A 72,089-nucleotide genomic window follows, 5' to 3' on the forward strand; every position below is an offset into this window, starting at 1 on the left:
CTGCATGGATGGAAAAATTGCTCTGTGTACTTTTTGTTGCTGCTTTATGTTGGATAAACAAGGCCTGAAAGACTTTTGTTTTAAAAAAGAAAATCTGTTCTTGTCTGCTCTGGAAGGGTCTATAGCCTTGCTTACAGTAGGTAATTCTTGTATGTATGTGTGCAAAATTCCTTACTGTAGGCAACGCTATGGACCAGAGGTTCTCAAGCTGGGGGGCGGGGGTGCAAAATGTATTCTGAGTGGACATGAGCAGCTTAAGGGAAAAAACCTTACTGCACACATTTTACTCACAGCAATTAATAACTAGCAAAGCTGATTCCTCCAGAGATATCAGGTCCTCAGATGGCGCTGTGCATTTTGATGGATTTCTGTTAAGCTTGAATAGCATTATACAAGGTCATTGCCATCTATACATTAATCCGTTTACTACAATGCAGTGGGCACATTTAATTGTAAGCATCGACCACAATCACAGTTTTGCTTTGGCTCTTATTACAATGGATTGTTGGCTCGTTTGTGCAATTTGTGGAATTGTCCTGCTCCACACAACGGTGTGATGCTAGTAAGCAGTATCTCACTTAAAATTTACATAACTATATACTTAAATGGCTCTGCCTTTCTATTTTTAATATTTTGAGTTGCATGGTTTTTTTGTTCGTATATATGCTTGTGTGGCGGGGGGAGGGAAAATACAATATGCAAAAAGAACGGGGGAGGGGGTATGATCAAATAAGTTTGAGAACCGCTGCTATCGACCCTTTCTGAGCAGATGAGACCTGAATTTATAAAACCCAGCAGAACACCACCTTCCACTTCTTTATTTTTTTTTAAAGCCTAAACTTTTCAGGCTTTCTTTATCCAATATAAAGAAGCAAAAAAGGAGACAAAGTCATTTTTCCACTCGTGGAAGTCACCTTTAGTTTTTTCAAATTACTAACTCAAAGTGTCCTGGAGAGAATCGAGTGTCTCATGAGATCAAGACTAGAACACAAATCCCTTGAGTGATTTTTTTGACCCTTATTTTCACAGAGCATTTGCTGTGAGGTAGGTGCAGGAGCATCCTTGTCGTTCCCTGTGGTCTGGGTTTTTAAAAAGTCCTCTTGAGAGAAATCTGACTTACTCTTAGGTATAGTAATAAAGCCACAACATGGTCCACAAATTGTTACAATGTGAAATCTATGAGAAGGGTATAAAGAAACATGGAATAGAAAAGAGACTCAATCTGGAATAACTTCTTGACTTTCTCATTTTGTGAAAATGGATATGTCGTAATTTTGTTAATGTAGAAATTATCTATTTAAAAAGAAAAGTGTTTACATTATCCATTTAAGATTTTAAAAGTGATTAAAATGGATGTTTCCCTTTGGAACACAGTAATGTCATAAGACATAACACACATTACATATTTATCCAAAAGTTCAACACGACTTTAGATTTGCCAAGTATAAATCCATATTAAGAAGAATGATATAAATCCATAGTATATGAAAATATCAAATAGCGTTTTGACATATACCTTCATAATACTACATCATGTATATTGGTATCGTGTTGCCTGGCATGTGCATTCATATTTAGGCTATTTTATTGACTGATGTCCTATGCCCCAGACAGGGATGAAAGTAAGTTAAAGGACTTACCAGTACGCTGGAATCCTGAGCAGGGGCGTGGCCTCAACTGGAAGAGGACTGGCCTCAACTAGAAGAGGCGGGGCCTTTAAATAAAGATTTAAAGGCCCCAGGACTCCAGCTGTGGTTGGGAGCCCTGGGGCCTTTAAATTACCCCCAGAGCTACCAGCTGCAGAGGGAGCTGGGAGACCCGGGGCTCAGGGGCGATTTAAAGGGCCCCAGGCCCTGGCCGCCACTACCACAGCGGAGCACCGGACCCTTTAAATCGCCAACGGAGCCCTGCCGCTGCTACCCCGGGGCTTCTGCAACCAGGCTTGGGCACTTTAAAGGGCCCGGGGCTCCGGCGGCAGGGAGCCCCGGGCCCTTTAAAGCGCCATCCGAGCCCCGCTGCCAGAGCCCTGGGGTAGCAGCAGCAGGGCTTGGGCAGCTCTTTAAAGGGCCCGGGGCTCCCTGCAGTGGAGCTCAGGAGGCGATTTAAAGGGCCCTGGGCTCCGGCCACTGCAGGGAGCCCCGGGCCCTTTAAATTCCCAGCCTGGGGAAGCCGGTCCGGCCGGCTTACTTTTATGTCTGGCCCCAGTCCTGCATTGAGTTCCCCATAAGTGGACCCTGATCCAGTGGGGCTCTGTGCTGTCACAGAGGTCTGCCCACACTCAGCTCACTGCAGGATTGGGCAATCAAAGTGTACAATTTCCCGTGGAGTTATGTGGAGAGTTTCCTGTTCTCTAGTAGTAGCTCAGAAGGCATTTTAACCACCCTAAATCTCAAGTTCTTAGAATGTAATATGTATGTGGAGTGGCCAATCTTCAAACAACGTGTCAATATTAAACAAGGTTTAAGCCAAAATTTGCCTTTATTTTTGTGCATGCATCTTTGCACATACATAACTAGCAAGTGGTCTTTGCGTATTATAACTTTTGTGCACAAATGCTTGAATGGTGCTTGTAAATTGCATTCACTGATGATAGTATATTTAACATTGAAAGCGCAAATGATTGCAGATGTACAAATAGAGGTCATGCTTTGAAAATATTTAAAATTGAAAATGCCATTAAGATATCTTATGGCCCCCATTCTGACCCAATGAGCTGCATGATAAATGAAGACAAGGTCGGTGTGTGCTGTAGATGACAAATTTCAAATCCATATGAAACACTATATTAAACATTAAGATTTTACTAATAAATAGCCAAAAGTAAATAAATGTCAAAAATAAGGTTGTATCTGTATTTGCTTTTCTTTGGCAAAACTTCAGATCAGTGGTGGTTTGATCCAGGTTTGACTTCAATGGGAGAATTGTGCCTCTGGTGTTCGCATTATTTCATTAGGTCCTTTATTATCTTTTCCTGTATGCACTGTAGTTTCTGAGGCTCACCTATATGCCAGCAAACCTTTCTGTGTTAAAGTCCTTGTTTATACTGTTGAGATTCATCAAAGGTGTAATTCCTTTGCCTTAAAGTGACAGTTGAATTGAAAATATTGGTTGAAAATTTTGGACCTTCTGTAGTTACAGTGAAGGTTACTATAACTGCAAAAAATTAAAACTCTTTTTTTCTTAATTTGTTTATAATATGCATTTGACAGCACTTTTGCGTATAGACAATTTACTGTTTTCCCTGTCTAGTCAGTCAGGTTGTCTCTTACTGTAGAGTCCCTTAACAATAGTAACAGGTGGTCACAAAACCTATTCAATTCTTAATTTTTTTATAATCAGGACATACTATTTAAAGGATGCTCTCTCAGAAACTGAAATGGAGAAAATATGGTCCAGTTGTTATGACGCTAGGCTGGGACTAGGGAAACAAGGGTTTCCCAGCTGTGCCACACACTTCCTTTGGCAAGTCACCCTCTGTCTGCCTCAGTTCTCCATCTGTAAAGGGATGATAGTTATCCTCACATCATCAACTGATCACATGTTACAATGATGGGAGCTGTACAAGTCTGTGTGACATACTAGGATACAATCTAGACTAATGAGCAGCTTTGTCACCTCTTCCCTGTAACCTTGGGTGTCATATGATGCTTTGCTGAAGGAGTTCCCACCTGGGCCATTCACAAACAGCCTTCCAGTATGCAAGCCACACCCTGAGTGTCTGTGTGCAACTACAGCCTGCCAGCCACACTTGGATTGCACTCTGGCTCTCACCAGCCTTGGTTATACTGTTGGGTGACCCCAACACCCAAAATGTATGGCCTGTTCTGCCAAGCCCTCTCCTGGACAAATTTATATAAAGTCTATTAGTTCGTCAATAAAAATAATATGCACACAACTTGCCACCCCAAATGGAGTTTCCAAAACACTTCAATTTAAGCACACTGGATTAGATAAAACAAGTTTATTAACTACAAAGAGAGATTTTAAGTGAGTATAAGTAATGAGGCATCAATGTCAGAAATGTTTACAAGAAGATAAAGCGCAACTTGTGCCTAACTTAACAAACTATGTTAAAGTCAAAGCAAAGCTATCTCAACATATGCCTTCAGCAGTCTTACTAACCAGATTTCTTAGGATCTTCCAGGATCCACTTAATGCTTCTTTGTTCCTTCAGGTGTCATGAATGCAATGGGCGGAAGGGGAGGCGCATTGGGGTGTTTGTCCCTTTTTGTATTTTCAGTGCCCTTCTTGAAAAACATTTCCAGCTAGGTACCAGGAGACAGAGAAAAGGAAGTTCTCTGCTGCTTTTTCCACACCAGGTTGAGCTTCCTTTGTTTCCCATTCTGCTTGATGACTCCGTTACTGCTTAAATGCAGCTTAAGCAGAGCACACATTCCTTTGCTTGTTTGAGACAGACCTATTTGCCAGCCTCAGTTTGGAATGTGTGTTAATAACACCATAGAGTGGAATCTTATAACTTCACATACAATGTTGTCACACACATTTTACCAGGACAATAATAACCAGCAAATTATGAGTTTTCAAATAATATTTCATAAGGCATACTTTATACAAAGATTATTATAATAGTGGACATGGGTACATTCTATCACACTATACCAGGTAGAATTCTTTTAATTTATTTGAAAAAGACACCATTTAATATAGTCCAGGGCTTCTACAACCATGGGCCGCGACCCCAAAGTGGGTTGTGACCCCATTTAATGGGGTTGCCAGGACTGGTGTTAAACTTGCTGGGGCCTGGGATCAAAGCCGAGCCCCACTGCCCAGGGCCAAACCTAGGGTTACCATCCTTAACAAATAAAAAAAGAGGACCCTCCACGGGGCCCTGGCCCCGCCCATTTCCCCACCCCTTCCCTGCCCCAACCCCGCCCCCTTCTCCCTCTCACTCCCAGCCATGCGAAAGGGCTGCCCGAATGCTACCAGCTTCACGGTTTGCCGGGCAGCCCCTAGACCCTGCGCCCCTGGCTGGCGCTTCCCCAGTGCAGCTGGACCCCGGGAGGGGAAGCGCCCAGCCGGGGGCGCAGGGTCTGGAGGCTGCCTGGCAAACTGTGAAGCCGGTAGCGCTTGGGCTTCGGGCAGCCCCTATGCCTCCGGACCCTGCACCCCCGGCCGGGCACTTCCCCTCCCGAGCTCCGGCGGCGCAGGGTCCGGAGGCATGGGGACTGCCCAAAGCCCATAGCGCTCGGCTCTTAAACAGAGCCAAAGAGTCAGGGGAGGAGCAGAGCCGCCACGGCCGGAGGCTCTGCTCCTCCCCTGACTCTTCGGCTCTGTTTAAGAGCCGGGCTGCCCGAGTGCTACCGGCTTCGGGCAGCCCCCACGCCTCCGGACCCTGCACCGCCAGAGCCCGGGAGGGGAACTGCCCGGCTGGCGGCTGGGTCTGGAGGCAAGGGGGCTGCCTGAAGCCCATAGCGCTCGGGCAGCTCGGCTCTTAAACAGAGCCGAAGAGTCAGGGGAGGAGCAGAGCAGCCGCGGGAGGGGAAGTGCCCGGCCGGCATTTTCCTGGACATGTTCGGTTTTTTGGCAATTCCCTCCGGACGGGGGTTTGATTGCCAAAAAGCAAAACCGGAAAAACCGGACGTATGGTAACCCTACCAAAGCCCAACGGCTTCAGCTCTGGGTGGCGAGGCTCAGGTTACGGACCCCCCCTCCTGCAGCTGATGTCCTTGGGCTTTGGCTTTGACCCTCCCAACCAGCATGGTGGGGCTTGGACTTTGCGCCTCCCCTCTTCCCCCGCAGCCCGGGGTGGTGGGACTCAGGTGGGCTTAGGCTTCGGTCCCCCCTCCTGGGGTTGTGTAGTAATTTATGTTGTCAAAAGGGGGTTGGGGTGCAAGGAAGTTTGAGAACCCCGATGTAGTCTACTCTTGAAGTCATTTTGTCCAGTGGCATACTGACAATGAGGTTTGCTGACAACTCACATCCTGTGTCACAAACTCTGTCTACATGAGAAAAATGTCCAACAAGTTTTCAACCAGTGTAATAGGGACTCTGGTAAACTTTCATTTGTTATATTCGTCATATTAGCACAGCCTGACCACTGGGCGTTAGAGAAATTTGCATTGGCATAATAATTAGGTGGACACAACTTTGCTGGTGCAAATGTCTGTAGAGCACACAGAGCTGGTTTGCTCCTGATACACACTCCGTTGTATTCGATGCTTTTGTTATTACACCTCTACCCCAATAGAATGCGACCCGATATAACACGAATTCGGATATAAAGCGGTAAAGCAGTGCTCTGGCTGGGGGGGGGGCGGGGGGCTGCATGCTCCAGTGGATCAAAGCAAGTTCGATTTAATGCGATTTCACCTATAACGTGGTAAGATTTTTTGGCTCCCGAGGACAGCGTTATATCGAGGTAGAGGTGTATTTGTATGGTGATAGTACCTAGCAGCCCCCTGTGTGGAGTACTAGCCAAAGACCAAACACTCGTTGCAGAGGGCATGGAGCTCTGGGGGCTGGAGCGAGCGGGGGATTTTCTCCCATTCACGTCCCAGAGCAGATACGACTTCAGAAAGCTCCAGGGAAGGTGCCTTGCTGTCGCTCTTGGTTCTCAGTGGCTTTGGATGCAGCCTGTGTGAACAGCCCCCTCTGAGGCCCTGCTGCCCCCCAGCAGCAGGGGGCGCCCTTTTCCTTGGCTCCAAGGCGGAGTGACTGGGTTTCCCTGGCCCCAACAGGGCTGGTGCGGCCCTATTGGCTATCCTGGGTGGGACTTGGCCAAGAGCAGGCCCAGGGCTGGGGGAATGCAGCGGTCTCGGCTCGCTGGGGGGGTGCGCATGCTCAGTTCGCCGCCCCCAGCGCCCCCTGGCGCCGCGCACGGGGAGCCGCAGGCGAAGGGAGGCGAACCACTTCCGGTCTCCATTTTACGCCAGCGGAACAGCTCCGGGACAGGCTGAGCCGGGTTCTCGGCAGCGCGCGGCCGGGCTCGGTACGGGCGGGGCGGGGCCCGTCGCTGCTGTTTGCGGGGAGGGGGATGCAGGCCGCGCCCGGGGGTCGCTGAGCGTGACCAGGCCTCTCCCGAGCGCTGGGCTCGGCTCCCAGTCACTGGGATCTGCCCCCTGCCCTGGTTACCGGCCCCGGGGGGAGCCTGGGAGGGGGGTCGCGGCCCTTGTTGCGTGGGGGGGGATCGGTGTGTGACGCCCCTAACTCGCCCCTCTCCCCCCCTCCGCAGGCGGACACCGCCCTGGCGTGGCTCGGCGGGGTCCCGCCTGCTTCCCCCCTCCCTGTACTGTAGGGGCGGCTCCCACCGAGACCGCGGGGATGGGCGGCCGAAGCCTCCTTGTCAAACTCGTCCCCGGACACTGATCCTCCCGCCCCGGCCGTCGAGCTTCAGCGGCTTCGCCCCTCGAGGGGAGAGCGAGCCCGTGCGAGCAGTATGGACCAAAGCCTGGTGGGTCACCCGGTGACCCTCATCATCAAAGCGCCCAACCAGAAATACACCGACCAGACCATCAGCTGCTTCCTGGACTGGACCGTGGGCACGCTGAAAACTCACCTCTCCAAAGTCTACCCCAGTAAGCCGGTAAGTCGCTGCCTTGCCTCGTAGCAGCCTGCCCAGGGCCATACTGCCTGCCCCGGTACTGTGGGTATTGCAGCGACTTCTAGGGGCCGTGATCAGGGCCCCCCCGAAAGCTTATGCTCCCAGTACTTCTGTTAGTCTCAAAGGTGCCACAGGACCCTCTGTTGCTTTTTACAGATTCAGACTAACACGGCTACCCCTCTGATACAGGGCCCCATTGTCCTTGATGTGCAAGCCAAGTAAAGTTTGCAGTTGTCTTTGTTTTGGGGAAACAGGAAGCATAATCAGTATCTTTCTCCTTTTGCATAGCCTAAGTAGGGCACAGTACATTTGGCTTGAAGGATGTAATTGTTTTAATAAATATTGTGTATTAATAGTTTGCTAATGTGCTAAGTAACTAAAATTGGGCATCTGTAGGCTAACTGGAGTGGTAGATGTTTTTAGCTAAACTTCTGTAAATGGAAGGCCCCTGAGGGTTTTTTTGGGGGGGAGGGGTCACCGCTAAGTTTCACAAACCATATAATATACTTATGGAAGGGATGGGCTGCAGGAATGCTTAAACAATGTGAAGATAATGCTTAAAAAGAGCATAATGGCCAAACTTCTCTCCTCCAACCTTGGTTTAGAAATTAGCTCTTCCTAACACTGAAGGCCATTGCTGTGTTCTCAGTTCTTGCAAATACTTTTGGGACGAAAGTGGATGTTGGTTGTCCTGATATAATGCTTTCCATTTTTATTAACACTAAAAATTAATTATCGCTGTCTTCTGAAGAAATTTTGTGACTTGCAAATTGAAAGAACTTGAAACTTTGTTCGATTCCAAATTTGCACATTAAAAGAACTGTAGCACCTATGGGGCTAAGGAAAAAAACAAAAATTAATGGTTCAAATATATTAAGTGCATTCTTAATACATCCAGAATAATTCTTGTTTGCTATTCAATTGCCATTTAAAATGTGCAGGAAGTAGTGTATTTGGTTCTCTAAGAACACATTGAGAGGTAAGTTGATTACACTGTATAAGTATTTTCCTGGGGAAAAAGTACAGGGTACTGAAGGGCTCTTTTATCTAGCAGAGAAAAGCATAAGAAGAACCAGACAAATTCAAATTAGAAATAAGGCATACATTTTTTAAGTGAGGATGATTAAATGTGTGAACAAACTACAAAGGGAAGTGGTGGATTCTCCATGTCTTGATGATTTCGGATCAAGACTGGATGCTTTAGCAAACACCGGTTAAGGGATTCAATACTGGGTGAAATTTAAGGGCCTGTTATATATAGGAGGTCAGACTAGATGATCTGATGGTCCCTTCTGGCCTTAAACTCTGAATCTATGAAACATATACAGATTATCTGAGGCACGAACAGTTTTATTTTATCTTTGTATAGCACCAGAACAGTGGGAGCCTAGGCTTGATTGGAGCATCTGGATGCTACTGTAATACTTGGAAAAGAATAGAACAAAGGATGAGTTTGTATTGCAAATGGCTAGCATAGAGCTAGTGTAATAAAATGGTCAGTTGCTTTATCAGTCTCCTTCAAAAAGTGCAATTGTAGGATTTTGCTTTAGTGGTAAAATTGTTGTAGTTTCATCTTTGAAAAGAGGGTCTATATTTTTAAAGAAGGAATTAAAGTTGGAAGGAAAATAGAACTGTTGTGTATGCTTTGTCAGGCGTGCAGATCATTTTTTATCTAGCTTACAACATGATTATATTGTAACTGATAAAGCTACACTGACATCTGCTGGAATAGTAAATATCCTGAGGGCAAAACTTGTCAGTGTATCTATTAATTATAGTATGTATGAAAGGAGCATGTCCATTGTAAAGGAAATGAACAAACTCCTTCATTTGGTTACAACTTTTTCATCAATAGAAAACACTTTCCTAAAATTTGTTGAACTGGTGTGTGAATACACATCTTCCCCGGATCTGACATAGGCAGAGACTTGAATCAGTCTTTAGAAAACAACTCTAATGCATAAGAGAATTTATATGCATTGCATCATTACTTTTTCAGGGAACTGAGCAGATTAGTGAAAAACACTTACTCCAGTTGAGTAATAAATTCCTTCTCAATGGGTCTCTGGTTACCAGGAGACTTAAGCTTTGTCTACTTACAGTGGCAGCTATGCCATTGTAGCACTCTTAAGTGAATAGCACAGTTGGAGTCGACGTACCTTAGGTTGAGTTACTGCGGAGTATACACCGCGGGAGGTTGACAGGAGAAAATCTCCTGTCAACTTACCTTACTCTTCTCATCGGAGGTAGGGTACAGGGATCGACTGGAGAGTGATCTGCAGTCGATTCGGTGGGTCTTTACTAGACCCGCTAAATCAGCCGCTGGTGGATCGATGGCTGCTGTAGTGTAGATCTGCCCGAAATGTAGACACTTTCTACATCCACAGAAGAGGTTTTTCTGTCGATGTAGATAATCCACCTCTCCGAGAGGTGGTATAGCTAGGTTGACGGAAGAATCTTTCCATCAACCTTACCACATATACACCACCAGGGGTTAGGCTGACCTGACGATGGTGCTCAAGGTGTGAAATTTTTCACAGCCCTGAATGACATAGCTAGGTCAATCTAATTTTTAAGTGTAGACCCGGCCTTACCACAGGGATGAAAGGGCTTTTTCTGTCTCTGTAGTAAGTCCACCGCCTCGAGATGCAGCAGCTAGGTTAATGAAAGAATTCTGTCAACCTAGCAGTGTTTACATTGTGGCTTAGGTTGGCTTAGCTACATCTCAGGGCTTTGATGATTTTTTTATACCCTGAGTGAGGTATCTAGGTCAACCTAAGTTTTAGGTGTAGACCAGGCCTTAATTTTACCTGACCTATTAAATATGTTTCCATGCTGGGTTGAAGAGGATGGGGAGAATGCTAATTTAATCAGTTTTGCTTTTCTGTGTTGAGAATTTCATTGTACCTCATATACAGTTACTGTTAACTAATTCAGCAAGTTCAAGTGTCACTTGGAATGGGATTTACTGCATATGTTTTAGGTTGTGATTGATGGTCACAGATTAAAGGAGCCTTTAAAAAAAAAAAAATCTGTGGTGTCCTATAAAACAGTATGGAAAGTATTTCGGTTTTAGAAGTTTTCTCCTCCCCTCCCCTCCAATAAAAGTTGGGTAAAACTGGCAAACTTATCTTAGCTATATGTAGGCTTGGAAAGGTTTAATTTACTAATGAGTTCTGGAAATTAATTTTTTTTCCAAGTCCAGTTTAAATTTTGCACTACTAAAACTTTTTAAAAGAAAAATGCTTTATACTGTTTTGTCGGACTTTAGTGACTGTAGAAGTTTGAGAAACAAGATTTAGAAATAAAATAATTTAATATTCGTTAAAATGCCAACAGAAGATGCACTAGTTCACAAGTGCTGCATATAGGCATAACATTTTCCTCTCTCAATTTCAATTAGTGATGGAAGGGAGAAATCAATTGCCATCACTTACTGATTATAAACGTTTCAAGCTGTTTTATATGACCCTCGTAGATCATTGTTATACCATTAGTCAAGTCATACTTATTTATGGCATATTAAAAAGATAAATGTTTTATCCCCTCCTTAGATTTACCAGCCACTGAAAGAATTTTTATTTATAAAATTATTACAAAATAAAAGTAACAAATGTGAGACTAACCAACATTGATTCACAATCAAGAGTGTTGCCTCTTGTCATAAGTTTAATATATCATTTTTAATCCATGTTTTAACTTTTGGGTATTTTTTCGTGTGGTAACATAATGGGAAGCTAAGAGCAAGAGATTGCATCATAACTGGGTTACTGACAAAGGACCCCAGAATTCTGAAGACTCAGGCATTGTCTGTATTAGAACAGTTGTACTAATTTATGTTGTTATAAAAAGGCCCCAGTTAAATCAGTGCAAACTCTTAATGTAAATGCTCTTAAACCAGTTAAACCATTTCTAAAAACTGTCTAGACTGCATTGTTAATTCACTGAATTAAGATAAATGGATTTAAGTGAAGATTAAATTGATTTGTGTGTGTACATTTTAAACTGATTTAAACTAGTGCAGTTTTTATAGACAAGTCACTTGAATCACAGCTTCCCCAAGGGATAAGTTTACTTGTAGGTGTAAATACTTTAGAAAAAAACTGAGTTGTGTTTTCAAAAGGTGATTCTAGTATGGTAGATCCTAGGTTCAAACCATTACAGTGCATGCATCTATTCTTTTGTATTTATGAATATTGATACCTTGTGTATGGAAAAAGGTTATTTCGAAGGTTCATGAAAGAATCCAAACTTGGCATCTTCTTTTTAGTGTTTATTTAGGAATGGATGTTAACAACCTTAACTTAACGTTAATGTAGTTTTTAGTGAATTAACCTTTTTTCTGATAGTAAATGAATTATGACCACATGGGCAAAGCTTAAATTAGATTGATGGCCATATTTTCTTAATAGTCACATTTGAAGGACTTTATTTAAATTTCAGTGGAAAAATGGGATGGGAGAAACCATACTTGTGTCAAAAACTTGAATTTCTACCACCTACCAAAGAGAAATGCTCAACGAGAAACAGAGGAATTTCCTTGAGGAAACTTAGTCCATTACCAAATTCTGTAGAGATGCTATCCTCAGAATTGTCTTTACCCTTAGCCATAAATAACTCTGACCATATAGTGCAGAAATGGTTTTGCTGTAGGTTACTTCTTATATAAAGTAGACAGTAGTATTGAGAAATTGAACTCTGTAGTAGTGCTCCAGATATTACTTTTGTTAGTATAAATAAACTCGGCAAAAAATTTGCATGTCTTTTGGAGACGCAAGACTGGAAAGGCATAAACCACACTAGGAATTACTGAACTAGAGACTTTAGATTAGCAAATATTCATGTCATTCTCAAGATGTAAATGTTTTTTACTGGCATAGGCTAATTAGAAGTGCAGTTACACCTTTAAGTTTGTGCAAGGGGATTTATTGGATTTTTACTAGACAAGAAATATTCTAGGTGTTTTGTTCTCAAGAATCTACTCAGTTTAAGGATTATGCCAGAGAATTATTGTTTGTTAATTATATAGCTTTTGAGCAGGCAGTTAGTAACTAGATGATGTAAAACAATTTTTCATGTATTAGAACTTCTTATATAAAGTTACCAAAGCAGGGCACCTGTATTTGACCATGCAGGAGACTACCTCATAGAAAAAAAAAAAAAACAGAAAGCAACTTGTACTGGCTTCCTATTCATTTTAAGGGATTTCAGCTCCCCCCCGCCCCGCGCTATATACTGTGTACTTAGGTCAAACTTCTTTTTTTAATCTTGCATTATAATCTTATGAGGTAAGCCCTCTGGATTCTTCAGAAATCCTCTGTGGCATTTTTCTTGTGATATGATTTTTGTCTACGTTTCCAAAGAACTTTTAAATCTTGCTGTAAGTACAAAAATATGGTCTTTAGTACTATCTTTGCTGCGATAGTTAACTCTATTCCTGTGATGCTTGTTTCTGTGATGTTGAAAGCCGAGGTTTTATAACAATAGGATGCTATGTTCAATGTAGTTCTTATATAACAAACACCTTTCAGCTCTATTCAAAACAATGTTAATTAAATAAGATGGGTCAAAGCCAAGGGCCCTAAGCATGGAGAGTAAAATCTTACAAATCATGAATGTTTTCTTAACAGAAATTAGTCCTAGCAGTGAAATGTGGAAAGAATGTAGTCAGTGTGCTACAATACAGAAAAAATTGCCCACACTTGCCAATAACCAATGGGGCAGTATAACTTACTGTCTTCTGCTAGTAATCTAAAGTGGACTCTACAATGTGAAGATGGCACTTAGGACTTGTTTTATCACTATTTTTCAGTACAGTTTCCACCTTTTGGTTGTTAGGACAAAACTAGTTTTGTGCATTTATGTCTGATGTTCTCCACCCATATCTCCTGCAGTAAACTTTGCCTTCCTCTTCTGTCACTGATTGGTTTCTTTTTTTGAGGCAGCTTATATTTGATATGTTGCTATGACCTCCTAGTGTGACTGTATTGAATGTGGTACATCAGAAATTGGAGTTGGAAGGAAACTTTTTTAGGTAATCTAGGGCAAGTCTCTACACTACAGTACATTTTCTAATTCTTTGCCCAGTATTGTTCTAAATGTTTGTAGTGATGTGGCTTTTTCCAGAAGAAAAATGTGTACCAGTGTAGTGTCCGGAGTACAGCTTGCTAAATTACAGGGGAGCCTATAAAGGTGATTGCAAAAAAAATGTGTGTATTGCCTTCTGCTGCACTGAGGCATACAAAGACGGTCTCAAAGGATGTTAAAAAAATATTTTGCATTAGAAATCTGGATCTCAGCAAGATCTTTGGTCCTGAATAGTGACTTATATGAGACTGCATACTTAGCTGCATATTAAGAGAAGGGGAAAAGGAATGCAGAATCTTAAGCAATGTGTACACTGATAACAGGTTCAGTTGAACAAATGTTAGCTCTCATCTAAATTAGGGGTTTGGGTGGTGGTTTACATCAAGCATCATGTCAGCAACACTTGCTCCATATTGATGTGGAGCATATTAGGTGTGCCGAAAAACTTTGCCAGTTATAATCTTTTTTTTACCCCAGGATTCTTAATGTTGCTTGTGCTTGCTTGTTCAAGTGAAGTTAGCAAAGGTGGGGAACTTTTTAAAAAAAAAAAAAATTCCCACTGTAGATAAGGCTTCAGGGCCCATTTAAACTAGAAAGCTGTTCAGGGATCTAGTGGTATCCTGAAACTGTTAAAACTACTTACATTTTGCCTTTATAAATGGAACCATACTGTGAACTTCACCAAGGCTATAGCATGATTTTGTAATTTAGTTAAAACACTTTAATCTGACCAGCAAAGGTAAAACCAAAGGGGTCTTTTTCTGCATAAAGTGCCTGATACCAGTGGTGACATATAAAAATCACATTGGGTGCTGTAGTAGCGTAACTTGGTCTCCCACATATACTTTCTACTCCTGGGGAAATTCTGCACATGCGCAGAATTTGTCCCCCACAGATTTCTTTGTTTCCCTGCAGAAAAATAACTTTCTGACAGGGAAACAAAGGGAAGCCACAAGAGGGGTCATGCGACCATCCCCAGCAGTATGTTTCGGGTGCCCAGGGCAGCTGGCAGAGAGAGAAATCACTGTGGGGAAGGACGCGGGACTGGGGAAGACCTGGCTGGTGGCTCCTACCCTGCACCAGACTCATCTGCTAGTTCCAGCTGGGCTGGGGAGTTTGGGACTCCTTCTTCACCTGCACGGCATCTGGGGCTGTGTCAGACCCACCCCCAGATTTCTCCCCCAGCTGTAGGAAACTCTGCAAACTCTTCCCCCCCCCCCCCCCCCCCCACCACTCACATGCTTTCTGCACCCATCGCTTCTCAGCTGCAGGGGGAAGGATCCTTGTAGAGGGAGCTGCTCTCCCATCCACCCAACCCCTGTGCATCCTGACCCCCTCATATCCAGACCCTCCTGCTGAGCCTCACCCCCTTGCACTCAGAACCCCACGATGAGCCTCACTCCCCTTGCACCTGGACCACCCTGACGAGCCACCCCAATCCCCAACCAACTGCACCTGGATCCCTCACTGAGCTGGGTTTAAACTGCAGCAAGGGAGGTCTAGGTTGGACATTAGGAAAAAGTTCCTAACTGTCAGGGTGGTTAAACACTGGAACAAATTGCCTAGGGAGGTTGTGGAATCTCCGTCTCTGGAGCTATTTAAGAATAGGTTAGATTAAATGTCTATCAGGGATGGTCTAGACAGTATTTGGTCCTGCCATGCGGGCAGGGGACTGGACTCGATGACCTCTTGAGGTCCCTTCCAGTCCTATAATCTATGAATCCCCACACCCAGACCCCACTGCTGAGCTCTATCCACCCCACACCCAGACCCCCCTGCTGAGCCCGACCCACTTTCACCTGGACCGTCCTGCAGAGTCCCATTACCATTGCACCTAGAAGAACCCCCAACAAGCCCCTGTGCATCCAGATCTCCCCCACACCCAGATCCCCCACTGAGCCACCCGCACTCAGATTGACCAACACAGAACCCTATCATCCCAAACCTGGATCCCCCCACCTTTTGTTATGCACTGTCAGCAATTTTCCATAACAGTTGAAATTACAAAACCACTGAAATGTGTTTTGCAGACTAACAGTAGGTGGTGGGAATTTGCAAGGGATTTTTTTTTTTTCATCTACAAATGTTGTTTCCAGCCGTAAATCTGTACAGCTGGAAAAAAGCTAAATTCCTCTCTTTGTCCTATCTCGTAGTCTACAAAGGATCAGAGACTGGTGTATTCTGGCAGACTGCTTCCTGATCATCTGCAGCTGAAAGATATTCTCAGAAAAGTAAGCTTTACATCAACACCATATGATATTTTAAGCAAAACCATTGTGTGGGGGAAATAGGACTCTAAATTTGCATTGTTGTTTAACTTCCAACTTTTCATACTTATATTGAGATTGAGCATCTTATTAGACATGTAGTCTAAATGTGTTCAGGAAAACTAATTTGAAAGTTCATGTCCCTCTGCAGGGGAGTAGAGTTTTTTGAAGGACCGAGAGAGGTTTGGTGGGAGAGGGTAGAATATTTTGCATTCATTCTTAGCTAGTAGCATGAGGAATAGAATGACTGGTTTTTGTCAGCTGTCCCAAGTGCTAACTTCACTGTTGGGTGATGACCTAAGTTTAATTGTGGCAGCTTTGAAGCATGGATCCTGCATATGTTCCCTACAATGCTGAGTTTTGTATTGATCTGAAAACCGTTATATTTATAGGGTCATATGCTTCCCTCAATCCACAGCAGAACTCTTGGACAAAAATGGGAGTTCTTTGTTTAAATTGATGGTAGTGCATGGCTGTTCATACGTAGAAATGTGTTCTGCATAGTATCCTGACTCCTATTCTGGTATTAACCTTTAAACATTTTTAACTGCTGCTGGCTATGTTTTGCTTGTGACAGCTTGATAGTACTACACCTCTACCTTGATATAACACTGTCCTCAGGAGCCAAAAAATCTTACTGTTACTTATATTGAACTTGCTTTGATCCACCAGAGTGCGCAGCCCCACCCCCCCGGAGCACTGCTTTACCGCTTTATATCCGAATTCATGTTATATCGGGTTGCGTTATATCGAGGTAGCAGTGCAACTTGGTTGGTGTACCTTTTTTTTTTTTTTTTTTTCTTTTTTCTTTGCTGGTTCACCTTACAGATTGATTTAGTTTTACTGGTTTAATTTTAGGCTCCTCTTGCTAAACTGAATTTGAACTCCGGCCTCAAAGAGAGAAAACATAGTGTGTCTTAGTACTTAATATCTAAACATAGAAAATGTGTAGTTCTTGGTCTGGAGAGAATAGCTTGGGTCAGTACCACCAGGCCGGAGAAACTTGTTCAAATGAGAATAGTGTAGGATTAGTGCATTTAGAAAAATGATGTGCTGGAGAGATTATTTTGTACTAGGAACTCTAAATAAAATCTCTGAATTTTGCCTGTGGTAGAAACCATAATGCATTTAGTTTAGTCTCATTGCTGAGGTTAGGCTGCATAGAAAGCAGTAAAGATTTCACCTGAAGCTATTTTGTCGGGATAAAGAAATACACTGCTGTGCAATAAAAACATGCACACCATTTAATATGCAATACCTGAACATCAGTGAGAAAGAACTAACTTCTGTTCCTGGAATTCTTTAAAGTATTGAAACCAATGTATTTATCAACCCTTGCAGTTTAAAAGCGCATACCTGGTATGCAGAAAAACAGTTTCTGTGTCTGACAGATAGGAATAATAATGCTTACCTCATTTGTCAAATTCCTTGATGAGAAGCGCTGTGAAAATGCTACCGAAGAGCCACTCAGTCGGTTTGAAGCTGGTTTAAAAAAAATTTACAAAAAAATTTAAAAAAAAAAAAAAAAACTAAAAAAAAAATACAAAGACTAGTTAATGACTAGTCAAATAATGTGTGTTCAGTTGTTAAACCTTTAAATCAGTGTGATGTCATTACTTGAAGATGAGATGGAAAACCATGAGGAAGCTTGGGTAACATGGTATCAGAATCCTGAAATACTGGAGATATGATCATTAGCATGGCTTTAAGGTGAAATATCTATTGACAAATAGAAATTGTTTCCAAACGGATATTTATTAATATAATTTAAACAAATCTCAACAGCTTCATAGTGTTGTTCCTCTCCTGATTAAGGAAATTTTGAAATGTACACATCACTTGTATCTGATCAAATACCACCAAATTTAAGTAGATTATGACTAGAGTTTGTGGAATTATTTTTACTGGCAATAAATCTTCTTTTCTAGTTTTTTTTTCTTGTTTCATAAAATATTTAGCATCTACTTTTTGTGCAAAAACCTCATTTTCTGTGATTGCTGACTAGTAACAACTAAAGGCCTGAATCAGTTTAGAAAAATACAGTTCTTTCCATTCCCTGAAAAGCTACAGTAGCTCCATGGCTTATGGATTTTTGTGGTAAGCATAGATGAGTTGGCCTGTTTATATATCCTGTTTTGATACACAAATTCAAGCCATGCTTATCTGCTGGAGGAAGAGCCCATATAAATAAATCCCGCTCACCCCGTGGACCTGTCTGATTCTACAAATGTTTTCATAATGATTTTCAGCTACCGTACATCAAATTGTTTTACTTAAAGAATTTTTCATCCCTGTCTGACCCCAGAACTGAGTTGGGGGCATTTTTATCAGTCTAATTAAGAAAAGATTGTAATGCGAGGGGAAGGAAGGGAAATAAAAACTGTGATAGAAGGGAAGTGAAATATTCTTTTTTGTTTACCATATCCTCCTTCCCAAATGTGCCATCAATTGCTTTAGATTTTGAAGAAAAGAATCTTTAGCTCATGGTTTCTAGTACTTTGTCTGACTAGCCATCTGTTCTGATATCAGCTAAGGATTTGATGAATATCTACTGAAATTTTTGTCTCTGACATTTTGCTCTCTTGACATGGAGTGTTGTCCAAAATAGTACTTACACACATGTTGAGATGTCTAGAAACTCCATGAGCATGTGCACTGAAAACCTGTGTACATGTGTATAGCCATAACACTTGATGGCAGTGCTATTGGTCAGTGCCACTCAGATACTAAGCTTGAAAGAACATTCTATAATGTCAAGCATTCTGTAAGTTGCAGCTGTATGGGAGGAACCTTATTAGTCAACGTGGAGATTATTTTTTAAATTGGTCAAATTCCACTGCTTTTTGAATGAGACAAATCTGAATAGCGGAGGAAGGAAGGTACCAACTAGGGAGTGGAAGCAAGAGAGGAGCCTGGGGCTAGAAATGGAGTTGACTAGAGTGGGAGTATGCAGTGGTGGTGTAGCTGTGTCAGTCCCAGGATATTAGACAAGGTGAGTGAGGTAATAGTCCAATAAAAGTTAACTTCTGTGGGTGAGGGACGCAAGCTTTCAAGCTTACACAGAGCTCTCCTTCAGGTCAAAAATAACTCTGTGTAAGGTCGAAAGCTTGTCTCCCCCACCCACAGCAGTTGGTCCAGTAAAAGATATTATCTCACCAACCTTGTCTCTCTAGAGCAGGAGTAGCGTTTGTTGGGGTTTAGCATCAGGGTGGTTGTGTTTGCTTGATTTTGAAAAAAGAAAAAGTGGGAATGGAGAATGTGGTGTAAAAGCAACCTTTCTGTTGTCTGTTTTGAAGAATTAAATCTGGCTATTTAGGGTTAGTGTTCTAAGCTTTAGCCTTGTCTAAAAAATAAAATACTTCTAAACTTATCCTGATAACTATTGTAATAACTGCACATTTTATTTGTGCCATGGAGTGCGCTGCAGCATGACTTCACAATCGAGGCAGGCTCTTGTAAGTGATTACTGAGAGAGCCCCACAGTGCAATTTGAATATAGTCACAGCACACCTGAAATAGTTATGGCCATATCCATTGAAGCTATTTATTTCTAGTGTTTTTTTTCCTATGGAATAAAATAGATACCTGCAAATTGAGCAGTCTTTATCACATCCCTGTTTGAGAAACAGCATATTCTTGGAGAATCCAACTCTATGTACAAATCAAAAACTGTTGATTTCCAAGTCTGACTCTGCCAGTGACTCGTGGTTTTGGGCAAGTCACTATAGCTCTTTTCCTCAGTTTCCCCAAATAAAAATGGAGATACTTTCTGTATCTCATGTGGGTCAGAACTAAGGTTTGTACATCACTTTGAACAATTCTACGTACCATATATACTTGTTCATAAGCTGAATATTTTTGGTAAAAAAGTGACGCATCAAAGAGCGGGAGTCAGCTTATAAACGGGTCTACACCAAAATTTGATGATTTTAAACTCTATTGAATTGATACATTGGGGTTTTGTTTACCTGGAGCGTTCACAGGCACGGAGCCCCTCAGCTCCCAGTGGCTGCGGTTTGCCACTTCCCGCAGCTCCCATTGGCTGGGAACGGCGAACCGCGGCCACTGGGAGCTGAGGGGCTCCATGCCTGTGAACACTCGAGGTAAACAAAACGTCCAGGCCCGCTAGAGGCTTAGCCTAATGGGCCAGGAGCCAAAGTTTGCCAACCTCTGAAATATAGGGTTGGCTTATGAAAGGGTCATACAGTTTTTGTTTTTTTACCTAACCATCTTGGGGGGGGTCGGCTTATAAATCAACGGGCTAATGAATGAGTATATACGGTAAGTACTGAGTATTTATTGTTTGACTGCAATAATTATACTTAGCACTCATTACACATCTCAAAGCCACTTAAGAGCATATTTTCTATTTCACATATGGGAAAACTAAGGCACAGAACAGTAAATGGCTTGTCACCATGAGTTAGTGGCAAAGCTAAAACAAAATGCGGTCTCCTGTTTCCTAGTGTGGTATCATACCCATTGTATCATGCTGCAGTTCTAGAGGCAGGGACAAGATAAATTTATATGCCAGAATGTACACTAATGTGCATAGTGATATAGTGAATTGGTAAGAAAATACTTTATCCAAAACATGGAATTCTGTCATAGTGGGCTTAAGTTTTAGATGTGTATGTCTACTAACTTTTGCATCATGCTGCCTTATTAATTGTGAGTTTACTTTTGAAAGTAGGTTTTTAATCCCATTTAACCTAGAAACTTCCCAAATACTGTTGTTTAAACTTTTTAATTTCTTTAATTTTAGCAAGATGAATATCATATGGTTCATCTAGTATGTACTTCACGGACCCCCCCAAGTTCTCCAAAACCAAGCACCAGTTCTGTGTGTCATGGAGCATCGACATCTGGCAACAGCTCAGTGAGTTGGGTTTTTTTGAGATATGGAGTGGAGATTTTTCTCATTTGATCATGGTCTTTTTCGTCAGCACTTACCATTAGTTTTTAAAACCTGATTGTAAAACAATACAATGAAAGTGCAAAATGTGGTGTAAAAACAACCTTATGTAAACTGTCTATTTTGTACAATTAAACTTGGGTATTCAAGGGCAGTGCTTCAAATATTAAAATTGTAATAGAAAAAACATATGAACCCTGTTCTGGTAACTGTAACAATTCTAAAATCTCTGTAGTCTTCATTAGAAGATGAAACTTGTGACTTCAAAACTGCTATGTGCTTTTATATTTAAAAAATCCTTCTTCCCTGGAGCCTGAAAGTGGGAGTTTTCTTTACTGTATTTGGCTGTGATATAATAGCAGGTAAAAATGGTTCTAAGAGTCTTCTTTTCCTTCATTATGGTGAGCCTCCTCTCCTTAGGTGGGAATGTGACTCTTTTCCAGGAGGCTGTTGAGGGTTAGCTGGGACATATGCACATGTTACCTGTGTTCTGTTGGTTGACTGTCAGTAAGCAAAAACAGCACTTTGGCAGTGACCGGCTGTCTCAGTTATTCTCACTTCACTGGAAGGCCAAGTTTGTCCCGTCTTTGACACACCTGCACTAGACAGCATACAGATTGGGACTTGCCCATGTAGCTGAAGAGCTTAAGCCAATCTCTGGGCAATACTTGAGTACAATGAATTATTCAGGGGGATTTTATAAATATTTCTTTTAAAAAAATCTACATTTATATTATAGTTTTTGAAATAATTGGCTTCCACTCTTATTGCTTTGCATTATAAACTACTGGTATGCATGTCTGCAGAGTAATTATTTTAAATCATGTTAGTACACAGTGCCAGATTCCTAATCTAGTAGAAAAAGCATCCATCAGAAAGCAGATGGACTTTATCCATCATTCTTTCTTTCTTCCGTTCTTCAGTTGTCACTCTAGTAGGTAACACTATCTCTTGCATGCTTTTTGTTGCAGGCGGATGGGCTTGTATAGATGTTTGTTCCCATGCTGACATCTGTGGCATGTTGACCTTGTTCTAATTTGTTCTTCAGAGCTAGTTTAGTTTGAATGGATTTTTCTAATATTTAAACACTGTACTTTAAAAGCTAATATTAGGAGTTGGGGTTTATGAAAGCTAATATAATAATGTATTTATTAGACAAATTCTAGTCCAGGTGGCTGGTTATACTAGAAACTTTGCCACCCTGCATTCTGATCTTCATTTCTGGGTGTGTCAGGGTGACTGGCTGTCCTGACCCTTTGGAGGGAGACTTCGGTCAACTGCATCTGTGGCATAATTAATTAGCTGCTTCCCAGCCTAAGAGGGCAGGAATAAGGGGTCAGGTGATAGCTTAATGGACAGCTGGGCCTCATAAGAGGACACAGAGATCACTCTGGTGTAGAATCACAGGGAGCAGGCAGGCAGGCTCCTGTGGAAGGCTCTGAGCCAGCATCTGTGGAAGATTGCGTACTCCAGGGAACTTGGGGGCCAAGTGCTCTATCCTAGAGCCAGAAGGTCTTTCAGAAGTAGCCCAGGAAGGGTCTGGGAACTAGAGCCCAGGGGGCAGGCTGAAGAGAAGCCCCCAAAGGGTAGAAGAATCTTATTATTTGTTGGACTTCACTTGGACTTTTGATACCCCAGAAGGGTTTACATTTGTTTGTGACTTGGCCAAGCCAAGGGCCAAGCCACATCTCTAGAACTCATGGGTGGCAGGCGGAGCCCCCCTTGGGGGAAGCTAGTCCCTGGCTCCACCCCTTCCACCTATGCCCCAGGGTGGAGTCCTGATATCTCCTCCTCCTTCTCCCCTCTCCCCCCGGCTTCAACAGGAGCATTGAGCCTCCCTCCCTCCACCCAGAGGAGCCCCAAGTATCCCCCCTCAGCTGGAGAAGCTATGGGCTGAGCACACCCCCTCTTGGCTGGAGGAGCCCCCCACTTGCCTGGAGGAGCCTCTGGCCAACTGGGCCATGCCTCCCCTTCCCTTCCCCAGACCCCAAGCTACCCAGGAAAAGCCGCAGCATCTCCTCCCGAAGAAGAACCTGAGCCTTTGATATGCCCCATTCAGATTTCGGGGTGGCTGAGGAGGCAGTATGTGTTACTCAGCTTCCTGGGTTCATCAACGATCTATCTGGAGTCCAGGGAGATTACTGATGAACCCAGGAAGCTGAATAGCATATACTGCTTTCTCAGCTGCCCTGGAACCTGCATGGGGCATAATAAAGCAAAAACTTCCCCCACCAAATCTGCAACTGGGCATCCTGTGTCAGCATCAGTGCTCCACTGGCCTATTATACCCACTGCCTATGCCAGAACTGACTGGTGTCTTTGTGTGGAGTTACTGAGGTGTCTGAAGGAAGGAAATTGAGGCAGGGAATGCCTACAGTACCATGCTAAGCCAGCAGGGGGCACTTAAAGGACAGGCATGACCTGTGAAACTGGGTTGTGCAATTGTTTAAGAACAATGAGAGACACCAACAACAACTTCTGTTAGTGATGTCCATTAGTATCTCAGTTCACTGTTAAACATTTGATTAGAATCGTTAAGTGCTGATTTATTATGAGCCAGACAAAAAAAAAAGCTCGTTACCCAACATCTCCCATTTAGATTTTTTTTCTGTGGGAGCTGCTGGGTGCTGAGCATTTTTGTAAACCTGGCTTCCTACTTCTATGCCTGGATGGGCAGTTGCATGCTTTTTTGGAAAATCTGGCGCACTAATAGCGCCTTTTTTAAAACGGAAGTTTCTTGTTGCATATGTCCACACCATATATAATTAATGAGACATTAGACGCACACTTAAGAACATGCCTTTAATGCATATATAGAAATATTGAGTCCCTCTGTAAGTGTGGTGAAAATATTAAAGGAAACTATTTTATTTTAAGAATTCAGAACATTCTGGATCAACAACTCCATCACCCACAAGCCAAGAATCTTTATCTACATCTATAAACTCTAGCTCAGATGGAGTGAGGCATCGTAACCTTCCACAAGCACAAAGCAATCCTGTGCAAAGCCACCAATTCCCATATTTAATGCAAGGGTAAGTGAATTTGAAGTAATCCTCAACATCGTGGCATAGCGCTGTTTAAAATATGTATTTTTGCTGTAGATATCGCCTTTTCATTTTTTAGGTTTTTAGTTGAAATTATGGTTACTCCATAGTCTATGATGGAATGACTTGTAATTAATATCACCATTTTCAAAATTCCTGTAATCAATCTTTATATATCTTTGATTATCTAAGAGTAAGTCCCTGAGTAAGCATTATCAATGCTGCCTTCCATACTATTTTCTTTTCTGTCCTACCCTCGTACACTTTGCCTCTTCTGCTGATGCTCTCTTACTTTTGGGTGGTGTGACTGATATCCCCATTTGTGGTTGAAACACAAGCAAATAAATCCACTAAGCATCAGCTAATGTTTTTTTCCTTATCGCTTGTATTTTAATCAAGATTAGCTAACATTAAATTCATACAAGAACAATGTTGACTCTTAATTTTTTATGGCATACACACGTACAGAGAAGCAGTTTGACACTTGGTTCCTAATCCACATGGGATTGAACTGTAGAAGTAATTCATGGATATCCTGGATAACAGATATAAGAGGCTGCTGTCTTGTAATGGTGTGCAGCATAACCTGATAGACTACCTTCAGGTTCTGCTAGGAAGAAAAAAATCTGCTTTGTAATATGGTAGGAAAATTTATGTATTATGTTGCACGGTGAACACTTATTCCTTGAATAAATAGTGACACACTTGTCTTTTGAGGAAACTGGGTGAGGCTAGCTTGACTGTCAGGGAAACTGCTCAATGTAGAGTAATAAGCTCATTCTCAAGGTAACCTGTGGTATGTTCATCATATATAGGGGCTTTTCTTATAAATCTTTTTTTTTGGGGGGTGGGAGGAGGTGTCTGGGGGAAGGTTGGATAAATTCAGCTTTTCACATGAACTTGCCATACAGGCCATAAACATTTCACCAGAGTGCAATCTAAATAAATGAACTAGACCATTTGTCCCTCTCACCTGCAGACTGACATTAAAGTCCTTATACCAAAGTCCAGGTGACTTGGAATGCACTATTATAGAAAAGTAGGCTTGGTATGTTAACACCTAGAGGCATGGCTAAGGGTCAGTTAAAGTGAACTGTAAAAAGTTATTTGATGTTTTCTCTAGAGAATAATTTAATGGAACATTGTCAGGTTGATCCATATTTTTTTTTTTTTTTAAATTTTTAGCTGTGGGTTGCTAGACACCAGACTCACTAATCACTGAGTGATTATTTCATGCCAGTACCAATCCTATCTGCTGTCTTTGTGTAGACAGCAGCCCTCTTAATGACTTGTGTTAATTTGCAGCCATTAGCCCGTTTGTTTTTTTTCCTAGAGAGAGCAGAGTCTAAGACCGTACATTGATTACAATTTTGAATGACAGGGAGGATGATGATGTCCACAGTGACTGAGGGAGGAGGGACTGAGGAAGATGAGAGGTTAAAAGCTCTGTTCCATCCCTTTATGGATGCCAAGCATCAGCTTACATTCGTGTCAGGAAGATAAGAAGAGATGTTAGTTTGGACAGGAGAGTGAAGAGGGAGATCTGAGTCATCAGCATAGATAACTATGTACATATAGCAGTAGCATGTTATCAGGTTAGGCCCTCTCACCTATAATCCCTTATTTCTATGGCTATGTAGTCACAAAATAAATTGTCAATAAAATAGTTGTATTGCTTTTTAATAATTCAAAACAACTGGTTTCGGTAAATGGAACAACATATCTTTCAAAATAAGAGTACCCAGTACACTTTTCCAACATAATCCTTTTGTAATAAATTTTAGGATTTCTTAACTGTTGCTTACCTAAAATGAGACTGGTATCTTGAATGGAGGAGGATTTTGCAGTGGAGCAAAATATTGTCTAAACTATGCAGACAATGATCATCTTTCAGATAGACAGGCCAAGGAAATCCAACCTAGAAATAAAATGCGTTTTGATGCTTATCATAGTAGGACATGTGCAACCTCTTACAAAACTTACTAAGAAGTCCAAATTCTTCCCACAGAAAATAATCACTTAGGCTATGTCCGCACTGTGCTGCAGTTTGAACTACAGGGATGTGAGTTGCAGCGTTTTCCCCCCCATACACCTACGTGCTGTGCTGTAACTGCCCCATGTGAATGGTGCTGATGTAAACATGGGGCAGTTACAGTGGGTGTGTGCTGCAGTTTGCACTCCTGTAGTCTGAAGTATAGGGCTATGTAGATCAACCCCCAGATAATGTGGGTAAGTTTAGGTTGGGGTGTGGCTTTTTCAAAGTGTTTTTTGAGGTTAGGTCAGGAATGTGTAAACAAAGTCACACATCTTGCACCCTCTCCCTTTGCAACTTGCTTTCCTGGTTTCTAGGGATTTTATATGATGGGAGAAAACTCCCATCTTGTACAGAATATTCCCCCCCCCCCCCCCAAAAAAAAGCAAAATATAGAATATATACAAAAGGACCAGAGGAATTAATGTTATGCTTAGATATCAAAATGACAGAAACTTGTTAGAAGATTAGAGGTGACAGTGACAACAGTAGGGAGGTGGTTTTGCTTCCTGTTTGGGTTGGAGACAGCTTGGCTGAATAATGTAGAAGATGAAATGGTGTGTGGGGGAGGCAGTGGAACCCCATAAACCTGAGCCAAAGGATATTATATAGATGTGCACCCCCACTGAAGAACAGGATTGTCAAACTCCTTGCTAGTATGATGTATGTAACTGGCCTTCATGATGCTCAGACTCTGCAAAGTGTAAAAATGACCTGGTGCATTGCTGTTTTAGTCTGAAACAACTCTGCAAGTTGTGAACTGAACCAGTTTACTCCAGTGAGGTTTGAGCTCTGAAGACGAGTGACAGCAGCAGGAATCACATTGCCAAATAACTTTAGGCACAGATTTGCATGTGCATATGGTTAAATAAACAGAAGGCAGATAAATGCTCTCTACCATTTTACTTCAATTAATAATACTTGAATATAGTAGTTAGTTAACTAAAAATTGAGTTGCTGTATAAGGATCACATACTGTTTGTGCTAACCTTCCATTGCCACTTTGAAATTAACCTGTTGAGGCTGGTATATGGCCCTAACCTATGGATAATAAATAATTCAGCAGTCTCCACAAAACAAGTTTAGCAGCTCTGCTGTAGAACCCCCTTATATCCAGGACAACCATTGGTGCTTACCAATTACTGCAAACAAAATGAAATATTGGGAAGATAGTATAGTGGGTATTTGCAAAACATAATTAACCTTCTAAAACCATTCTTAACCAGATACCATGTTCTGAATAAAAGAATTACACAGGGATCGAAAAATATTTGATGTTATCATATCCTAAGACTCAGCCTACTTGCCAGAGTAAAAACTACCTGTGCCATTTCCCCACCAAAGGTATGCCTATTGCCACATATTCATTCCCGCACCAGTAAATCAACAATGCTATTCCTCTATGCACTAATCTTATTCTCCCCTGCAAAAAATACACCTTTTCCAAAACCTTATTCCCATACATAGCTCATTTAGTACATTTGGGGTTTCTCCTTTACATTCAAAATTTAAACCTGGGTCCCTCCAAATTAGTGAATTCTGGGCTCTCTTCCCACCCTCAACCACTTAAGAAATATTGGGCTTCTTGTCTCTTTGGACGAATGTTCTGAGGCTGCAGTCACTCTTGGACATGCTGTTGCTCCTTGGCCTCAGACAGCTCCATTCTTCTTTGGCTGCCTCTGTTCTGCTTGCTTTTCCTCTGCTGTGGGAATAGCAGCAGAGGTAGTTCTAGCTTATTCTGCTCTGCTTTCCTGCTCTTCCATGGCTTCCAAACTCCTGGACTACTCTGCTTCCTGCCTCTTTTCCCTTCCATTCTGAGGAAAAAGTGGAAGCTGCTCATGCTCCCTCTTTCCCTCTCCTTCCCAGAGAGAGTGCACCAATTCTTTATTTGGGAGGGACTGTCAGTTTTTTGGTTAAATATTGTTTTTCCACTCTGCCATGCAATGTATTTAATTGAGTTCTAAGCATTGCCCCTGTATTTCCCCAAATGTCCCTGTTGATAGCTTTCAAATGTGTTGGCTGTGTACTTATTTTTGTACTAGCATCTGTTGAGTTTTCCAAGTAAATCAAATATAGCTTGACAAGTTAGCATCACAGAGTGCTTCTCTGAAGCCAAGATTTCTCTGAGTGATAGAAAATGAGAAACTCAATGGGCCTCAGAGTTTGACATTATGCATCTGAAGAAGTGAGGTTCTTACCCACAAAAGCTTATGCTCCCAGTACTTCTGTTAGTCTCAAAGGTGCCACAGGACCCTCTGTTGCTTTTTAGGTATGAAAGTGCACCTTGCCTCTCAGGAAACGTAGTCTCCAGTAATCAATAATAAAGCATGCAAATTGTTTTGGTGTAAGAGAAGCAGAAATAGCTTAGGACACTGTATTATTAAAGTCTTCCATAGTTTTGGTTTAACTATGACTAGCTTCTTTTTCTGTTACTTCCTCTCCCTTCAGAGTGAAGTATGTTTTTTTTTTTTAGACCGTGTCACAAATTTTCAAGTGTGGTATGAAGTGGAGTCACAAATTCCAAACACCACTTCCAAGCATTCCAAGCAGCATCACTGTGGGGGAGGAAAAAATATATATATTTTTAACAACTGTAAACAAGCTTGGTTTTTTGGAATGTGCTGCAGATCACAAAAATGAAGAACTTGCTAGAGTAAATTCAGAGCTTGTTACTGGAGAGTGGAGCACAACTAAAAGAAAACTAAGCTATACCAAATATTTTTAAAAAGGGACTTGCTACGCTCCTACAAATTGTCTCAGCATAATACCAAGATAGCACTGATATCCAGGGGTTCAACTCAGGAGCAATAAGGGTGAAGTAATGATACTGTCCCAAGTTCATTCGCTATGCCAAACTCATCCCACTTGGCGTCTCCTTTTGAAATCCCACTCTGTACATTTTCATAATATGATCATCTCTCTTCTTTCTTGAGTGCTTTGGGCAGTGAACAAAGATGAAAAAATCCTTCAAAAATATTGATAGCTTCTACTTCTCCTTCCTCTCATTTGGCTTTCCTGGCCTATCTGAATATTTGGTGGACTAGTGGGATCTCTTGGTAACACTTTTCCAGCCAGTGATCTACCCAGGACAGAATTGTAGCCTGCTGTATATTTGCAGCATTTGCTACTGTTGCTAACTGCAGTATGAATAAACTTTTAAAAACTATTGCTTTATGCTGAGAAATCCATTGAAAGATGCCATAAGAAACCCCAGAGTTTTTTGGGAAGAATTGGGAATCATCCCAAAACATACTGTGTGACCTGTGAGATATAAAATACTTTTCACTTCATTCAGCTTCCATGTAGGAGTTTCTTTATTTTTTGCACGTGAATTTAATGCATGGGGAAGGTTCCCTATGGCACAAAGTTCTTTTATCCACAAACCAGACTGCATCAGCTGTGTTACAGTAAGGTTACCCACAATGTTCTTCCAGCGTCTTGCAACCAGGATGCAAAGGGGCCACCTCTAGGGGTGAGAGGGTAGCTTGTTTTCTATACCCAGTCAATGCTTGCTGATTTTGTGGTTGTGAATCATATTTCTATCATTGTTTCCAAAGCGAAAGTTATAATAGAGTTAAAGTACATTTTAATCAATTCCCTGCCATTGCTGGGGCCTTGGATATTCACGCACCTCAGTCCCTCTTGTTTTCTGCCTGTGGCACGTAACAGTCTTCTGTAGGCTGTAATACTTTGGTCTAATTTCAGTTGTTGGGTTTAGTGTGCACATGGTGTTGGTGGCCTGTGATGTGTTGGAGCTCAGGATATATGATCTGGTAGTCCTTTCTGGCCTTAAACACTGATAGTTCCTTGAAATGCCTGTAGTAGTGGGTTCTGAACGTGTGAAGTCTTCTAGTGCAGTTAATCCCTCCCTATAATATATACACACTGTTTGATCAGAGCTCTGATTTTAAGAAGTTTGTCTTCTAATAATGAAATAATTAGTAATGATTATTTGGTCACAAACCCATTAGTCAGATGTAGTTAATGATAGAGCTTCTAGATGCAACAAATGTTTTTTAGAATGGAAATAATGTTGGTACATTCAAATGAGGATTGATCACATAATTGTGATGACCTTTTATCTCTGACAAAGAGCTCTTCATTTTGCACAGTAATACCGTTTGTGTGATGGATCAGGTATTTATCCAAAGGATGTCTTTACAATTTTATTGATATTGAATTCTCGTGGAGCACATGAAGAAAAAAGTGCTATATTTTACAATAATAAATGTATTTGTAATTATTAATAGCCATAGTCTGAGTGGGTTTTTTGCTTTTAATTCCCTGTAGCAACATAGGCACCCAGTTTCCAGGTCAAGGTGTTTCTACTGGATTTTCAATGTACCCTGCATTCAGCCCATTACAGATGATATGGTGGCAACAAATGTATGCACGTCAGTACTACATGCAATAGTAAGTTACTTCATGTATCATCCTAGTGCAACTGCTGCGATAACAACCTACCATAAAAAAACTAGATAGCTGCTGTTTGTGTGACTGACATTTCTGTGCCTTGCCTCTTTTCTTTTTTTGTCTGGTTTTACTATTTTATACTTAACTTAATTTGGCTATTAAATTAAAAATTACTTAGCCTGCTTCTAAAAATGTATTCCTTTTAAAGTTTTATGATTGAGAGTGGAATTCTTCTGTTTGAAAGTATCTTTATTAACATTCACCACTGGAATTGTTGTGATACAAACATTAGACTCATTGGGCTCTTGTACTGCCCAGGCAACACTTCTGCAAGATGGGGTTAGCTAGTAATAGGCTCAAATCACAATTATTACAAAATTGTATTTTCGAGTTGAGGTTAGCAAGACCAGAAAAAAATCTCCCATGCCAAATAAAATGGATTCCATTGGTTTTAAGCCAAAAAGCAAGGGAAGTAGCCCTGTTGAATGTCAGTGCATCATGCTGGATGAGAATTTTGGTCCCAGAGGTAGATCTTCTCCTCTCTTCCACCTTACTCAGTTGGCAGTGGGGCTGGGAACATTATGGGGACAGCACACAACTGCTGACTGAGAGGTAATGCCGCGTGTCACTCTAATCATCTTTGCTACTGGATGCATAGAGTGGGCATAGTCTTTGTCCAGAAGAAACCGTGTCCTCAGCTGGGAAGAGGGTTATAATAGAGGCCAAACCTTCCCTATTTTCACCTTGTGGTGTCCAGATACTGCAACTTTGATTCTGTGCTAGATCTCACAATCATCTGAGTCCCCGGAGAAGACATACTTATTACCTGATAACAAAATGGTTCTTAAAGTTGAAATTTCATGTTATTTTCCAAACTCGATGTTTTACTCAAAAAGTAAAGAGCTTTTACTTAAACTAATCCTGTGCATCTCTTCTGGTGGAAGAGGGAAAATTTAGTTGAATTAATTTTGGGATTTTTTGCTTGTTATGCATCTAAACCTTGTTGCAGAATAATGTATATATTTGGTATACAATGGAGGAGGGAAAAGATGAGTGAGAGCTGCCACATGTCTGTCCAGAGGTACTGTATTACTAAATTTCCAGAGGAATTTTTTCTTTATCACACAATACCTGTGAAGTTTGCGTATATTTTATATACTTGTATTTAAGATCTCAAGTTTCCTAGGTACTTCAACTGGCATTTTTCTCTGTACAAAAGAGTTGTAAGGAAGCTTGGGTTTAAATACTACTTCTGATACAAAGCTGGCTTTTCAGAAAACATATTTTTAAATTTCAGTCAAGCTGCAGTTTCGGCCCAGGCAACATCCAGCACTGAACCAGTCAGATCAGCCGTCGCGCAGCCTGTAAATTCAGAGCATGTTCCTGCAAATGAGCCCCCAGCAGTGCCAAACGTAGCAGCACAGGAGAACAGGCCTGTAAACCAGAATGTTCAAATGAATGCACAAGGAGGTCCAGTAGTGAATGAGGAGGACTTCAATCGAGACTGGTTAGACTGGATGTACACATTTTCTAGAGCAGCTATTCTCCTCAGCATTGTATATTTTTATTCTTCCTTCAGTCGGTTTGTCATGGTAATGGGAGCCATGCTACTGGTTTATTTGTGAGTAAAAAATATTCATTTATGAATAGCTGTAGTTTAGATGCATGGAGTATGATTATCAGTGTATGACTGTAATTATAAGCTAACTTTTAAAGGTGTGAAATTGGATCACTTTACAGAATTCCAATGTAAAGGTGAACTCCAAAGAATTTGTAAAAGGGAAGAATTAATGATAATCATTAACAGGGCACGTACAGAAACTCTGCTTTCAAACAGATGTTCAAATGTAGTCTGAAAATATAGAATTCTTGAGTTCTGGATTCCCTTTTCCCCTGTAAAAACTGATGGGCATCACACCTAAAACATGCTGCTTTTTAGATATTGGTGATGTCAACTTATTAACTGTTGCAGGGAAAACATAGATTATGGAAACAGAACTTAAGAGGTGAGTGAAGGAAGAATTGAATTTAATTCGATTGATTTCAGAAGCATTTGTTTGCACTGACGTAAATTACATATTGTTTCTGATTGGGGATCTTAAAGGTGAACTGTAAAGCTGAACTCCATTTTGAATTAAGCACAGATATACTTACTGAATGTTCCCAGTAACTTGTATGGGCTCCGTGGAGACACTCCAGAATTCAACATTCAGGGGCTTTATAGATATCAGAAAAGGAAAGCTTTACCATACGCCCCCTTTAAAAAAACAAACCAAACCAAACCAAAACAAAAAACCTGAAGCTACTGCCTTTTGCTACCAAAATTCATTAACCATGACACTGAGGTTTAATGAATTTAAAAATACCATCTCAGCCAGGGTGAAGGCGCCTAGTGTGATCTGGATGGAAGTGGAAAGTGCCAGAAATACTTAATGATTATATAGCACTTTCATCTTGGGCTACTTTCAAGAGGTAATTTTTAAGGAATTAAATTTGAGAAGATCTGCATTTAAGATTTTTGCATTTTCATATTCAACTTAAAATATGGTTGATTCTGCTACCGACTTAAAACTGCCTGTCAGAAACATCATTAAAACTGAGTTGCTCAGGAACATAATATTCACTTGCACATTACCATGATCACTGACATCAATAAAATATCAAGGTGTGTGGGTTTTTTTTGTTTTTTTTTGGACAGGCAAGTAGGGGAAAAAACTTACGGTGAGCAGAATTTTTCAGTGCTGACTTAAAATAATACAGGTATTAGCTGTTCTAAGAAGCATTTTATTCTATATTTGGGTTAACAGGGATCTCTTCAGTTAGTTTTGTTACTTAGAAATAATGCTCAGACTCCAGTATTTCCCCAACAGTCCAATCAAGATGAAGAATGGATTATCTGTTCTTCATCTGCAAGTAAGTTTAATGAGACTTAGACATGTAGATAGCAGTTATTTTCCCATTGTAGAAATTTCATAAGCAGCTTTACAATTTAGAGAGACAAGGCTTTTAATTGTTCATTTTATTACATAGACACCAAGCTGGATGGTTCCCCTTTAGGCAAGAGGGAGGCCAGCAACAGGCAGCCAATAACAATGCAGAAGTGAACCCTGATGGACAAAATGTAAATAACCCTGACCTTGAGGAGATGGTAGGTGAATGTCAGCTTGGATGTTTCATGTTTTCCGGTATTCTCTCTCTTTCAAATAATCTGTATTTGTAACTGAATAGTAGTACAAAATTCAGCTTGAATCGGAAAGGAATGACAATGGAAATGCACTTCTCTTTTTTACACCAAAAAAAAAAAGTAACCTTAATAGGTGGGATGGACAGAAGGGAAATTAATCATTAAACATTTAAAAACAAAAAGCTAAAGCCTTATTATGAAAAACCAGATCAATACTGCCTTCATCTTTGTCTCTAATATTTAATAGAGAACTGCTACTTAGACTTACTCCACTGTTGAATGAGTTTTGTGTTTATGCGACTAGATCCCTCACAGAGAGTTGCCCTGTTAATAGGGTTACTTTATGTAGGAAAATATTTCCATTAATATATTCTACCTCTTTATTAAAGCAATTAAACCATTTAGACAATTTCTGTTTTAAAAGGAGCGTCTTATGGATGATGGGATTGATGAAGAGAGTGGAGAAGATGCAGGTGAAGATGGCAGTGCAGAGCAGCATCCTGGATTCATGGCTTCAGCTTGGTCCTTCATCACCACCTTCTTCACATCGCTCATCCCTGAAGGACCTCCACAGGTTGGCAATTAGGCTCAAGAGGAACTGTGCCAGGCAGCGTAAGAAGCTGTACATAGAAGAGGGAGCTGAATCTAGGGGGCATTTTAAATACAGTGCAATTTCAAAAGATTTATATTAACTTTTTGATCATGGTGTACAAAAATGTGTATTTTTCCCTTTTGGCTTTCTCATGCATATGAATATTTTAAGCACAAGTGGATTACTACATTTTTTTTTTAAGTTCTTCTTTTTTCTAAAGAAGAATTAAATGTAAAGATACCGGTCTTCCATGTTTTATTTTAATTTTAGTTGTAAATTACACTGAGACAAGAAGTTTGTAGGTTGTGTGCACGATTATTCCTTTGAAGAGCTGTTAAAAGTATAAATGTCAACAACAAAAACCTTTTAAAAATGAGATTTATCCTCCTGGTAAATTTAACTTAACCGTGAGTCTTCCTAATAGTCTTAAACACTATATAAATCCTCGTCTGAGTTTTGTGTTTATGGCATCCCCAAAAGAATTCTATTCAGACAAAATATTACCTGCTAATGGTATGTTTTTTTTCTTGTGCTATAAAGTACTAAGCCTCTCATGTAAGAAGCTAGAAAGTTTAAATATCTTGAGGCTATATAGCCAGTTTCAATAAATTTTGGGGTGATTTTCTATTTTAGACAGCTCTTCAAAGAAAATTAACAGTGATCAAGTACATCATCAATGTTTGATACATACAGTGCTTTTTAAAAAAAGATGTACTGGAAAATAGACATATGTAATTAGTTTTTTTAATAAAAACCAAGTTACAGTAACCCTTCTGGATGCTTGTTCCTATAAATACAACCTTTTATCTTAAGTGCAAAAACCCTACATGTACACATCAAGGATGAGAACCCATGAATCACAAAATTGAAATTATATGATAAGAGCCATATTGCACATTGTAAATAAAGGTACATATTTATAATGGCAGAGGTAATGTGGTAGATAGTTTATCAATTTCATGATTTCTGTGCTTTTAAACTATTAATTTCAATATAGCAGAAACAATGTTTTGCGTTCTTTTGGGGGTAAAACTAAAGATGGTAGTTAGCCTTTAAATGAGAATTAATACATTGCACATCCGTGGCACAATCCCTTACTGTATGCAGTAAAGTCAGGAAGTAACTCTTTCCTTACCCATTTAACAGTTGAACTACACAGTTCAATTTAACATGGATGCCCACAACTCTTGTATGTTTTGTGCTTGATTACTTCAGAAAGGCTGAACAGATGATGCTCACTTAATAAAATAAAATAAGGAATTCATATCTTGGCTCTGCCTAAACATGAAGTTTCAACCCAAAGGACAAAGTTAAGAGAATTTATGAACAAGTGAAAAACAAGACTTTAAAATGGCCTGCCCGTATCGGTATTAACTATTGAAAGTGCTATAGTAAGGAAATATTTAAGCCTTAAAATAACTATTCTATTTATTTGGATTTATACAATGCATAAAGTGCCTGTCAAAGATTCAAGACCCTTGTGACATGTTAAAACCAGCTTAATTGATACAGACGAGTAAAGAAGAGCTTCCCTTAAACTAGAAAATAGTCAGCCATGAATATTAGCCTTCAGTACATAAATACCCATATGTTCTTAATGCTCTAGCATTTGTAATGCCCTCTTAAAGGCTTCAAAATATTTCTTTTACTGCCTGTTATAGAAATAATAGGTTGATTTTTAAGTGGGCTATTTTGTTCCCTTGTTTTCACTGGGACAGAAGTCATAACTCCCTTTGGTTTACATCCTTGTTATGCAATAGCACAGAGGTGTCCAAACTCTCTACCCAAGTGATGGCTGCCTTGGCAAGTTGGCAGGTATCTGAATCTCACCTAATGGATGTAAAATTAATGTTTGCGCAAACAGTGATCTTGAATACAACGATAGGACTCTCAGTGGCAACCCTAGACATTGTAGGACTAATTTGTGATAGCCAACAGCATCACATTACCGAGGCATCCAGATCTCTAGCTTGTACCCACCTTACCTGTTCCCCCTGCAGTTAGTCTTTCCTGCTGTCTTACAAGCTCTGTGTCTAACATCTGCAGTGCTACAACATGGTGGCAGCCCAACAGTAGTAGCTGCTCCCTGCTGGGAGACATCCTTTTTCGTGCTGCTGCAAGCAAGTGCTGGCAGCTCCCTGCTGCTGACAGATGGGATTGAGAGTACCACTCCCACAGTGATTCTGGCCCTATGCCAGTAATAGTGGCGACCAGTACAGAAGAGTCCCTGCTTCATTGTAGCCAGACAAGCTAAGAAGAGATTTGAATGTGGGGAAGGTAAGAAGACGAGAATGGCAAACTAAGCAGGAGAACCTGATGATGAGTTAAGTGGATCATGGAAAGGAGTAACTTTTTAGGGTTACATCCAGATCCATAGCTTTGGAGGAGTGGGATGGCCAGTCCTGAAGAAACGATGCTCCTAGGAGCCCATTGATCAGCCCACTGATCAGCACACTGATCCTTGAAACTCCTGCCCTTACTGGGTTTTGTGGGGAAAAGGAGGGGAGGAAGAAAAACTAACTTGGAGGGTGACAGGCGACGAGGGAGGGAAATAGATATGAGAGGGAGCATGAAAGCCAGAAGGGTACTGGCAGGAGGAGGAGGAGAGTTGGGAAAGAAGTGTGGAGAGCTAGAGGGGAGTGGACAAAGAAGGTAAAAGATGGGGGGCTGAGGGTGAGGTAAAGGGGAGGAAAATAAAGGGGATAGAGACAGGAAAGAGAATGGGCAAGTGATTGGGAATATATGCACAAAGGAAAATTTTCAAGACCAGTTGAGAGGAGAGAGCCATGGGTGATGACTATAGTCAGTGAAGGATCAATTTCCTGCTGTTGGTGGGTTGCAGGGCACATGATAAAGGAGGAAGAAAAGGTGAAAGAATAAGAGAATGGAATATAAATAAAAAGTGGGGGATGGCAGAATGGAATAGAGAAATGGAAATAATAGAAAAATAAGCTGAAGATTAATAAATGACTTAATTATTCACATTTCTTACATTCTATTCTGTTTTAGGAGCTGGTCTCAAAAACTCAAAATACACAACATCACCAAATTTTGCACTATTTTACATCCCAAACAACCCCATTGAAGTCAAAGGATGTTTTGTAAGGCAGCACAGAATTTGTCCCAATAGCAACGTGAACATACTGTTTAACACTTACATGAATTACACACCGATGTTTTATATAATAGACAAAATGTCAGTCCCCCTCCCAATTTTATAGGTCGGCTGACAGGAGACACAGAATATTACACTTAAGTGTATGTCTACACAGCAAAGAAAAACCTGTGACTGGCCCATGCCAGCCAGCTCAGGCTGCAGGGCTGTTTCATGGCTTGGTAGACTTCTAGGCTTGGGCTGGAGCCTGAGCTCTCGGGCCCTCCCACTCCACAGCCCTAGGAGCCCGAGTTGGCTGCCATGGGCCAGCCACAGGTTTTTCTTTGCTGTGTAGACATACCCTTAGAGGATACTGTTACACCTCTTAAGGCCAACCCTACTTCACAGCATTAGATACCACCACTAGAGAAAATAATTCTGGCTAAAATGTTTGGGGAACTAACACAAGACTATGCCATCTGAAATATTTTTGGACTCTGTGAGGACATTAGCAAGAACAATCACCCCTAGTAATCTGGCAGATGCAAGCCACCAGCATCATTGAACATCATTGCCCCTCCCCTTGAAGACCAATGTGTGCAGTCTAAATAAATACTTTGTGTTCACTTTCCCTGTGTATAATCTGTAGAAACAATTCAGTCGGGCATTCTAGTTCATTCAGCGATAACTACATTATCAGTTAACTTAAAAGAAGGCCAGTGCACAGAAACATGGAGATCTCACTCTTCCTCCTCCATTTTAAATATCTGCGTGAACAAAATATAGTGTATCCCTTTTCGTATTCACCTGGATAGCACGGTCGGTAATAGTCTGTGAGCTCCCAGTTGGCTGGGAAAATGGGCCGTGTCCAGCCTCAGCACCCCATTGCTCCATGCAGTGCTCTCTCCTCGGATAACCCATTCTGACACACAACAAGCAGCAATGGCTGTAGAGTGTACTTCATGTATATATTACCTTCAATCGAGATCTCCTTCAGTCTCACAAAAGCACATTCCAACACCATTCTAGACACACAGATTCCAATGCTAAGGCAGGGGCCATTGTGATTATCTTGTTTCTAGTCTGTCCTCCTGTATAACACAGGCCATAGAACTTCCTCAAAATAATTTCAGAAAAGAACATCCAAGTTCCTTGCCAGTGATGGAGAATCCACCAAGACCATAACTTGTTCCAATAGTTAATTTTTTAACAGTGAATGTAATTATGCCTTATTTCCGATCTGAATTTGTCTGGCTTCAACTTCTAGCCATTGGCTCTTGTTATACCTTTGTCTGCTAGATTGTAGCTGCATATAGACTGTAATCAAGTCACCCCTTAACCTTTCTGTTAAGATAAATAGATTGAGTTCTTTTGAGTCTATTCCTGTAAGCATATTTTCTAATCCTTATCAGTCTTGTGTTGCTTCTCTGAATCCTCTCCAGTTTATCAACATCCTTCTTGACTTGTGGAAACCAGAACTGAACAGGGTATTCCAGCAGTGATCACACCAGTGCCAAATGCAGAGGTAAAATAACCTCTCTGCTCCTACTTGAGATTATGTTGTTTATGCATCCAAGGATGGTGTTAGTCCTTTTGGCCCAGCATTGCCATGGGAGCTCATGTTCAACTGATTATCCACCTTCATCCTCAAATCCTTTTCAGTCACGGCTTCCCAGGATTGAGTCCCCCATCCTGTAAGGATGGCCTGTAATTCCACATTTACATTAAACTATTAAAACACACATTGTCTGCTTGCACCTTGTGACCTGTCCTCTTCATTATCTGCCATTCCCCCAATTATTGTGTTACCTGCAGACTTTTCAGTTGTGTGTTTGTTTTCTTCTAGGTGATGGATTAAAAACATTAGTGTAGGGCCAAGAACTGATTTGTGGGAACCCACTAGAAATTAATGTGCTTGATGCTGATTCCCCATTTACAGTTACATTTTGAGATTTTTTTTTTTTTTTTTTGAGACCTCATTTGGCCAGTTTTAAATCCATGTAATGTGTGCCATGTTTATTTTATATTGTTTTTTTATTCAAGAAGTTGTGCAGTACCAAGTCAAAAACCTTACAGAAGTCTGAGTATATTACATCCACACTATTAGCTTTCTCAAACACACTTGTAATCTTATCAAAAAAAGTGTCAGGTTAATTTGACTATCTATTTTCCATATACCATGTTGATTGTCATTAATTATATTGTCCTCCTTTAATTCTTTATTAATTGAGTCCCATATCAGCGGATTCATTATCTTGCCTGGGATTAACATCAGGCTGACAGGCCTATAATTACCTGGGTCTTCCCTTATACCCTTTTTAAATATTGGCACATGAGCTTTTTTCCACTCTTTTGGAACTTTTCCAGTGTTTCAAGTCTTATTGAAAATATCAGTAGAGGTCTAGTGAGCTCCTCAGCCATCACTGCTCCAGTAGGGAAACTGCTGTTTGTATGCAAAGTTCCTAAGAATTACAGTTGGCACAGAAATAACTCTATTTTCCCGCCATGTTGAAGAAATGGAATCTGCCACAGCTTTCCTGTGCAAGCTAGAATTTTAGTGTGTTCTGGCATGAACCATGCCTGATCAACCATCGGTTTTTACAGCAAGGAAGAAGCTGCTGCAGTCCACCACAGCGGAGTGAGAAATCAGTTCTAAAACTCGTTGACCTGATTTCTGTCTGCGGGGGTGGGTGGAGTATGTGGGAAACGAGTTCTGTCACTTACCCTAGCATCGTTCAAAACCCTTAGCTATTTCTGGGACACTACTAGCCTTGATCACGTGTCATTAGTACGCGCTTTATTCCAGTACAATGAAATAAGTACACCTCCAATACAATGTGCAATAAAATGTCTCCAATTGTGATCTTTTCTATGCCAAAAAATTCTGTTGCACAGCAGTATTCTGTATTAGCAGCCAGCCTCTGGATGCTGTGTTATTTCTCTAGTCCAACCATTGTCATCGGAGTGGTTTGTTTTAAGGCGGTTTACAGCTCATCGTTGGATTTGTTCATTTGCAGAATCTCAGCCAGTCACTGCTCCTGAAAGATGCTGGTTTGACCATTCTGGAGGCTGACATACTTTATTTATCCACAAAACTAGTATGTAATAGCAAGGGCTCTAGGAGTGTGAGCTTCCCCATACTGATGTCTCAGCTTATTGGCTGAGATGGATTAAACTTTAAACCTTTTTTTGGAAACTAGTATGAAGATATAGAGGTCAAACCACAGTAGTATCCAGGAAGAAGATGGCCTAGAAATAAAAAATATAGACAACCTTGTGTGATTTTTGGACTTGTAAAGGAGAAAACACCTAACAGTTGTTCTTCCTTCCTAAAGCATCAACTTATGCCTATTTCAAAGCTTTGCACTTTGTTGAAATGTCATTAGTCAACACAGTTCTACCTCTCTATTATGTGTAAATGTGCACATTTTAAAAAAAGATGTAGTTAGGTGGGGATCAATCAAAATCTGATCCTGGGCTGCTAGTGTACTTTTGCTATTACAATTTATTGTCAGTGTGTGGAATCATGAAGCTGAGACTCTGGGCTTGGCTCCACTTGCAAGTTACAGCACAATAAAGGAGCCCCGGGTGCACTAGCTCGCTACCCGTCCACACTGGCAAGGCACGTAGAGCGCTCTCACTCCGCGGCTACAGCACTACTGGTACTCCACCTCGGTGAGTGGAGTAACGTTTGTTGTGCCGCGGCGCTAGTGTGGGTGAGGTGTTGCATTACTGTGCTCTGATCAGCCTCTGGAAACGTCCCATAATCCCCTTAAGTCAAGTGGCCACTCTTGTCATTGTTTTGAACTCACTGTAGGAATGCGGATATGCCGTTTGAAAGCTCCATTTCTGACAGCCAGCTGCTTATCTGCTCCGAGACAGATAAGTGTGGAATGCTGTGTGTGTGTGTGAGAGAGAGAGAGGTGGGGGAGAGGGGAGGTGGGGTCTGCTGCTGTCTGAACTTACAAGACAGCATGCTGACATGTTCTCAGCCCCCGAAAAACCCACTCTCTCTCCCCCCACATACACACAACACACTCCCTGTCACACTCCAGCCCAGCCCCCGCATTTGAAAAGCACCTTGCAGCCACTTGCATGCTGGGATAGCTACCCATAATGCACTGCTGCAAATGTGGCCACGCCAGTGTGCAAGCAGTTGTCAGTGTGGACAGACTGCAGCTCTTTCCCTACTGCACTCTCCAAAGGCAGGTTTAACTCACAGCGCTTTACATCTGCAACTGTAGCCATGTAGAGGTTATTTATGCCAAACTTTGCTTGGGTTTTCGTCCTACACTGTGGTCACCACTGGGTGAGAAGTATAGGCACAGTTGACAGCTGTTGTCTTTTTCCCAGATAAGCCAGGTTTGTCCCAAAACTGTTAAAAAGGGCAAGGGTGCTGGAGGAGTAAAAGGGAGGAAGGATGGTAGACGTAGTATTCCCCTTAGACTAGCTGAAATATAAACTCATAGACTCTGTCTACAGTGGGTTTTTTCCAGTGGTGTAAACTCCTAGAAAAGACTTAGTTTGTAGGAGTGCAGCATAATTTGTACTGCAGCAGCTTAATCTGGCAATAGGCATAAACTGCACTGGTACAAGTCGTGTTTACGTTGGGGTTTTTTACCAGGCTATCTCCACCAGTGGTCTAAAATGTAGTGGAGACAAGTGCATGTATGAAATTCAGCAAACCTCATTCACAGAAAGGATGTAGATATGAATTCCATCTGGTGGAACTGAATGAGAGCAGTAGCATTTCTCTCATCTCCCACTAGATGGTACTATAACTGCACCCAAGTCCCACACAAATTCCATTTTAAACTCTCATATGAGAATGTTTGCTCTTGAGAGAGAGAATGTGTGTCTAAATTACAGCTGGGGATAATAGTGCTTGTTGAAATACTATCAGAATGTGATGAAGGTAGGTGGGAGGGGGTGGTGGTGGTTAATTTTTGTTTTTTTGCCAGGCATGCTAAAAATCTAGTTTGGGCTCTGTGTGCTTTCAGTAAGATGTCGTTTTAAATTTTAGCTCTATTACATAGAGAGTCTTGTCCAGGACAGTTCAGTTTTGTGTTACCAAGTTAATTCCATTCTCGGACTGCCTGTAAACTGAAGGCTTGGAACAAATTGATAAATTAAACAGTTATAAGTCACCAGGTCCAGATGGTATTCACCCAAGAGTTCTTAAGGAACTCCAGTGTGAAATTGCAGAACTTCTGACCTCTGGTATGTAACCTATTGTTTAAATCAGCATCCGTACCAGATGTCTGGAGGATAGCTAATGTAATGCTGACTTTAAATAAATAAAATAAAATAAGAAAAAAAAAGGATCCAGAAGTGATCCTGGCAATTACAGAACCAGTAAACTTAACTTCCAGTCCAGGCAAATTGGTTGACACTACAGTAAAGAACAAAATTATCAGACACATAGATGAACATGATATGCGGGAGAAGAGTCAACATGGCTTTTGTAATGAGAAATCATGGCTTACCAATCTATTAGAATCCTTTGAGTGTGTCAATAAGCAGGTGGACCAGAGTGATCTGGTCACCATAGTGTACTTGGACTTTCAGAAAGCCTTTGACAAAGGTCCCTCGCCAAAAAATCTAAAGCAAACCAAGTTGTCATGATCAACGACAAGGTCCTTTCATAGATCAGTAACTGATTAAGACAGGAAGCAGAGGATAGGAATAAGTGGTCAGTTTTCACAATAGAGAGAGGTAAATAGCAGGAGGGTCCCCAAAGTATCTGTGCTAGGACCTGTGCTTTCAACATATTCATAAATGATCTGGAAAGGGGGTGAATAGTGAGTTGGCAAAATTTGCAAATGATAAAAAACTACTCAAGATGGTTAAATCCAAAGCTGACTGAAGAGTTACAAAGGCATCTCACAAAACTGGGTGACAAAATGGCAGATAAAATTCTGACACGATAAGTACAAAGTGTAATGCACTTTGGAAAAAATAATCCCAACTAATGATGGTGTCTAAATTAACTGTTACCATACAAGAAAGATCTCTGAGTCATTATGGATAGCTCTCTGAAAACATCTGCTCAATGTGCAGTGGCTGTTAAAAAAGCTAACACTATTAGGAACCATTAGGAAAGGGGTGGATAATGAAACAGAAAATATCATAATGTCCCTATATCAATCCATGCAACGCCCACACCTTGAATACTGTGTTCAGTTCTGGTCGGCCCCCATCAAAAAAGGTGCATTAGAATTGGAAAAGGTGCCGAGAAGGGCAATGAAAATGATTAGGGGAAATGATCAGCTTCCATATGAGGAGAGATTTTAAAAGACTGGGACTGTTCAGCTTAGAAGAGAGATGACTAAGGAAGGTTATGATACTCTATACAGTCATGAAGGGTGTGGAGAAAGTGACTAGGGAAATTCTGTTTATCCCTTAATACCACAAGAATAGAGATCACCCAATTAAATTAATAGACAGCAGGTTTAAAACAAATGAAGTATTTCACACTGTTCACAGTCAACCTGTGGAACTCATTGACATGGGATGTTCTGAAGGCCAAAAGTAAAACCGGGTTTAAAAAAGAATTAGATAAGTTCATGGAGGCTAGGTTCATCAGTGGCTGTTAGTCAAGATGGTCAGGGTCTCAATCTCATGCTCCTGTTGTCCTTAAACTTCCAACTGCCAGAAGCTAGGACTTAGGTCTGGTCTATACTACCCGCCTGAATCGGCGGGTAGAAATCGACCTCTCGGGGATCGATTTATCGCGTCCCATCGGGACGCGACAATCGATCCCCGAATCGGCGCTCTAACTCCACCAGCAGAGGTGGTAGTAAGCGCCGCCGACAAAAAGCGGCAGAAGTCGATTTTGCCGCCGTCCTCACAACGGGGTAAGTCGGCTGCAATATGTCGAATTCAGCTATGCTATTCACGTAGCTGAATTTGCGTATCTTAAATCGACTCCCCGCTGTAGTGTAGATGTACCCTCAGATGACTGGGATTGGATCACTTACAGTTGCCCTGTTCACTCCCTCTCTGGCACTGGCCACTGTCAGAAGACAGGTTACTGGGCTAGATGGACCACTGGTCTGACCCAGTGTGGCCATTCCAATGTACTTATTCAAGTCTAGAATCATGTCTTGGGCCACTGCCTTCATCATAAATGTTTTTGGTAATAGAGAGGTGGGGATTGAAATGTAGACGTTTGTCCCTAACTTCCATCTATTAGTGGGTGGCTTATGCCTGCTAGCACAATGGTTTATTTCCCTTTCATAAATATGTATGAATTTTATACAATGTCATTATGGATGGTCTCATCCATATAAATGTATGTATAAACCATTGGCAGCTCTCTCTTGTGGCAATGAGTTCCTCGGGTTAATTATGTCTGAGTAAAACATTTTCAGTTTAAAATGTGTTGCCTTTCACTTGTAGTGACCTATGTGAGATGTGTTTGGTACTGTCAGTCCAGTTCTCTTCCATATCAAGAGAAAAAAATCATAATTCAAGCCCTTGCTAGTAGTCTTAGCAGAGATACTAGTGATTTAATTGGGGTCAAAACTGGACCTCCCTCTCGCTTCTAGAAGTGGCCCCTTGAGCTCAAACTCAGGGCATATTGCTAAAGGGCCGTGGGGAAGCTTTCATTGCTGCTGCCGTTGCTATGCCTATTCTGTGGACTAAGATCTTCACCTTTCAAGGCTGTAAGTCCAGCAACTTTCACAAACGAGATTCTCTCTCACACAGAAATATTTGGCAATATTTCAGCTTGCTCAAGCACTGAGGCTGGGATTTTCCAAGCAGCCTAAGGGGGTATGTGCCCCTGGCACATAACCTCAACTTTATGTAACATAGTATTGGTGCTGTGAATCAGGGATTCATCATTTTATTACTTTCTATTCAATTTCTCTGACTCTTTCTTTTTCCTGCAGCCACATGGAATTGTAGCTACTGTGCAAACATCTTTCAGTAGTTAGGTGTTCATGCCAGACTTGGACCCTTGTATGTTTTGTATTATTCTGAACTGCATCTTAAGTATAATACAAAGAGCAGCATGGGTGAAACTAGGAAAGAAGAAGGTTGTGTATGGTTCTTGAGAGCAAATATATTTTCCTTTTTATTTGATAACTGTTAATATAAATGTTTACTTTATCATCCAAGTAACTTCTCCCCCTACACAGACTGTTGTGTGGTGTTGCTTAGGTAGAATGACTGGTGGATTTCACACACATACACCCCATATTGGTGGCTACATTTCACTGGTGAAGGGGGGAATTAATATATTCAGGTTCTTATACTGCTCTCATCTTCATAGTGTCTGAGCACCTTCTGGAAATGCAGTAAGGGACATGACTAAACACCTAGCCATACAGTATTCCAATACAAATCATGGGATGGATTCCTTAGAGGCTGTTTCTTCTCTTATTGTTCCAAAGTTCAGTTCAGGAACTTGGAGGGTGTATTTTTATGACTTTAAACTGTTCTGTATAATATCCTATGTTTCTGTCCATTTCAAAGGAAATTTGTGTGGATAAAGGGCAAGGGTAGGCAGAACTATAAAAACAAACAACAAAAAACAAACCAAACCAAGTGAGGGTCTGATCCTCAGCTGTTGCCAATGGGCATAGCTCTGTTGATTACACCAGCCAAGGATCTGGCCCAAAATCATCTATCCACAAGCAAGGCCTGTTGAAGGTATATCCTGTTATCTCTCAGCTGTCTCTGACTACATGGGACCGTTTCTGTGGCTAGACTGTGTTTCCACTGTATCCTGTTACATCTGATTTATGAGAGGTCAGACACACATTATGAGAAATAGATCCAAATTTCCTTCCATCCTTCAGTGTCCTGATAACCTCCTCCCATCTTGTTACTGTAATTTAATAACCTCTTATGTGTTAAATTTGAGAACCTGAATTATTGCTGCATTGATTAATGCTCATGACGCTACTAATGCTTGTGCTTCTAATTTCCTCCCTTCTCCACTGTTTGGTTTCTGTAGGCTGACTGGTACAGTATGAAGGTAGGCAGATATAGAAACGGGTTTAGATTCTTTTGATGATGATACTTTAGGGGAACTTTTGGGGGATGGAGGCATTTTCTTTAGGCTTTTTTTGCCTGTATACAAGCATTCTAACATGTCTGACATCTGCACAGGAGCAAACACAATTTAGTGTTTCTGGAAAAAAGGGAAGTGTCTTGTTTTCTTTTGCTTTTTTCTTTTCAGTCAAGTTGAAGAAACGTATCTAGGTCACTATGCAATAGTCTAGCTGTTTTCCCCTTGAATAATTTTTACAGGGTAAGAATTACTTCTATTCTTTCATTCCAGCTGCCTCCTTGTGGCATTTCTTTCTTTGCCTAGAACAAGACTATGGCACACCTAGCTCCTATTGGTGCACTTATATTCAATTAACGTGGATAATAATACTGACTTCCTTTGTAAAGTGCATTGAGAGACACTGCTGAAAAGCACTATATCAGAACTAGGTATCATGATGTATATCCAAGTTCCATGAATGCAATGGATTGTAACCTGGGGAAATCTCTGCTCCTGTTTCCCCCCATTTAGTAGCACAGCAATTTGAGTGCTAGGCCTCTCCTGAGCTGGGCTTGCCAATGTTTCCACATTGTCCTGAATTGTATTGTTAGGGATTTCGTAAGGTGGAATGCTACTGCCTGAGCTGGGGCTAATAAAACCACATCACATTGACATCAGATTAAACTCCATCTATGATCCCAGATGAACGGATTGGGGTTGATTTTTATCCACTTGTCCTGATTCAACAAGGTACTTAAGCACACGAATAGTCCCATTGTCTTAAAATATATCTCAAAGAGATTTGCTTGAATCCACAAATCCCAGGAAATAGTGCACCAACCTTGTGTGAGGCTGTACTCACCACTTAAACAGCACATAAATCCTTGCACAATGCCTGTTCACTCTGGTGAATTTAACCCTTTGTCCTGAAGGTTACATCGTGGTGCCTTGGTACTAAAGTACACATATGTGCATTTAGTCACTCACTGTTTTCTGGACCCTGCTATACTTAAACACAAAGGTGTGAGGCTAGCTTGAGGAATCATTATAGTGAATTTCTTGCGTTTAATTCAAATCCGTGAGTTTATTTTAATTAGTTTTTGTGTTCAATTTCCAGTTCTAAAACATTAACTGTCATTGGAATCATGGATGATGAGGTCTCAAACCAACATAGTTTTGATTTTAATGGGTTCTTTAAAGTTTTTCCATTGATTTATGTCTTCATTTATATAGTGCTATTAACTACAGAGGATTATGAAGTGTTTTATATGTAAACTATATATGAGAAATCCTTGACTCACTGATGTCATGCAGCCTTCACTTTAAAATAAATAAATTAATTAAATAAATCAAACAGCAGCTGTTTGAGCCAATGGATCTACTCATCTGCTTAAAGCTAAGTATGTGTTTCAGTGCTCTGCAAGGCCTAAACGTGGCTTAAAAGTGCACAGCAACACTACAAAGAATTTGTAACTGAAACTGCAGGGGAAATTTAAAAAGGCAAAACAATTTCCAAAGATGGAATTCGTTCAGGATACAGAAAATAACTCCCTACTCTTGTGAAAAGTCCCATTCGATTTTTAATGGGTGTTGGTGATCAGGACTTCAATGTTATGTCTCTTCTGAAAGGCTGAGGTAGTAACAGTTGCTTGGGGGAGGGGGGTCTAATCATTTCATTGGTCCTCCATTCCTTAACTCATTGTCACAGTAAAAAACAGCAACTCTATTGGACTGTCTGGCATGGTTGAAGGCTATAACCTGGTGATGAGAACACTGTTAGATCTCATCTACCCTACCGTTCTTTACCATGTTTAAATCAAGTTGTGACCTTTTGGGGATCACCCAGACCAGGAAGGGGTTCTGTCAGCACCTGCCATGTCTCCTTGAGTGCCTTTGTGCTATGCAGCTTTGGTTCAGAGCCATGACACCAGTAGACTGCCCACAAGCACTAGGTCTCACCCTGGCTTCCTCCAGCCCGGTTACTCTTTGGAGGGTGCCCCCAAAAGCCCTTCCAGTCACAGAGTCTCCCCAAATCTGTCCTTCCCAGTGGCAGCTTCATTTTTTGGGGCCCCCCCTCGGGACTCAGCCAAGAAAAAGAACATTCTCTCTTATCTCCCACCCGTTTTTCATTCTTTTTCTCTTCATCATCCCCCTATATTATAAGTAATAGGAAGTAAATGAAAATAAAGTGAGGTACCTTGATTGGGGGAGGGGGTTGGAGTGTGGGAGAGGGTGTGGGGGTCGGGCTCTGAGAGGGAGTTTGGCTCTGGGCAGGGGGCGGTACTTACCTTGGGAGGCACAGCTCCCAAAGCAACTGGCACACCCCTCTGGTAGCAACTCCTAGTTGGCAGGGGGCCACAGGGCAGCACGCAGAGCCAGCTCCCCCTCCTCCAGGGGCACACAGAGACATGCCAGCAGCTGGCCACTTCTGGAAGTGCCATGGGGCCACCGGCCGCGGAATGCAGGCAGCCTGCCTGCCTGAGCCCTGCTATGCTGCCAGCCAGGACTCAAAGGCAGGTTGTCAGATGAGATTTGTCCTGCATTTTGGGGTCCCATGCCACAGCACTGTTTGTTTCATGGTAAATCTGTCTCTGCTCCTCTCGGAGTTCTTAACTACTCACACTTTTACATTCTGGTTCATCACCCCCGAAGGAGTGAAACCGGCCCCTCAACTATCCGTTCACTTTGGCACACACACTCCACACAGTTAGCACAACAGAGACCTGCTTAGGGTAAAAATAAAAGGGTTATGTAATAGGAAAATCACAGATAAACTAGTAATGAATAGCAAACCTGTACACATGACACAGAAAACAAACAAAGACAACTTCAGGTTTACACTTTCAAATTAGACAAAATCCCTTTTCTAATACAAGTGACCTATTGCCTCTGAACAGTTTCCTAGAATACCCCCTACCATAGAGGGGATCCATCATTTCACAGACATGACCTGCCAAGTGACTGTCCCTCCGTTGCTGGATGCCTTTCATTTCAAACCCCTTCAGTTTTAAAAAGGGGGTTGAGTTTTTTTCCTTCAGTCACTATAGCTATTGAAAAGGGGGGAATCCCCAGTTCCCTCAACAGAGAGGACCGATACCTGCTGATAGGGGCATGGCACAAGTTAAAGACTTGGCTGCCCTGGAACAGCTTGAGTAATACCTCCTCACCCCCTGGAAAGCAGTGGTCCCTCCCTGCAGCTCCCAGCTGTTGCTCCCACCTCTCCCAATGCAGGCTCTGGCAGCTGCTGTGCAGGGAGGGGGCCCAGCCGCACCATGTGACTGAGCCAGGCCAGCAAACCCAGGCAGAAATCTGTTGAGGGGGAGGACACGTTACCCTGCATTTCCCCTGCCCCAAGTTGCCTCTTGTTCCTCAGTGTTTAACCATTAACTTTAATTGTCCATTGTTGGCTTTTCCTGGATTGTAAAATGGATCATTTCTTGCCTCTGGTTTTGTGTAAACACCTGGCTTGGGAGGCTCTCCTCCCTGCTGTGAGGCATATGTGAAAGTGTAGTACAGGTTATGAGCACAGTTTTCATAACCACAGTCTATACCAGGGGTAGGCAACCTATGGCACACGTGCTGAAGGCGGCACACGAGCTGATTTTCGGTGGCACTCACACTGTCCGGGTCCTGACCACCGGTCCGGTGGGCTCTGCATTTTAATTTAATTTTAAATGAAGCTTCTTAAACATTTAAAAAAACCTTATTTATTTTACATACAACAATAGTTTAGTTATATATTATAGACTTATAGAAAGAGACCTTCTAAAAACATTACTATGTATGACTGGCACGCGAAACCTTAAATTAGAGTGAATAAATGAAGACTTGGCACACCAATTCTGAAAGGTTGCCGACCCCTGGTCTATACATATCTCATCATGACCAAGTTCAGAACATTACAAGCTTTCATAAAGACTTTACTCAATGTATTTTTATATACAACAACATATACAATCAGTTGATTGAATTGCTTATTCTTTAGTGTTTAGACCCCTGTTCTCCTCTCATAGTGTCTGGACCCTGATCGTGACACAGGTCCTTTGCTTAGACAGAGACTAATGATCTATTATGTCAATTATGAGGGATGCTCTATCTATGGGCTAATGCCACTGTAGACCAAAACAGGTTCCTCAGCCCGTGAGCAAAATTCAGCTCTGCTCTAAGCAGAGGCAGATCCCACGACCTTTGGAGTTGTGCCCACTTATTTGGGGGTAAATTTGATCATCCTTAACTTCACTACTACAAATGACATCAATATTATCAGTGAGAATCTATATGAAAAATATGGAAATATGCACAAAAAAATGAATATAAAACTTTACTTTTTTGCACTCCTGTAACTTAAAAATACTTAAACTAATTTCAACAAAATTTGGGATAAAACTAAAAACATAATTCCCCAAACTGATATGTGGCTTATGAGCTTTTAGCACAAGGCAAACTTATAAGAATTTCCAGAGGTTTGAAAAGAATTGATAGTGAAATACCTACAAAGACAGACAGAAAGATGTACCAATGGCCTCTTACATCTATACCATCTGGTATTTAGAGTCCTTGCCCTGAAAATATAGCCAGTTCCACAGAGGGAAAAAACCATCAGCTGAAGTGCAGTTTCTCAACGATCTCCAAACTGGGCATATCCACATCTTCTTGGAGGGTTGTAGGAGTGATGGAATCCTTGATCTCAGACATAGATAAGAAAAGACAAAGAAACATAGGAGACAAGAAGGATGTATAAATGCCATAATGAACTCGTGTGTCTTGAGAAAACCTCTAATCTAATGAGAATGGATTTTGTTTGGGAGATTGTACAAGTACAATTAATTATTCATGGCAGCGACATCATTAGGATTTCATTTTGTTTAAAGGCCTCTAAGTGACTTAGAAAATTGGGTTAAGCTGAAGAGGAGTTTCAGGAGAGAGACAGGGGAAAGCTTTTCATTATATTGACTTTGTTTAATATTTTCTAGATAGATATAAAATACACACATTACACTCAAGCTCTAAAATTCCTACATTAAACTTGGACACAATTTTTATACTGCATGGATCAAGAGGTTCAGGCAAAATGGATTTGTGATGGATATGGAGATCACTTAACCTGCAGTCATTAGTTTTGGGGTTTCCCCTATTTGCTGTAGGCTTTGCATTTCTTCATCAGTGTTAATCAATATCAGGGCACTTTCATCAGAAGTTCATCATAAAAAGTTTTCAAATTTGGGCACATAAAATTAGGTAGCTAGGAGGAGATTTCCAAAGACACAAAGGTCAGTGAAAGCCCAACATATTGGAGTTTAGGGCTGTTACAGTGGGCCCTCAAGGCCTTTTGCCCGTCCCTGCAATAGTATGTAATGTAGGGGCTTACAGACAACACTACAGCCATGTACTACATCAACAAGCTCCCAGTCCTTATTTGTTGAGTTAAGAAAATTTTGGCTATGATGCATCCAGACCCAAATCCACCCAGTAGCTCTTCACCTTGCTGGGGAAGAGAACGTTAAGACAAACTCGCTCAACAGGAGGTCTCAGAGTCAACACCAGCAGTGACCAATGCACTATTTCCCAAGTGGGGCCACCCACTAATAGACCTATTTGTGGCTGAATAAAACACCAAATGGCAAATTGGTCAAGAGCATGCAAAGAAAAACCATCTCTCAGATGTTTTTCTGCTGGACTGGAGGCAATGTCCTCTATACACCTTCCCTCCCATTCACCTGATATCTAGGGTCATAAGGAAGATCAGATTAGAAAGAGGCAGGATTGTATTAATTGCCCCAACGTGGCCTCATCAGCACTGATAACTAGATTTCCTGCAGCTGGCCAAGGAGCCACCATATCTGCTGTCTTTCCCCCCAGACCTCCTGTCTCAAGAGCAAGGGAGGAGAGCTAGTCTGCTGACTAATGGAGACTGTTTCTGCTCTCAGAGGGTTCAGGCCATCCTAGTGCAATGCAGGAAAGGCTGCACTCTGAAATATTATAGACAAAAATGGATACTGTTTAGTATCCAGGCCCCTGGTAAAGGATTGGTAATGAAGGAGCCCATTTGTTATGACACTCTGTAGCACTGCTGTTTGCTGCATGCTACTTTTTTGCCCCAGTGTGTTTCTGGCACGCTCTGCTAACTAGCTTTTCAGAGTAATTCTTCAGTGTTATCTCTTTTTTCACTTTCCTGACATTCTGTGCAGTCCTAGAGCACCTTCTGTCTCAGGGCTTAGCCTTACCCTCCCTAAAGGTCTATATGGCAGCAGTATCTGCTCATCACAGTTATGTTGAGGACAAACTCACCTGCAGCCGCCAGGTTCAGCAAGGACAGTATAAATCCATTTCCACCCCGTGGAGAGCCTCACCTCCAGGGAAGTAAATCTTGTCCTAATAAAGCTGATGGGCCCTGCTGATGAGCCTCTTGCTCAAGCCTCTCTCAAGCATTTATCAATCGAAACAGCCTTCCTCTCAGCAATTACATCTGCTAGGAGAGCGAGTGGGCTTAGTGCTTTGATGACCATTCCATCTTATATTGTGATGCACAAGAACAAAGTCCCAATGAAGCTTCATTCCAGTTTCATGTCTAAGCTGATCTGAGATTTCCACCTCTCTCAGTGTATTTCCCTCCCTATGTTCTTCCTCAGATCCTATTCCTGTTCAAGTGATTACAGCCACGAAAGGAGAGGGTGATCATAAAAATCCTGAACATTCCCATCCATTGGGAAACTTGTCTCCATACCTTAGATGTAAAGAGGTCACACTGTTCTTCCTATTAAAGACCAAGCCCTTTAGAAGATCTAATTGGTTATTTGTAGCATGTGGGGAGAGATGCTGGTAGAACCTACTACCAAACAGACTCTCTTACTGCATTAGGAGATGTATAGAACATTGTTACATCTAAGCTGGAAAGCCAATACCCTGTGGTTTAAAGACCCACTCCACAAAAGCTATTACAACTTCTATGACATACATCAGGAGGGTTCCCCTGGTGAAGATATGCAAAGCGGTGACTTGGAGGTCTGTGCACACTTCCATCAAGCACTGCTCCTTGACTTTAGCATCATGCTCTGAAGCTCAGTTTAGCAGAGCGGTGCTACAGTCCATATTTAGCTAAGAACTCCTCACCGTCAGCCTTCTGGTGGAGCACTGCCTGCTATTCTCTACAAGTGGGCATACACAGAGGCCCTCAAAGAGGAAGGAGGGGTTACTTACTAGTAACTATTCTTCAAGATTCCTCACTGTGTGTTCACACTACCTGCCCACTTTCTCCTGTAACTCAGCATTTTAGATCAGGACCCTTCAATTTAGGGAGAAGAAACTGAGGTGATTTGGATTGAACTCCCTTAAGCAATGATGTCATTGTCACATGAGATCTCTCATGTGGACAGAGCATTTCAAGAAAGTTGTGCAGCTTTCCATCAACAATATCCTATCTCACAGGAGTGAATGCCTAGAAGTGACTCACTAAGGACAAAAGCTACTGGTAAGTAACCTCTCTACATCTGTTTAGATGCCATACATATATGGAGAGAGCAACAGAGGGTCCTGTGGCACCTTTGAGACTAACAGAAGTATTGGGAGCTAAGTTTTCGTGGATAAGAACCTCACTTCTTCAGATGCAAGAAGTGAGGTTCTTACCCACGAAAGCTTATGCTCCCAATACTTCTGTTAGTCTCAAAGGTGCCACAGGACCCTCTGTTGCTTTTTTACAGATTCAGACTAACACGGCTACCCTTCTGATACTTGATATATGGAGAGAGAATTTCAAAGACTACACTATGCAGTTTCCAACCAGCTCTACTGTTTTGCCATCTGGGCCTGGCAAGTGAAATAAGACTTATTGCTAATGGTAGCTAAAGCTCAAGTGTTAGAGTTCTGGGGTATTTGTTTTTTGTTTATTGGAAGAAAAGACTTGAGTTTTGGTTCCAGTATTGCATGTCTGCAACTAGCTGATGCTGTAGTATTTGTGTCTTCATTCATGGATACGTTATGCTTCTTGAATTGCTAACTGTGGTATGCTCATGAAGAGAATTTTTTAATGTATGTATGCTAGCCTGGGAACCATCTAGGAGTCTGATTGTTTAAAATGTCTGGTTTTCTTTTTATTTTTACTTCTCTTCTTGTTTATTTGTTCCTTTCCTTGTAATTCTCCCTGCTAACTCATGGACATCATTCAGGGACAGATTTAAATGGAAGCAGACAGTCTCCAGTTCTGCTCTGTCCCTTGAATAGTTAGATTTGTTTAAATGTGCTCTTGGGAGAATGCTTGGTATGAATGGAATGCTTGTGTCTTTATTATTCATTTCGTATCACATGTGAGGTGCCCCGGCTAAAATCTGAGATGTTCACACTCCCATGGTGATAAAATCTCTATTATGATGGGATCAGGCTGTGTAAATTATTTATATTAGCTTATTGGTGGCAGCCAGGAACAGTGGACTGGCAACCCAGATGGGAGTGAGGCTGCCTTGTCTCATATGGACCTATACAACCCAAGATCCTTTGGGGAATGATGCCTCAGTGTTGGGTCGTATCTATTGAAAATGGAAGTGCATGTCTTAAAGCAAAGATTTAGCAAAACATCAAGGGTGATACAGTGTTTTATATCAAGTATCGGGGTAGCTGTGTTAGTCTGTAGCCACAAAAACAACAAGGAGTCCAGTGGCACCTTAAAGACTAATGGATTTATTTGGGCATAAGCTTTCGTGGGTAAAAAAGCTCACTTCTTCAGATGCATGGAGTGAAAGTTACAGATGCAGGCATTATATAATGGTACATGAAGAGAAGGGAGTACCTCACAAGTGGAGAACTAGTGTTGACAGGGCCAATTCGATCAGGGTGGATGTAGTGCACTCCCAATAATAGATGAGGAGGTGTCAATTCCAGGAGAGGCAAAGCTGCTTTTGTAATGAGCCAGCCACTTCCAGTCCTTATTCAAACCCAAATTAATGGTGTTAAATTTGCAAATGAATTTTACTTCTGCTGTTTCTCTTTGAAGTCTGTTTCTGAAGTTTTTTTGTTCAAGAATAGTTACTTTTAAATCTGTTATAGAATGTCCAGGAAGATTGAAGTGTTCACCTACTGGCTTTTGTATGTTACCATTCCTGATGTCCGATTTCTGTCCATTTATTCTTTTGCGGAGGGACTGTCCGGTTTGGCCAATGTACAGGGCAGAGGGGCATTGCTGGCACATGATGGCATATATAACATTAGTAGACATGCAGGTGAATGAGCCCTTGATGGTGTGGCTGATGTGGTTGGGTCCTCTGATGGTGTCGCTAGAGTAGATATAGGGACAGAGTAGGCAACGAGGTTTGCTACAGGGATTGGTTCCTGGGTTGGTGTTTCTGTGGTGTGGTGTGTAGTTGCTGGTGAGTATTTGCTTCAGGTTGGGGGGTTATCTGTAAGTGAGGACTGGCCTGCCTCCCAAGGTCTGTGAGAGTAAGGGATCATTTTCCAGGATAGGTTGTAGATTGTTGATAATGCGCTGGAGAGATTTTAGCTGGGGGCTGTACGTGATGGCCAGTGGTGTTCTGTTATTTTCCTTGTTGGGCCTGTCCTGTAGTAGGTGATTTCTGGGTACCCGTCTCACTCCGTCAATCTGTTTCCTCACTTCCCCAGGTGGGTATTGTAGTTTTAAGAATGCTTGATAGAGATCTTTTAGGTGTTTGTCTCTGTCTCAGGGATTGGAGCAAATTTGGTTGTATCTTAGGGCGTGGCTGTGGACAATGGATCACGTGATGTGTCCTGGATGGAAGCTGGAGGCATGTAGGTATGTATAGTGGTCAGTTGGTTTCCAGTATAGGGTGGTGTTTATATGACCATCACTTATTTGCACTGTAATGTCCAGGAAGTGGATCACTTGTGTGGACTGGTCCAGGCTGAGGTTGATGGTGGGGTTGAAATTGTTGAAATGGCCTCATCAGCGATACTGTTCCTGACAGCTTATAGTCCATCCTCTTGTGGAATATTGGTGTAAAGCTCTTCTACATCCATGGTTGCCAGGATCGTGTTTTCAGGAAGAACACCAATGCATTGTAGTTTCCTCAGGAAGTGGGTGGTGTCTCGAAGAAAGTGCTGGTAGTGTAGGGTCTGAGGAGAGAGTCCAAATAGCCAGATAATCCTGCTGTAAGAGTGCCAATGCCTGAGATGATGGGGCGTCCAGGGTTTCCAGGTTTATGGATCTTGGGTAGCAAATAGAATACCCCAGGTTGAGGCTCTGGGGGTGTGTCTGTGTAGATTTGTTCCCGTGCTGTAGCCGGAAGTTTCTTGAGCAGATGGTGTAGTTTCTTTTGGTATTCCTCAGTGGGATCAGAGGATAATGGCCTGTAGAATGTGGTGTGGGAGAGTTGCCTGGCAGCCTCCTGTTCATAATCCGACCTGCTCATTATGACTACAGCATCTTCTTTGTCAGCCCCTTTGATTATAATGTCAGAGTTGTTTCTGATGCTGTGGATGGCGTTGCGTTCTGTATGGCTGAGGTTATGGGGCAAGTGATGCTGTTTGTTCACAATTTCAGCCTGTGCACGTCTGTGGAAGCACTCTATGTAGAGGTTTATGCAAGTTAAACTGGGCTTAAAATTGAGCAACAGCCACTATAGATTAGTTCCTATTCTGAGAGAGAGTGCCTGTTTCGCACTCAGTACCTAACCAATATTGGAAGTGCAAAAGCCAGTTGAATTTATCCAAGTAAAACTGCAGGGGGAATTTAGATCAATGTAACTTAATTACCGTTTGTCCAAGATCATAAAGTTATCAACCTTCCTCTTATAAGAGCTGTCTTGTAAAAGGATCTACAATGACTACAAGTAAACATGGCCTTAGTTCTACTTGTCATCTGAAAGATGGCACCTGCAGCAACACAGTTCCTTTAGCACTGTGCTAGATTAATGGATCAGTCCTGAATCAGATGCAGAGAGCCAGCTACAGCTGAATCACTAATCCTGTTACTTTCAGCACAGGAATTTCCCCTGGTGATCTCCTATGACTGTATTTTATTAATATTTTTCTCAGTTTATAATTTTTAAAGGGTGTCAGCCTGCTTCTTTGGTTGCCTTTGACATTATTTAAAACACCAATGTAACGTAACCACAACAAATCTGCAGGAAAGCTCCACCCATGCCACAACACACTTGGATGGACTTTCTCCATCAAAATTCTATCCTCCATCGGCAGTCTGGCCAGGCACCATTGTCTTCAGATGACTGCATAAAGAGATGTGCTTTTCAGCGTGCAATGAAAGTCAGTCATCCCTGACTTTTTGGACCAGCAGTGGAGGCTTATTCCCCACCTGAGGGCCTCTCATGTAGAATGCTCTACCACCCTCCCCCTGCCTGTTAAATGGAGGGGACTCTACCTTCAGCATCTCAGCTGACCACAACTGTGGTGGGATAGCACCGAGAGAGGAGGTCTTTCAAGCAAGCAGTCCCAAGCCATCTAGGACTTTAGGACTTGAGCCTATGAAATTCTAAGCACCTCTAACTCCCACTAGAGTCAAAAGAAATTGAGGGTGCTCAGCACCTGTCAGGATCAAGGCCCTATAGAATAAAACCATCACCTTGTACGGATATGTACCATGACAAAACAACTGCCTTGGCCAGTAAATTATTGAGGTGTGTGTAGCTTTACATGCCCTGATTACAGGATTCCTATCTGGTGGTGATCATCTGAGCAGTATTATCACACATTTTGTTACATATGTAACGAGGAAGTTACATATTGCTGATGGAACACTCAGAAGTGCTCATTTCCCTTCTGCTGCAACTGAGGAGCACTGGAAAAGTCTTCCTATCCTACAGTGCCATATCTTAATCAAGGAACGTGGGGATTGTTTAGTTCTGTGAGTCTCTCCCTGATGGCCTGCTGTTTACCAAGGGTAGAGTTTTCACACTTTAAACCAGAAGGCTCACAACCTCCCCCAAACTCCCAATAGATGGAATGTGGCTGCTGCTTTAATGTTTATTTAGTTTTTAAGAAGCAGAAACCACAGAAGGAAAAAATGTTTTTAAATAATAAAATTTTTCTTCTGATGACTTTTTGATGACATTACTTTGGTGGCTAGACACTTGACTTTACAATATGTAAATAGTCATTTGTTTCCCATATGAAGAGAAAGTTCAAGTCAAATAAATTGGTCAATTTATCACTTTAATTTCTTTCTCTCTCTGTTTTTTTAAATTCAGTTTTATATTTGCAACCAGTAAGTAATGTACTTTTGGCTAATGTCTTTTTTCCATGAATGACCCTGAGTAACTACCATACATTTTAAAATATAGGTGAAATGTAACTTCTTACTGTGTATTGTGCTATCCTGGCACAATACACCATTTTAGTCATGTCTGTTCTCTCCTGGGTGGGCAAAGTTTAGTCCTGTGCATAAGTGTCTGTAGGATCAGACTGAACTAATTTAAATAATTTCCTTTAAAAATTTCCCCACAGAGTTAATGTGGTGGCATTTGGCTGCTGGAGAGTGCCAATATTTTTCTAATTTGCTATTATTAAATATCATAACCTAGGTCTTGATTCAGCAAGGCATTTTGGCCTAGATTTTTAAAGGTATTTAGGCATTGCTGTGCTCAGCATTACAATGCCTAGCTGATTTAGGAGCCTAAATCTCATTTTAAAAAGGGATTAGGCACTGAGGAGTCTAAATTCCATTGATGCTTAAATTTCTTTTGAAGTGAGATTTAGGCTCCTAAATCAGTTATTTATTGTAATAAAGAGCATAGCAGCATATAAATACCTTTTCAAAATCTGGGCCTTGAGTACCCTGCTCTTGGTCCCATTGAAGTGAATTGCAAAATTTCCATTTATTTCAGTAGTGCAGGATCAGATGCTGTTAAGCATGTGTGTAACAGTCCTGTTGAATTCAATGGGCATTTTCTTAAGTATCTCACTGAATCAGGGCCATAGTGATAAATTCTCTTTACATTTACACATGGCTTTACAAACAGAGATCCTGATTCCATGTATGCTTACGTCTATACACAAGTTCTTCCGCTGGCCCCAGGGCAGCAGCACAGTTAAGCTTAAATTCCATTGACTACCATGAGGTGTAAGCACACACTTAAAGTTAATTGAATGTTTAAGTATTGTACTTAAGTCCATCCCTATCATCCCATGTTTAACTTTAAGCATGTGCTTAAGCATTTCACTGAAGGGAGGCCATTGAGAGTGCAGAAGAAGGGAAAGAAAGATGGGGAGAAGGTACTGCCTTTTGATAGATCCTCTTAGGATTAGGGTTGGGGTTTGATTTTGAGAAGTTTGCTGTGATCCCTGGCAAGGTGGAGTGCTGGGAGAAGTGAAGGTAGAGAAGAGTTGATGGCGATTGGCATAAACACCCTGAGGAGGAGGGAAATAAAGCTGTTTTGAAAGAAAGAAGGCAGAATTAATGCAGTCAAACCAATAGGAGAACTGGCAGGAAAACATGATAAAAAAATAGGGCTATCGATTGAGATTTTCAAAGCTAACTGGGGGATTTGGCTGTCCAATTCCCATTCATTCCCTCCCCCCCACCACCACCTTAGGCAGCTTTGAGAATTTAAGCCACAAAGCTGAGACAAGGTGCTTAATTCATAACAAGGTTGACACATGCAGAACCTCGTGGAAATCATCAGTTGTACAGTATGTTTTGCTTCTTGAAGCAAAGGTTGTTCAAATACTTCAGTAAAACACAGAGTACTGGGGAATGATGATAATGAACTGTTGAAAATGTAGGCCTCTATTGGCTGCTGACAAAATAAAAGCTGTGAAGGCTTTCTCCTAGAATCACATCTCCAGAGGGTTGGAGCTCATTACTTTCATCCTATAAAGAATATACACATGAGATTACACAGTCATTGGGTTTTATGCTTAGGAATTCACAAACATGAAGTTAACTACAGGAGCACTCCCCTATTTTCCCCAGAATGCAATAGTAATCGGTTGGAAGGTTGGATATTTCAAGTAAAAAATGAATACATTAATGTAAAGTCCCATTGAAATTAATGGCTGTTAAGCTTCTAATTCACGTAGACACATTTGACAATCCCACTAAGTGTCCATCTGCATCTTTAGGCTCCTAAATACTTTTAAACATCTGGTCCCAAGTGCCACCTTTGAAAACGGGACTTAGGCTATTAAGTCACTGACATGCTTTTGAAAATTTTACCTGTGATGCTTTACAAAATGTAGAATAAAATGAGGTCTTGCCCTGAAAATCTTGCAAGACAATATAACAAATACACGTAAGATGTAATGCAGATCAAACCTAATTTCCTGAGTGTGGCTTCTGAAATTTAAAAAAAAAAAAAGATTTTTTACATTTGAACTATTTCCGGCCCCCCATATAAGGGCATTCATATATTAAAATATTTTGTATGTAAAAACAGGGGGACTGATTCCACTTAGCACTAAAGCTCTGTTACTCTGCTCTGGCACTGTGAAAGGGCCTTAACGGGAATGTAAATGTAACTGACTCCCCCTTTAAGGCTCCTGTAGGCTGTCAGAGAGGGGTAAAGGGGCCTTAATGGAAATGAGAATCAGGTCCAGAGTGCTCACGTTTGTATGAAAGCAAAGAAGAAGACGGTTTCAATGCTCAGTAGTATTAGGGAAGTACCTCAGATTCCAAATGGAGACTTTTGCCTGAGCAAGAAATATGCCTGCAGTCCTGAGCCCCATATTACTAGTGGGTCACATACTGCATTGTTTCTGTAGGCCGAGCACACTGCATGCACCAGAGGCTCCTTGCATCCCTCCAGTCCTCCCCACAAACTCCCTATGTGCCACCTTCCTCCTCATCCTCCTCCTCCTCTCCCTATTTCCCCCTTCTCCCATGCTAAGGGTTGTGTGTGCCTCTTCCCCCATTTCTCCCTCTCCAGATGCTCCCCATTCCCACCATGGCAGGGTCTCTGTGTCCCACTTTCCCCCATACCATTGTCCCTCATTTCCCTCCTATCCTAGGGACTCTGCATGCCCCTTACTCCTCCATTCTCCCCTCTTCCATCCCAGGGGCCCTGTGTGTCTCCTCCCATATCCCCTTCCCCCATACCATCGTCTCCTACTCTCCCTCCCCTCTCCCCCCATGCTGGAGACAAACAGAAAAATGCTGTCATGTTGAGTGTACGGCCTTGCAAGCTCGGCCAATTAAGGGTAATGACGTTTTGTAAAATGGCTTGTCTCACCCCTGAGATTCTCAGTATTCCGATAACACTGGTCTACAATTTTTGAGAAGTCGTCTGCTTCAGAGATAAAATGTGCTATTTATTATGTATTTTGATGTGCTGAATTCAAATATGACAATTAAAACAACTGATTGGCTACTGTTTCTAAGATATTTAAGTTTTTACATTTTATGTCTATGTATATTGTGTAGATAGTAGAGTTTTAATCATAAATTGTAAACCTAGGTCTTTTCATGTGTTTATGGTTGCTTTACATGATAATATTTCACCTGTCCTGTTTATGTAACACTTTAAAAATCAGCCAAAGGGTTATATAAATAAAATTTATTATGAAACAAAAGGCAAAAAACTATTATGTACATAGTTTAGTCTTATTCGGTGTCTACTCGGCGCTTCTTGGCTTGTCTCTTGTATTCATTAAATGGAGCATCTCTTGTCACTGTCCAGCAATAGTCTGCCAGAATTGATGGGCTCCATTTGCCCTGATAGCGTTTCTCCATTGTTGCAATGTCCTGGTGAAATTGCTCGCCGTGCTCGTCGCTCACTGCTCCGCAGTTCGGTGGAAAAAAATCTAGATGAGAGTGCAAAAAATGTATCTTTAGTGACATGTTGCAACCAAGGCTTTTGTATGCCTTGAGGAGGTTTTCCACCAACAACCTGTAGTTGTCTGCCTTGTTGTTTCCGAGAAAATTGATTGCCACTAACTGGAAGGCTTTCCGTGCCGTCTTTTCCTTGCCACGCAGTGCATGGTCAAATGCATCATCTCGAAGAAGTTCACGAATCTGAGGACCAACAAAGACACCTCCCTTTATCTTAGCTTCACATAACCTTAGAAATTTTCCACGGAGGTACTTGAAAGCTGCTTGTGTTTTGTCAATGGCCTTGACAAAGTTCTTCATCAGACCCAGCTTGATGTGTAAGTGTGGTATCAAAATCTTCCTTGATTCAACAAGTGGTGGATGCTGAACTCTTTTCCTCCCAGGCTCCAATGACTGTCTGAGTGGCCAATCTTTCTTGATGTAGTGGGAATCTCTTGCACGACTATCCCATTCGCAGAGAAAACAGCAGTACTTTGTGTATCCAGTCTGCAGACCAAGCAAGAGAGCAACAACCTTCAAATCGCCACAAAGCTGCCACTGATGTTGGTCATAGTTTATGCACCTCAAAAGTTGTTTCATGTTGTCATAGGTTTCCTTCATATGGACTGCATGACCAACTGGAACTGATGGCAAAACATTGCCATTATGCAGTAAAATAGCTTTAAGGCTCGTCTTCAATGAATCAATGAACAGTCTCCACCCATCTGGATCGTGAACGATGTTGAGGGCTACCATCACACCATCTATGTTGTTGCAGGCTACAAGATCACCTTCCATGAAGAAGAATGGGACAAGATCCTTTTGACGATCACGGAACATGGAAACCCTAACATCACCTGCCGGGAGATTCCACTGCGGTAGTCTGGAGCCCAACAGCTCTGCCTTACTCTTGGGTAGTTCCAAATCCCTGACAAGGTCATTCAGTTCACCTTGTGTTATGAGGTGTGGTTCAGAGGAGGAGGATGGGAGAAAATGTGGGTCCTGTGACATTGATGGTTCAGGACCAGAAGTTTCATCCTCTTCCTCTTCCTCGTTTGACTTAAGTGAGAATGATTCTAGTGCATCAGGAACCGGCAGTCCTTCTCCGTGGGGTACTGGGCGTATAGCTGATGGAATGTTTGGATAATGCACAGTCCACTTTTTCTTCTTTGACACACCTTTCCCAACTGGAGGTTCCATGCAGAAGTAACAATTGCTGGTATGATCTGTTGGCTCTTTCCAAATCATTGGCACTGCAAAAGGCATAGATTTCCTTTTCCTGTTCAACCAGTGGCGATAATTTGTTGCACAAGTGTTGCAGCATATGTGTGGGGCCCACTTCTTGTCCTGATCTCCAATTTTGCAGCCAAAATAAAGGTGATAGGCTTTCTTAACCATAGTGGTTATACTGCGCTTTTGTGATGCAAAAGTCACTTCATCACAAACATAGCAGAAGTTATCTGCACTGTTCATACAAGTACGAGGCATCTCTGCTCACTTTGGCTAAACAGAAATGTGTCCCTTTGCAAAATCAAACACTGACAAATAAGAAAGCACGACACTGTATGATTTCTAGAGCTGATATAGGGCAATTTGTTCAGCAGAGTGATATAAGCTTCGTTATGATTGCATCATCCATGACTTCTAGGAATAACATGATGCAATTCATATCATGTATGACGCAATACCAGCTTCAGATTGCATCATTCATTGTTTTGCCTAAAAAGCAAGTACTGTCCAAACCCAGTCATAGATTTATTCATAGATCCAGTCAAAGATGTATTTTAGTCATTTCTGGTTTAAATTGAGATCCTTTCCCTTTATAACTCACTTATCCTCCGCCATTCCCAAGTCAAGGGTCGTATATACTGACCCAATAGCATATCTTGAAAACTAGAGCCAATCAACAATTGTAAGCATCATTTTCATTCTCAGTGACCCAGAATTAGTAAAGTTTGATTTCAGAAGCATTTTGGCTGTAGAGCAGTGTAATCTGAAATGATTTTGTACCTGAAGGCAATCTAAGAGGATATGAAAAATAGAATATTCTCTGCTTCATTGTGCCATGGAATGTGCCCAGTGCATGCAACGTGCAATGTTGCAAATAGCTATGACAGATTTGTGCCACGGTTGAGCGCCAATACCTGAAGAAGGCTTCTCAGTTCCTTGCACAATGGGAGGTCAAAACCAAATGAAGCTGGGGCTGTAGTTCAATACATAAAGCTGGATTGTTCTGGAGATGTAGGTTACTGGAACCAAAATTCCAACACTGCTGACTAAGATCAAGATGTGGCCAAGATTATCCAAAGTTACGAGTGATTTTTGGATGCATAACTTGAGACATTTTAGGCTGTGTCTACACTACATACCAGTGGCGGTGGGGCAGGGTATGTGTAGCTACACGCTAGAGTGAAAAGCAAGCTACATCCACACTGTGGGGTGTAGCTGTGTGTGTCATTGAAAGGCTTTGACAGGGGAGAGCTGCTGGACCCTTTCCCCACAGCCTCCCCCAGCCAGATCCTTTCCCAGCTGCTGCTGCCAGAATCTTTGCCTCTTGAAGGAGGCAGTGGGACACTACACTGCAAAAAATAGCTGTTTAGACAGGGAGCCACTGCTTGGGCAAGTAGAGATCCAGGTGGGCATATACTCGGGTACATACCTACAGGCTTCAGGTGTGTCTTTACTTGCCTAAGCTGTGCCTCACTGTCTACTCTGCTATTTATACCCATGCTGGGGGGCTACCCACGTGTGTACTCTACACGCCACTGTACGAAGTGTGCCGAGTAGACGTCCCTTTAAAAGGGTTTGATTTTCAGAGGGTGGATGCTCAACACTTTCTGAAGGCCAGCCTCCTTTAAGGTTTCTTAAGTTAGGCACCCAAAAATCACAGGTCACTTTTGTAAATCTTGGCCATATACTTTCATATCTTAGACCAGCGTTAATGAGGTTGGAGGGTGGATATTTGACATGGAATGTATGTGGGTATTTTATAAATGAAATGTAAGTTAAACAGGGTACTTCAGAAGTACAGAATGTGTAAATGCTTCACAGCTGTAGATGTTCAGTGCCAGAACATCTCTTTAATGTGTTTGTTTGGTTACGAGTTCTTTTCTTTTCAACTGGATATGTGCAATATTTCAGCAAACACAACATTTTTCTTGCTGTAGAGCTATATTAAAAGATGGGCCTCTCTTTTTCAGTGCTAGACACTCCCTATTGATTGGTCCCATTCCTTCTCTTCATTAACTAAAGAAATGATATATATCTGTATGCACACACTGAGAAATGTTGTATGTTATTCTCTTACTTTAACACATACCACTGAATGAAGTCCTTTACAAAGTTTATACATTTTACAGCTAAATGTTTAGTCCTCAAAAATAACCCTTCCTCTTGGAGCCAAATGCTTAGCTTTCAACACTGCTTCCTTCATACCAAGGCAAGGGTGGGATTCCCAGCCCCAGGCTGATTCACAGCTCGAGACTGAAACTAAATACAATGCCTTGGGAAAAAGCCCATCATTTGCAGAAGTTGGGCAATAGGAAATGTTTCATGTGTTAGCTCAGCTTGTGGCCACACTAGGAGAATTTGTTTGCACACCAAACAGATGACTGATTTCTCTGTTTTGGGAAGGAAAAGCTGATCTTTGAGAGAAAGGATTGTACCTTGGCAGTGGCTCTCTTTAAAGGGAAGAGGCCAATAAGGAACAGTACAGTATAGTGTTATATGTACAGTACTCACCTAGCTTTCATTCGCCCTCCTGTCCCTTCTCATGAAGGATTCTTCTAATAATTAGGATTAACAATGCACCTTGTATTACTCTCTTCACATGCAAAAAGAATGACTGTGTAGAGGCTCAAAGGAATTACATTTACAATTCGGTATCTTTGCTTTCCAAATTGAAGCAAGATGTCTCAAGCTGCAAATTTCAGAGCTATATCCTCAACACCCTAAAGTCTGAGGGTGATTGAAGACAGGATTTTGGTCTGACCTACTATAAAAGTAGGTGGTAGTTGCAAAATATTTATGTGGATGTGAGTTTTCATGTAGTTCACCTCTGAGGTTCAGGGGAGCACACATCTAGTGTTTTGGTTTGGCAACACTAAGCATATTAAGTTGATCTTAGTCAGCAGTGTTGGAATTTTGGTTCCAGTAACCTACATCTCCAGATCAATCCAGCTTTATGTATTGAACTCCAGCCCCAGCTTCATTTGGTTTTGACCTCCCATTGTGCAAGGAACTGAGAAGCCTTCTTCAGGTATTGGCGCTCAACCGTGGCACAAATCTAAACACTGGGTTGATTGCTGTGTGTGGCAATGAGAATGTCGCCCCAGGCTTGTAAATCACCACTGGTAAAGAATTTTTGTTGTCGTTGTTGCAGATATTGTCAGCAATGTTTTCACTTCTCGCTCGTGGGTGATGAGAGATCTCATCACATGAAGCCTGGTTTAGTTTAAATGAGTTTTGGTGAGATTCGTATACCTGCAGAGTAGCCAGAGTTTTGTGGGGCCCTGGGCCAGAACAAGTGGGGACCCCTCCCCACCTCTTCCACCTGCAGTTCCTCCCGCCCCGGGGCTCCTGCCGGGGAGCAGGTCAGGGTGTAGGGGCTTGTCCCACTCTGCCCATCCTGCGCTCCTGCCACTCTCTAGGGTAAGTCCCACGCCCCGACCCCACTGCCTGGTTGGAGCGCCAGGTGGAGCGGGTTGTGGTACTGGAGTGCCCATTTTTCTGGGGCCCCCCAATTGGCCAGGGCCCCTGGGCATGGGCCCCATTGGCCCAGTGGCTAATCCGCCACTGGGAGTAGCACTTGCTGGGACTATTGTTTATCTTTTTTCCTACTAAAACAGCTCTTAGGCCAGTGGTGGGCAACATGCGGCCCATCAGGGTAATCTGCTGGCAGGCCACGAGACAGTTTGTTCACATTGACCGTCTGCAGGCACGGCCACCCGCAGCTCCCAGCGGCTGCGGTTCGCTGTTCCCAGTTCGTGCTGGCCGCCACTTCCCGCAGCTCCCATTGGCCGGGAACGGTGAACCGCGGCCACTGGGAGCTACGGGGTGGCCGTGCCTGTAGACGGTCAATGTAAACAAACTGTCTCGTGGCCTGCCAGCAGATTACCCTGATGGGTCACAGATTGCCAACCACTGACTTAGGCCATGTTAGTTAAATGGCAATAATGTCATTTCTTTTTTTACCCGTACCTTAAGCGTAGCAGAATCTCCTAATTGTCCTCTACAAGGTAAGCTCTTGTCCTTGGTTGCTGTGGAAATGTATCATTGCAATGGGAAAGTATTATCTGGTGATACCTGGGTCAAGCTGAATCAAAGTAAACTAGGATACTTTGGAGAGATGGCAATATATGTTCATTACAGTGCATAACATCTCAATCCTCACCTTCATACAGTTCAGGGACGGCTCCAGGCACCAGCTTGGCAAGCTTGGGGCAGCCACTCCGGAGAGGGGCGGCAGGTCCAGCTATTCGGCGGCAAAAGGACCTTCAGCCAAATTGCCGCCGTAGATCGCGATTGCAGCTTTTTTTTTTTTTTTGCTGCTTGGGCCAAAACCCTGGAGCTGGCCCTGATAAAGTTACTGTTGGACAGTGATTGTATCAGACTGTTAGCACCTGGTGATCAATTATGGTATGTACTCATTACCCAGTTTGGAAAGCTTCCTCACTGCCATGGTGTAGACCTGTTAGGTGGTAGCTTTAAAGGTGTGAGCCCCATCTGGACCACACTATCACTCCAGATCTCATGCAGGGCATCACACTGACTGCAGGCCAGCTACAACTTGGTCAGAGGCTTTCCTTTGGAGCAGACATTGTAAGAAACAATAGACACCGGAGTTCTGCTGTCTCACAAGTCAATGCTGATGGTCAAATGTATAATCTGATTATTTGTAACAAATACTGGGCATTACATACCAGTAGGAAATCTCTTGTTAACTGTGACAAGGTGCTGGCTAAGAGACTCTGAGCCAGGCCTCTGTCATGCCATCTCCAATCAAGAAAGGGGAATTGGAGCTGGCTGAGTAAACCCAGTCTGATTGGCAAACAGGGAACAGCTGCTGGCCTCATTAGCCAGGGGCTACATAAAGGCTGGCAGGAAGGCAGCCAGAGGAAGAGAAAGGGAGAGGCCAGAGGCTGAGAGGGACTGGTGGTGCTGGTCTGCTGCTTGCGAAGCCTGGCTGTAAAATCCTGTCTATGGATAGTAAGGTGGTGGTGGGAAATAGATATAAATAAAGTACACTGGTGATTATATCAACCTGAGACTGGTTTGTGAGGGCAGCAGGGGCAGAAGCAAGAGGCGCCCAGCTGTGCCTCTCTACATTAACATAGGCAGAACTGTCCACTGAGATACCTGGAGCAGAAGGCACAGAATGCTGAGGGATGTCCGGTACAGAGCATTCCCAGTGAAACAATGCCGTGTCTCTTATAGCGTGGAACCAGCCCAGGCGCAAGCCTTCTCTTCCTGCTCGCACTGAGGAGCAACTGTTACAGAGTGCAGTGGTTCAGCTAAACAAGGGCTTGTCCCAGGGAATTCCAACTGAACAACAAAGACCTAATGCATGTAAAACACCCAGGAAGGAGTTGTGAATGCAAGGCTCTGTACAGACATTGCGAGCTTGAGCCATTCCAACGAATGGTTTGTGGCACTACCTTTTCATCTAACGTAGATAGGGTCCTAGTAAAGAAAAATCTATGCACTGCAGTGTAAGATAAAGATGCAGAGGCCACTAAAAAAGTAAATAAGCCAGGTGTCTGTGAATTGGTGCTGGTTCCTTTATTGGCTTGAAATTCATGCAAGAACTGTATGAAACTCTATTGTTTTGATATGCATGGCTTTGTACTCACTGAACTTGTCTTTGGTTTCAAACAAATCCCATACTCAAAACCAAACTCAGATGAAACAACCACGTTTCACCTGGTTATTCCTGGAGAGCATGCAAAACCATGAGTAACAGATGGTTTTGACATGAAACCATAAATCATTGCAGATTTGCTCAATACTTGGCTGAGATTTACTCAAAAGTGGATCCAGGTTCATTTGAAACAGGTCTGAAAATATTAAATGAACCTGGGCTGATATTCAAGTTTGCAATGGAGCTTAAAATCAGACATGTTTTATCTGCTTTTGGATTTAACCAAGAATATTTTGCATCAGGAACCAAGGACAAGATCCTTAAGTGAAATGCGGATAAATGGAATGAAAAATACCCGAGTATCAAATGAAAGATAGTAAAGTCAAAAGAGAGTATATTGGATGTTAAGCCAAACTCCTAATAACTTATTCAGTTGATTCATTTGAAAATTGACATTTTTTTCCTAAAGAGCAGTTATATTGTGGTAGCAGTTTGGGTGCTATTTCAGCTCTCATGTGTTACTTCTAGTTTCCCTCAAAATGTCTTAGCCAAGTACAGCTGTGCATGCAAGATTTTAAATTACAAAGTGACTTGAACTCTGACCTAGGTAACAGAAGCCAAAGATAGTACTGAAATGTTCATTGTCTATGTATTCCTAAACTTAACTGAATCAACTTTAACCTAGATAGATAGTCAGTTCAGTGGCTCACAACAAAATGTAATAAACTGAATAACTGTAGGCTTTAATATAATCTCACACAATTGTATTACCTCCCAATTACTTTTTTGACCTTTTTAGAACCGCACTTCCCTTAAAACACACACAATCTGCAGTTTTGAATGTCCTTCACTGCATCCAGGACCGAAGAAATCAATAGATCGAGCAGAATGAATATCTCACTTGTGACTTCTGTTTGTAATAATATAGTACCATGAAAGGCATAATGAGTGCCTCAGAAATATAATAACCCTTCATATACTCGAGGGCTGGAGGTACTTGCTAGCTATTGTTCCTGTTTAGGTTCCAGATTCTAGAGCATTCAAGTCAGCTATTTATTTTTAAGGAGATTATTTTATTTTACTAACAGTGGGTAAGATTTTTAAAATCAGTAGCATTATCCCCAGGTTTCACCTTGCTGAACTGGGGCTTATGGATCTAACTTCACTACCAAACACAGTGGTTAGTACTGTGAGTACTCCCATTGACTTCAGACTGCTCATGGTAGTAAGCACTAGCACTCTGATTCAGGAAAGCACTTAAGCTTGTCCTCAAGTGCTCTGTTGAATAGGGATGGTTTCCTGAACTGAAGCTTGGTAGTGATGGTATGCAGGATGGGGCCCGGTGTCCAGGCAGGAATAATTTTGTCCACCACTAAAATGCAGCCACCTCCTCTTGGGTGAAGAGTGGCATCCAAGCTAATGCACTGCATGGTACTCATGAGTTTGGTGAGAGGAAACATTGGCCAAAGAGAGTGGGGCAATCCCCTGCTTTTATGAAAAGTATCATGCGATCTTTTGTTGTGTGGAGTTGTACGTTTAAGATGCTCTGACAACAGCCAGTTGGCATGGGTTTTGTCACCGTATGTAGAGGCTCATGCTAGGCAGTCCTAATCACATAGGGCAGGTCTACACTACGGCAGGGATTGATGCTCTAAGATCGATCCACCAGCGATCAATTTAGTGGGTCTAGAAAAGACCTGCCAAATCGACTGCAGATCGCTCTCCAGTCAACCCCTGTACTCTACCCCCAACAAGAAGAGTAAGGTAAGTCAACGGGAGATTTTCTCCCATTGACCCCTCGCGGTGTAGACCCTGCGGTAACTTGAGCTAAGGTACATCGTTATTCATGTAGCTGGTGTTGTGTGGCATAGGTTGACTTACGGTGGTACTGTAGACATAGCCTTAGGCTCAGACACTGAAAGAAGCAGACTTCTGTCAGACTCTTTGGCTCTGAGACCTGAAGCTACAAAGAGAGTTAGGAATTGCCTAGAAAATCCCTGGAACAACAATAGAATCCACAAAGCCTGGGGTAGGGCATGTAGACTTTTTATACAATGTAGGGGGAGAGAGAGGTGCCAAAAATGGGATTCAAAAAAGCAAGGATGCTAAGTGGGGAGGCATCTAAACTAGTGAATGGAAGATGCTGATGAGAGAGGTGTGTGCTAAGCCCTGCCCCTCCACAGAGATAGGTGCCTAAGGGCAAGTCTACACTACAAAATGAAGTAGACCTAACTTATGTCGGCATATGGCAGCCTCAGTAATTACATCACTTGTACTTGTCTACTTGTGCCTTGTGTCGGTGCTGCATGTCCTCACCAGGAGCGCTTGCAGTGGTTTAACTGTCAGTGTGGGGCATTGTGGGATGGCTTCTGAAAGGCACAACAGTCGATGTAAGTAACTCAGTGTCTACAACAGGGGTCGGCAGCCTTCGGCATGCGGCCCATCAGGGTAATCCACTGTTGGACTGCGAGACATTTTGTTTACATTGACCATCTGCAGGCACGGCCCCCCCACAGCTTCCAGTGGCCACGGTTCGCCGTCCTGGTGCCTAAAGCTGGGGCTTAGGAGCCTAAGTTCCTTTGTGGATCTGGGCCTGAGTGTTTATTGAATACCATATGGTTCCGGGAGTAAAATAAGCTAAGGAAATACCCTGAGTGAAAGAATGGAGCAGTTAAAAGCCGGACCAGAGCTGAAACTCTCTGGAAATGTGGAAGATGACTAGAGAAAGTTTAAACAGTGCTGCACGCTGTATTTTCAGTGGGTGCCAGGAAAAAAGAAGACAGTCAGAAGATACTCTTAATTCTGACAATGGCTGGTTCTGAGGCACTTGATGTGATTAGTAGTTTTCAGTTAACCCAGGGCAGGTCTACACTTAAAAAGCGGCAGAGACACAGCTGGACCGATGCAGCTGCACCACAGTAGCGCTTTAGTGAAGATGCTACACACTGGAGAGCTTCTCCCGTCACCTCTGCGAGAGGTGGTAGCTATGTTGATGGGAGAAGCTCTCCTGTAAACCTAGTGCTGTCTACACCATGGGTCAGGTTGGTATAACAGCGTTGCTCTGCGGTGTGGATTTTTCACACCCCATGGCGATGTAGTTATACCAGTATAAGTTTGTAGTGTAGACCTGGCCTCAGGCAGGGGAAGCTAATTATGAAAAAATGTTATGAAGATGTGAGGAGTGCCGCATTCCTCAAGTAGAAGGACCTTTTTTTTTAACTGTCAATGTCTCATCCAAAAAGCCCGTGCACAGCTTGTAACCTCTTTCGTTACTGTTGATGGGCCAATAGCAGGATGCAATAGGAGAACTGAA

At 42.0% G+C, this 72,089-nt stretch overlaps 1 protein-coding gene across 1 annotated transcript; it reads left to right on the forward strand.

Annotated features, from left to right (window-relative positions):
* Window positions 1–6,861: 6,861 nt before the first annotated feature.
* Window positions 6,862–34,866, forward strand: HERPUD2 (HERPUD family member 2). The gene is made up of 9 exons (XM_054019295.1): window positions 6,862–6,949; window positions 7,193–7,543; window positions 15,802–15,879; window positions 20,681–20,794; window positions 23,708–23,865; window positions 30,200–30,322; window positions 31,620–31,943; window positions 33,353–33,470; window positions 33,931–34,866. Exons 2-9 carry the CDS (start codon window positions 7,397–7,399, stop codon window positions 34,090–34,092), a joined length of 1,224 nt encoding a protein of 407 aa, XP_053875270.1. The 5' UTR covers window positions 6,862–6,949; window positions 7,193–7,396; the 3' UTR covers window positions 34,093–34,866.
* The last annotated feature ends 37,223 nt before the right edge of the window (window positions 34,867–72,089 follow it).

This window comes from Malaclemys terrapin, chromosome 2, assembly GCF_027887155.1.
Source record: "Malaclemys terrapin pileata isolate rMalTer1 chromosome 2, rMalTer1.hap1, whole genome shotgun sequence".
In the NCBI taxonomy this organism is placed as follows: Eukaryota; Metazoa; Chordata; order Testudines; family Emydidae; genus Malaclemys; species Malaclemys terrapin.

Bases quoted from the DNA above. Each gene is read 5' to 3' on its own strand.
- HERPUD2 (XM_054019295.1), top strand. From the start codon at position 7,397: ATGGACCAAAGCCTGGTGGGTCACCCGGTGACCCTCATCATCAAAGCG. The intron at 30,323-31,619 runs GTAAGTTACTTC...TTTAAATTTCAG, and splicing joins CGTCAGTACTACATGCAATA to TCAAGCTGCAGTTTCGGCCC. The intron at 33,471-33,930 runs GTAGGTGAATGT...CTGTTTTAAAAG, and splicing joins ACCCTGACCTTGAGGAGATG to GAGCGTCTTATGGATGATGG.